General features: G+C 37.6%; 2 protein-coding genes and 1 long non-coding RNA gene across 7 annotated transcripts; 2 read left to right on the forward strand and 1 right to left on the reverse strand.

The window, feature by feature from the left end:
* Window positions 1-7,350: 7,350 nt before the first annotated feature.
* On the forward strand, window positions 7,351-31,162 carry LOC107787623 (glutamine--fructose-6-phosphate aminotransferase [isomerizing] 1-like). 4 transcript variants are annotated; one of them, XM_075253533.1, is made up of 9 exons: window positions 7,351-7,597; window positions 13,248-13,356; window positions 21,026-21,171; window positions 26,143-26,503; window positions 26,587-26,837; window positions 26,910-27,024; window positions 27,144-27,399; window positions 27,472-27,640; window positions 30,633-31,162. In XM_075253533.1, exons 1-9 carry the CDS (start codon window positions 7,499-7,501, stop codon window positions 30,714-30,716), a joined length of 1,590 nt encoding a protein of 529 aa, XP_075109634.1. In that variant the 5' UTR covers window positions 7,351-7,498; the 3' UTR covers window positions 30,717-31,162. The 4 variants fall into 4 exon arrangements, with proteins under 4 accessions (XP_075109634.1, XP_075109635.1, XP_075109636.1 ...); XM_075253534.1 differs by having other exon boundaries at window positions 26,910-27,006; XM_075253535.1 differs by lacking the exon at window positions 21,026-21,171.
* Window positions 31,163-33,642: 2,480 nt separating this feature from the next.
* LOC107787624 (uncharacterized) lies at window positions 33,643-36,912 on the forward strand. The gene is made up of 2 exons (XR_012709514.1): window positions 33,643-34,011; window positions 36,774-36,912. It is a non-coding gene; the product is annotated as an uncharacterized LOC107787624 (long non-coding RNA).
* A 21,414-nt stretch (window positions 36,913-58,326) lies between these two features.
* LOC107802251 (pentatricopeptide repeat-containing protein At3g53170) lies at window positions 58,327-63,139 on the reverse strand. Of its 2 annotated transcripts, none has more exons than XM_016625718.2 (4): window positions 62,707-63,139; window positions 60,210-61,296; window positions 59,819-59,937; window positions 58,327-59,047 (listed from the first exon to the last, which is right to left on the reverse strand). In XM_016625718.2, exons 1-3 carry the CDS (start codon window positions 63,037-63,039, stop codon window positions 59,912-59,914), a joined length of 1,446 nt encoding a protein of 481 aa, XP_016481204.2. In that variant the 5' UTR covers window positions 63,040-63,139; the 3' UTR covers window positions 58,327-59,047; window positions 59,819-59,911. The 2 variants fall into 2 exon arrangements, with proteins under 2 accessions (XP_016481204.2, XP_016481203.2); XM_016625717.2 differs by having other exon boundaries at window positions 60,048-61,296; window positions 62,707-63,137.
* Window positions 63,140-72,089: the final 8,950 nt, after the last annotated feature.

The raw sequence follows: 72,089 nt of genomic DNA on the forward strand, positions 1-72,089 counted from the left end.
TAAACACCTACAACTTGCAAGCATCAAGATTCAGATCGAAGTCCACAGCAAAATCAGCTAAGACTCAAGATCAAGTTTCAAGAGAATTATAGATAGGAATCTTGTAACACATAGTCGTTAGGCATAGCTAGCTTAGATTTGATTTTCCTTTTGGTGTAATAAGGAGGTCAGCAAGCAGTAGCAGCAACAACAGCAATAAAATCAAAGCTCCTGGTAGTCCCAGCTACCGACACTCCAGAACTACACTGACCTGATTCCTTTATAGCCAAGGATATGTAGGCAACCTTTGAAGCAGGGTTCGGTCAGACGGTTTTCAAAATGCTTCTCATGGAGTACTAAGCAGGCAAAAATTTCTCATGGTTGCTCATTTATCTTTGCCCAAAAACCCTTCGTGTCTTCGAGCAAAGAGGGGCAGCTGTGAGCGTGATTTTTGCCACGCTTAAATTACTCCTATAAATTCCTTAGAATTAGGATTTTTCTTTATTATATAAATTTTTAGGAACTCATTGCATGATTTTGTGTCTTGTTTGCATTTTTTTGTGCACTTTTAGTTGCCATAATTCATGAAAAAAGATACAAAAATAGTAGTTAATTAGCATTACTAAAATAAGAGAAAAATAACAAAAAGTAGTCTTTTACAATTTTAAATTTTACTTTTTTTTTACATTTTTGATTTAGTTCCCTCTTAAAATAGGAACTAGTTAATTAGTATCATCTTAGATTTAATTTGGGTCATTTTTATTTTTGCATAATAAATTCAGAAAATAAAATAAAAAGAGATAATGAGTAAAATACACAAATAAATAAGAAAGGGAAAACAAAAGAAATTAAATAACAAGGAAAAGGAAATTGGGCTGTTACATTGAACAAAATCTGAGCCCAAATACACGCCCAACCCTTTGGCCCAAACCAACCCCCAACCCAGTCCTTGATCCGGTCCAGAGACGCCCAAAACGACGTCGTTTTGATGTCAATGGATCATGACCGTCCATACCTTCAAATCCAACGGCCCCCAATTAATATAGATTCTACATAAAATTGTCCAAAAATCTTAGCAAACCCTAGACCAAACTCCATCATCCTCGTACGCACCCTTGTCTCCTGTAACACCACCACCGCTCGCCTTCTCCGTCGTGCCTCCGCCGTCCGCCGCCACCGAAAATCGCTGTCGCCGGCGGCGATACTCCAAACGACCCCAAAAATACACCCTAGAATCCTCTTTCTCCCCTCTTTCCAACTCTCAAAACCTTTTCTTCCAATTCCTAGCCGATTTTTTCGAATTTTAGATCGAAAATCCGGCCAAAATGCAAACTCGCCCAAATTCAACCAAATTCCCACCTTGTACTCTCCCAACCCTCCTCATCTTTAATCCCAAGCCAAAACCTTTCAAATCCCAACGAAACCTCTCCAATTTTAGATCTAGGGTTTTCCGATTTCACCCATTTTGGAGTTTCAAGCACTCTGTTGGTTTTTTATTCATGTTATATGTCTATTTTTGGATAAAATAAACATATAACATTAATCGAAAACCAAATTCGGGGTCAATCCCAATTGAAGACTAAAAGCGGTAAGTTTCTTTTCAAAATTAATTCTATCTCTTTTAGTTTTAATTTGTTCTTACTATTTTGGTTTAATTCTCGTTTTATTGGAATTAGTTGTGATTTAGTTCATAATTATGTTCTATTTTTAGTTTCAATCTTTTGTTTAATTCGTGTTTACTAGTTCATGATTTTAGTTTATGATTTCAGTGTTTGTTTATCAGTTATTAGTTCGTTTTTTCTGTTAATTGTTGGTTACTTTAGTCTAATGTCAGTATTAACTAAAGCATTTAGGTTAGTTAGTATTAATTAGAGTTAAATTTTAGTTTTGTTGATTGGTTATAGTTGATTTAGATTCACTAGGATTAACTATAGTTAATTTTTAACTCAAGTAAAGGGTTTGTTTGAGTCAGTAATTTCAGGTGGCAAATAAGGGTAGTTTGGGCATGGAAAAGGGCTATTTTGATTAAGAATAGTAATTTCAAAACCAAAATAAGGGTAGTATAGGTATTCTATAGGTAGAAGAACACCCTAGGGCCTTCTAGAAGGGGGCCTTAGTGTAAGTTTCTGCACTCTTAATGCAGTAACTTGGGTAACAAGTCAAAACTTTAGGATTAATATGCTAATTTCTGAAATAAAAAAGGGAGGATTTTACTCCAGAACATTCTGCCCCATTTCTTGCCTATAAAAGGCAACCCCAATACCTTCATTTACAAGGTTACACACCCCTGAAAATTCCAAAAGTTTTGGGCCATCTAATTTCCCAGTTTGCTCTCTCTAACTTTCAGATTAAAAATTCGAAATTCCAAGTTCAAAGTCAAGAAATAGAGAGGAAAAACCAAAAAAAACAACAGAAAACTTTCAAAAATCCCAAAAAAAATAAATTGTTACATTGAAAACCTTTAGGTTACTTTAGATTTCTAATTGTTGCTTTACATTTTCTGGTTCAATACCTAATTGTTGAAACGTCAGAAGTGACTTGGTTATAATTTCGAGTTGAATTTGGGGTTATTTGAGTTCGAAATTTGGTGTTTGCTGGTTGTATGGATTGTTGAACGTCATTTGCATATTAATCCTGGGTTTTGAGATCAATTCTAAGCTGTTGTGACTTGTTGTTTGCTCCTGTTGATTAATCAAATTGCCGTTGACCTGCCCCTTCTCCTTGATTTCATTTGTAATCCAGGTACACGCTTGAATATGGTTTTGATGTAACTTTGAAGTGAAGATGAAATGAGAGATGCTCACATATTTGATTCCTGAATTGTGTTTGTTTGGATTGTTATGTAGTAATAGCTAAATAGATACTAGAGTCTAATATAATTTGATTCCAATTTGTGTGCATATGAACCCTAGCTGTATAATTTGGACTTTTGTTAGACTGTTTTGGACCGTTGGGACATTATTGATGTAGTGTAATATGTAATGATAACAGATTCAGTATGGTTGGCACTGATTGTGTAAACTTTAGTTGAACTAACGTCTGATCAAGCATAAACATTGAATGAGCCTTTAACTTTAATTCTGTGACTTAATGTGAGACTGTATTGGTTCCGTGCTTCACAGCCTGATACTGAACCCATTTACTTAAATTGTAGGATTGTTTAAAAGGTAAAAATCACACGTAGATTACTTTGTTTGTCCCAATCTTTGCTGCAAAGAAACGTAAAAGTATGGGCCAATTTTATACAATCAGAAACACCAAATCTCCATGTGTACATGCTCATGTAAATACCAAAGTTTAGCTTGGTAATGCAAATACAAGCCTATTTGTTTTGTGAATAAAGTCGACTGTAAGCTGGTGCAGTCCTTTTTTGAATGGAAATCCAGTTAAGGCCCAATGATTTGAGGGCTTATTTGCCCTTGACATATTAATTGAAATGATGATACCTGAGCATGCTAGTTAGTTCGTGCCTTTTCTTTATTTTTGAGACAAGAATAAATAGAAATCATAGTGTTTTAGGGATTGGCCTTAAATAAAGATGAGATGAGCCTCGCCAAATAAAAAGCAAAATTGCGGGGCCCTCGATAAATATTACACTAAAATATTTCAGAATTCGGGATGGGCCGTTTAACGAATTTCACGGCCTTTCCCAAAGATAAAAACACGTTAGTCTCTTTAGGTGCACACTTTAATAACATTATCTTCCTAAAATTCGGGTGCACATTTATGTGACCCGAATCCAAATCTCAACGAAGTCGAAATGTGTTAACAACCACGGGCGCATTGATGTGACGTGGTTCGAGATGCATTTTCACGACATTGCAATTCTTCTAAAATAATGATAAAAGCGGTTTAAAGTAAAAAGGCACATATGTTACAACATGTATCAAAATCAGATTTTAGCCATTTATAATAGTTTAAGTGACCGTGCTAGAACCACGGGATCCGGGGGTGTCTAACACCTTCCCTCGGGTCAACAGAATTCCTTACTTAGAATTTCTGGTTCGCAGACTCCAATTGGGAAGTCGAAAATTTTCCTCGGTTCGGGATTCAAGATAAACCGGTGACTTGGGACACCAAAAGCCAAACCTATCCCAAGTGGCGACTCTAAATAAATAAACAATCTCGATCCGAATAATATCACTTTAAATGGAAAAACTCCCTTATACATTATCCTTCGGGGTTATGTAAAAAAGAGGTGTGACAATTACTATTCATGTTTATTTTATTATTATTTTTATTATTTAACTCTTTTAATTTATCTCTTTATATACACCTAATTATGTTTATGTAAAATTTTTATAATATTAATTTTACATCTTAACTTTGGCGTATAATTTTGATAAATTAATTTTTGTGTATTTATTATTTTTATATAAAATTATAAATTAATTTTATTATAAGTTATAATTGTACAAAAAATATATAATCATCTCAAAAAATGAATGGTGAAAATATAAAATATTAGATTTTGCTAAAATTAAAAGGTGCAAAATATAAAATATTAGATGTCGCTAAAATTTAAAAGTGAAAATTGAAAATACATTAAAAGGGAAAAAAAGATAGATTTTCTTTAATAGAAATAAGAAAATAAAATTTAAATAAAATATAATAATATAATATGGAAGAGAGAGAAGAATATAAAATGGAATATTCTTTTTTGGAGTAAAAAATGGAGTAATGGTTGGAGTAACTTTATTCTATTTTGGAGTTTATCACATTTTGGAGGAGAAAATGGAGGCAAGGTTGGTGATGGCCTAAAGCAATTGATTTACTTGCTTTATGGAAGGGTTATCTGATATTGAGTTTGTCGTTATTGTTATTGTGGTTGTTGACATTGAGTTAAAGTGTATAATAATTATGAATACTGGGAATTCTAATATTTAATAATTCAAAACTGAATAAAATTTTATTTATATAAATCCTTTTCGTATTTGAATTGTGTAAAGTAACTATACTTTTGATTAAACATTTGAATTATCATTTACTTTCTCTCTAAATAGATTCGTTTATTTGAGAAGTGTGGCAAATAAGATGGCTTGACTTAATTTTAGAAAAAAATAGAGCTCATAACCCTTTTAAATTTGACTGGATGTGTTTTTCACGAAAATAATACTCAGAAAATAAAAACGTATAGAGATGTTCGAAGTCGCAAAGCCATATGCTTAATTCCACATGGAATAAATCTCTACTTATAAGAGCTCCAATGGCACATTAATTATATTCTTACCTTACCGCATATAACATATAAAATAATGCTTATCCTTTATATTTTATGTTAAGTTTTTTCAAATAAAAATAATTTATATAAGGTAAAATTTTAATTAATTTTAAAGTCCTAAATATTATGACTTTCTATATAGTTCAAATAGGGAAAAGTTTAATAATTAAAATTTTAGTTAATTTTATCTTGATCTCTTAAGTATGGTATAGCAGATTTATTTTTAATTAATATTATTTATATAAGTTTTAATTTATTATTTAACTTTAAATTCCTAAATAATAGGACTTCCTACCTAGTTTAATAAGGAAATTTAATATGAAATATTTTAATTAAGTTTAAAGTCCTAAATATTAGGAAAGTTACTTAAGTTCTAATTTTGTCCATGGTGAAAGCTATTTTTGAAGGGTAAAAATAACGAACAATATTTCGCTAAGTGGCTTCGAGCTTTTAATATAGAATATAGATAAGAGATCTAAAAATGTCACTTTCTTAATTTCAAAATAGTAAATGGTCATGAAGGCTTATTTTCTCGAAAAATTGTATTTTACGTATATATATAGATAATAGAAAAAATTATCCGATCATTTACAAAGAATTAAAGGTTAGTAATAGATGCAAGTGTCAACTCAATCATGCAACTGTCTAAGGTCCATGATGAGCGCCAAACTATTTATCCATAAAACGGTACGATTGAATTTGTACATGGTTTATAGACAAGCGAATCGATTTGACCCCAAAATGATAAATAAATTAAATAAAAATACAAGACTTGGCATGAAAATCGAGATAATTAAGACAACAAATAGCTTGGTTCCGGAAGCAAAGCTTCCGAAGGCAATACTAAGAATATAGAAACAAAGTGTTATTGCGCTTAGAATAACGTGTAACATAAGTTTGTTAGAGAATTCATGTCCTTACAATGGTTGTTGAAGTCACTATTTATAGTTGCACCTACGGAACAAGATCCTAGGATCAAACCCCTCTTAAATGACAATTATGCGGGCCATTGATGAATGTGTAACGACATGCTATGAATGCCAAAATTCTCTATAACGGACTGTATCACTACTAGAAATCCGAAAAAAAAACGAGTGGCAAACATTCGTTTGTCTTCATTAGCAACATTCCCTTTGGGATTTTCCCGGTGCCAACCAAAGATGTTGTCCCCGATCTTTGTTTCTACTTGCTTTGCTTTCCTTCTGTCTCCGGCTCCACGTGTCGCTCTACTATTCTCTCTCTCTCTCTCTCTCTCTCTCTCTCTCTCTCTCTCTCTCTCTCTCTCTCTCTCTATATATATATATATATATATATATATATATATATATATATATATATATATATATATATATATATATAGATAGATAGGTAGGTAGATATTCCTCCGTTCTGATTTATGTAGTACTCTATTATTTTTAGTCTGTTCCAAAAAGAATAATATATTTTATCTTTTGTAGCAATTTAACTTTAAAATATTTTTAATTTATCTTAATGAGATAATTTATAGTCACACAAATATCTATAGCTCATTTTAGATCACACTTTCATTAATCTCATGTATTTTTTAAACTTCATAAGGGCCGTTTCGCCATACAAATTTTTTTTTTTCAAAAAACAAATTCATTTTTTTTTTCAAATCATGTTTGACCATAAAATTTTCAATTTTCACTTGAAAAACTCCAAAAGGTTGTTTTTCAAAATTTTCACTTCAAATCACTCACAAATATTTAAAAAACATCCCAAATTTGTATTCTATCTCCAAATACAATTTAACTTTCAAATTACATTTTCACTTAAAAAAAAAAATTCCGCAATTCTTATGCCCACGCAGTAAAACACCGTCACATAAAAATTGGGACGAAGGAAGTAATACGTTTGAGAATTTGGTGTGACAAAAGGTAACACTCCTTTGACAGAGACAAAAAAGGAGTTGACATAGAAAGAAAGAGATTAATATTCCCTACTAGGGGAGCTATTGTAATAGCTGTAGAACGAACCCGATCGACAATCAACGACTTAGCACTTGTCGTGTAGTGAACAAGTCACGTTTAAAAATGCAATCCCATCTCAAAATCCAACTTCTAGAGTCAAATCTCATTACCTTTCCATCCAACTTCATCCTACTATCTTAGCTTGCTGTGATACCTTCAAATCAACCATTCATTCAATCTGCAGAGAGCAGACTATAAATAATAAATAAATAAAAGAAAGAAAATGTGTGGCATATTGGCGTATTGGTGAGCAGATACATAGTTGAAGCCCTTTTTAACGGACTGAGGCGTTTGGAGTAGAGAGGGTATGATTCCGCTGCAATTTCTATTGATGATTCCAAATTCCTTCCTTTACTCTTCCGCTAAGCAGGCAATATCGAATCACTCGTCAAATCTGTCTACCAAGGTAATTACTTTTTCTTCTCATCTGCATGTTTGCTCTTTTTTCCTTTCTGTTTGGGATGAGGAAAAAAAAAAGGAGGTATTTTGCTGCTCCGAAATAAAGTCATGAAGAGGCTGTAAAAAGTGAGATGTACGTTGCCGGATCGTTATTTTTTCTAGCTTTCTCAGGTTTTCTCCCTTTATTGAGTTAGTGTGGCTCTTGCAACAAACATGCATTTGCCCCCTATACTTCTGCTAGTGGGAGATAGACAGATACCGTAGAAATAGTAGCAAGCTAGGCCAAACACTATTGCTATCACAAAAAGAAAAGAGAAACAAAGCTTTCACCCTGGGCTTATGAAGGGGAGACTAGAGGCAAAGGGTTCAAGCTGTGGAAAAGGAATGTATAGTAAGACTGTGTACATTAGACACAATGTGGTTTAGTCCTTCCTCGCACCTTGCACATAATGGGAACTTAGTGCACTCGGCTGTCCTTTTTTCTATCCTGAGCTTCCCTTTCATGCATCTTTCATGATGAGAGAACCCCCCTTTTCCCCTATTATTATTACTGGTATAAAATGGTAATGGATAGTATTAAGTATTGGTTAAAGTATTAGCCTCACATCAGTGTCTAGTGCCTCCTGAAGCACTGCAGTTCTTAGCAGAGTAACATGAATTCAGATGATATATGATAGAAGGGATGATCTTAGTGGATAACTGCAAATTTAAGTGCTGAATCTGCGAATTTTTTTTCCCTTATTTTTGACAATTTGAATGATCATACATAGAAAGTGGGTACTAAAATATTCTATGAAAAGCTCTCCCTTGGCTTTCTAGATGGTTGTTGGAAAAGGTGATCATTGTTAAGACTAGATAAGAGTGAACGTTGTGCAAAAGCTCCTAATGTTGAGGGGAAACTGATTCATTAAAACATACACACTGTAATGTCATGTCAAAGGGAATATGTACTACTTTAATCAATCCGTAACTGAATAAATATTCAAGCAGTCTCCACCATAATGAGTAGGTTGTTTGTTTCCTTCCATTATGCTTATGAAATGAGAACTTTGTGATAGTTTATATGAGTCCACCAAACTATAGAGTACCAGGTCCTCTGAGTTTCCACTGAGAATACTAATAAAACAGTAAGTAAATAAGACAGGGAGTTTTACGTGGAAAAATCCCTGCTCAAGGGGATAAAAAACCACGACCTACACTGGTAGGATTTCAACTTCACTATGAGCAACTTTTAGATTACAACCTATGCAATCTAGGAATTAAACTCTTAATCCCTCACTAACTCGTAATACACCTATTACAAGCCACTTTGCAATACACCTATTACAAAGACTTCAACTCATGACTAACTCTAGTCACGACACAAACACAAAGGGTTTATGGTTTTACAAAGGGGTTCCTAAGCAACGCTTCTAGCTAAGCAATTTAGGAATTACAATGGAGAACAATTACAAAGTTACAACTCAACTAAGGACAACAAAATACTCATGATTAACTTTGTTCTTGAGGCTCTTGAGAATTAAATTCGCTGTCTTAGAAGGCTTGAATGCTTGAAGAAAAATCTCAAGTATTCAAGTGATGTTTTGTTGTAATACTCTTGTTAATACACCTTTGATGACATCACTTGAATGTTGTAAGCACTTGGTTGGTCAAAGGATAAGTGACTGCAAAACTGCTGCACTATTTCTGTGGCAGTCACTTTCTAGCTGTGCATAGTTGACTTTCGTACTGCTGTCAGGGACACACAAGGGATCAGGTCCCTGTTTTGTTTCTCTATTTTCTACACTTGCAGCAATTCTCATTAGCTGGAGTCATGGCTGGAATCCGTTGATTAGCAATGTGTACCAAGTGTGTCAGGTTCCCTATCTGGTTCTTGACAGTAAGTTTGTTAGATCATCAAAACATAAGGCAAAGACATTGAAAACTCATCACTTTGTGTAGTATACTATTCACTACGTATGGGATTTAACCAAGTATACATAATTTTCTAAAATTTACCAAGATTTGATGTTTTTGTTCTTCTGTATGCAAGAGCTTATTAGGGCTTATTAGCAGGCATAAATAATCGACAAAGCTCTGAGCCTAGCTCTGAGCCTTTAATGGGTTTGAAGTAGTTTATTTTTGGAACCAATTAGACTCAATAATGTTGAGCAATAGAGGAAATGTGGCATGATGTTGAAGGACAGAATAGAAGTTGTGTAGGATAAAACAAAGAGATTACATTTTTCCCGAGTAGAAAGTATAATGATTGTAAACTTAGAGTTCATTATGCTCACTATCAACATTTTAGACTACAGCTAGTTTCTTCAGATGTTAGGCAGAATGATGCGTGCCACAAGTTGAATATGAAGGGTTTTTTATGGCCACTCTTAGCATGTTCAATAGTTTAAGAAAATGACCATGCTTAACTGTTGAAAAGATTTCTTCCTTGGCCAAGAGCAAGAATTAGAGGACGTGAAGGTTTGAAGACATTGTTCGCCTTTTTTTCATGTTTTTTCTTTATTAAAAAGCATTTTCAAACCTTAATGTTCTGCTTCCTAGTCAGCGTTCATTGAATTCATTTTGCTTGATTATGTAGCAGTGTATGTGGTTGGGCCTGCTGAACCTCCAACATTCTATCTTTTTATGAAAATTATTTTGTTAGAGATGTATGGGGTTCATTTTATATAAGTAGTCACATTTAAATAGTATAATCATGTAACTACTTAATTAGAGAAGATAAATCAAGCAGATAACTTCTAGGTGGTATTTCACAATCATTGGGATGTAATTAGTCACATGTATTGTAATTATACAACTATGTTATTAATGAAACATAATTCAGCCAGATACATTAGAAGTAGTATCTCATAATCATTGGGACTAGGAGTCTTTAATAAAGCAAAATTATTTTTCTGTATCACAAACGGTTGAAGACATTGCTCTCATACATTTTCAAACTTTTGGTTTTCTCTCTTGCTTACTTTTCAAACTTTTGAACCTTAACTTATGCTTTCTTGTGAGAGTATGTTGAGTCAAGTTTGCTTGATATTGAGCAATGACTATGTTCAACTGTGGTTAACAACTTGTCAGAGTACATAGCGACGTCGTAAAACCAGGATCAGAAATTTATCTGTTTATGTCTTCCATGGCTCCATTCTAATAAAATGGCCAAAACATTATTAAACATTTCTCCTTTAAAGTTTACTTATACATTTACATTTTTTTGTTGGGGGGGGGGGGGGGTTGAGTCGATTTTCTGGCGCTTACATTGAGTTCATGTGCTCAGACATTGCCACTATAGATTTGAATCTGGAGGAATCATTTTCTATTCATGCTGGAATAGCACACACTCGGTGGGCCACACATGGGGAGCCTGCTCCTCGGAATAGTCATCCTCAGTCCTCTGATGCTAGGAATGAATTTCTGGTTGTTCACAATGGTGTTATCACCAATTATGAGGTTCATATGATTCTCTTGCTAATAGATTTCTTTTATAACATTTTTTGTTCGATTCTCATGATTACTCTCATTCTCTGTGACATGCTAGAGGCTGTTTCTGTTACATGCATGATTCTGTTCATTGGATTTTGGCCTAACGAAATGTTATTATTTGCTTCTTGAACTATTTATAGGAGTGATTCTACTTTTTGTATTATGTGTCTTATTTTTGGATTACAGTTCATTCATTTGTTAGAATTTGGTTGCTGTTGATAAAAAAATACATTTGTTAGAATTTGGAACTTCTCTCTGAATTCTGAAAGATTCTTTTAAAAGGTAAAATTCGCAGGGACTATATCCTAGCTGAAAAACTTATTTTTATCCTTGAATTTATTCAGTACTGGAAGTACTATCTTGATCCTGTGGAACATTGTCAGCATTTTCTCTTTAAGCAAATTTGAAGTTACAAATTAGAGCTGACATGACATTCGAAACTACTTTACAGTGTGGAAGTATTAGGCTAAAGACTAACAATTAATTCATTCTTGGTGATTTAAGCTAATGTAGGGAGACAGTGAAAGCTTTATTCATTTACTTTGAACATTGGATGAGAACTTATGGAAAGAAACTTCTGATATCTGCAAGGATAGAATATTTGGTCAACAACAACAATATACCTAGTGTAATCCCATAAGTGGGGTCTGGGGAGGGTAGAATGTATGCAGACCTTACCCCTACCTTGTAAAGGTAGAGAGGTTGTTTCTGGTAGATCCTTGGCTCAAGGAAAGCATAATCACAACAGTTTTGAAAAAGAAATACGGTTGTGAAGAAGCCATGGGAAAGAGACGGATAGAATATCTGATCAATGTCTTTAATTAGTTGGAAGGAAAGACGAACAGCTGATAAATGCAAGTATGAAATTCCCTTGTAGATCATGCAGTTGTTACACATAGAAACATGCATGAAAGATATGCTTCATTAAGGATATGATTTGGCATATCTGGAGACCCGACCATCCCTAATCCACAATATTACATACTCTTCTTTGGTGATTGGTGGTGAAAGTCATGCAACAAGCGTCTAGGTCATATACTCACAACTGGATACCAATGCTCAAATTGGTAAACGAATCCAGTACAGTTCTATTTCTATTGTGATCGAGGAGCTATTTTCTTTTCTGTAACAACTTAACTTATGACAGCTCAGTTGAAAAAATAACCTGTTCAAGCATCTTCCAGAAATAAGACGAAATATCAAAGGTTCAGCTCTATTGGAAGAATGGCAGCCATGTTGGCTGACACTCAATCTATTTATAATACAGACAAGGAATAAAAAGGACACTATAAGATATCAAGTATTCATTTGTCTAACAATATATCCAACAATAATATTAACTTTGCAGTTGTCAAGGGTTCTCAGATTGAAAGCCCTATCCTTAGAGCCATAAAATGACTTCCTTTATCCCAAAATAGAAAAAAAAAGCCATAATGACTCCCTCAGGGCTGTGTAATCGTAAGGTTGCTTGTTCATGTAGTCGATTGGAATACATTTGATTTTAGTTAGTAGATATCAGAGTATTTGGAGTTTGTCTCATATAAGTACTCAGAAACTCGAGTTAGCATACAGTTCCTTTAGCAGAAGATGGAACTCATTCAGTCTGTTCGCAACATATAGTTTTTTCTTGTATAGGTGTCCAGATCATGGTGGTAAGAATTTTGTCCAGATGGAGGATTCATGATAACTTGTTGGCAATGCTCAGATGTAATATCTCTTTCCATGTGGAACCTGAAGTTTTAGTTCATGTTCCACGTAGACAATGGTTTTTCATGTTTACCACTACGTAGATAACTTATAATAGTGTCATGTTTCCTTTCTGAGAGTTAGTGCTCATCTAGTATTTTTGCTTGTTCGTTCTGAAATGAGAAATAAGTTTGGACTTGAAATATCTGTTGAATAGTAATCTGGAGCACGTTAATTAGATATAGCTGTTTTTTTCATTTTGATTTTTTGTTTTAGAGTTCCTTCTTCACTTTCTTTCTTTAATTTCTTTTTGAACTGATTGAAGTTCACGAGGAGAAAAATATATACCGCAGATTACCAATAAATAAAGATGCACCCCGAATTGTGTTGTCTCTTGATATTTTTTTCTGTTTGCATTAAGATATTGTCGATCACTTTCCTGTAATATGTGGCTGAGTGCTATATGCTGATGCACCCTCTGTCTTTTGATTCTCCAGGTGTTAAAACAGACCCTTGTCCGTCAAGGTTTCACCTATGAATCTGAAACAGACACAGAAGTAATTCCAAAGCTAGCAAAATTTGTTTTTGATAAAGCTAATGAAGAAGGTAAGTTTCCAAGTAAATCCAGTTAATTTATCAGAAGGCAGTTTCATTTTGTCATCTAATCCTCTTTTTCTTTTTGATTCCTTATCCATGAAATGTGGGAAAAGGATAGCCAGTCATCAGTCTATTACCCTAGGATAGATTCTAAAGATCTAGAGCATCAAAAGGGGGTAACACCCTGAGATGTCTAAATTATGTGAAAAGTGAAAAATCCTTGGAAAAGATACAGCCAGCAAATTTATACTTGATGGATAACACTTGATTATACTCTAATAGTAAATATAAGACCCCCCATCTCACAAGTCATCACTCGACAAAAATATCAGAGGCTTAAGAGTGAAAACTAATAATGATAATAAGACCAATTTAAATCTTACAGGGGAAAAAGAATCATAATTAACTCATGTGCCTTCCATTAATTTGAAAATGCACTGCTTTGGTGTTTAACCTCTGGCAGATTATCAAATACATAAATACTGGCTAGAGCTCCAATTTGACCCAAAAACCTAGCATATTAACTATGCAGTTTTAGAAACTAAGCAAATGATATTTTACACTCTGATTTTGTGGTTCTAGGTTGTTTCGAGTTCCAGCACTTGACGATTTTAGCTCAATCCTATGAAATCTCACTTTTTGCAACTTATTTAATTGGCTCCTTTGGCACCTTTCCGCAAAGAAATTTGCTAAGTACTTGTCACGACCCGAACCGATGGGCCGCGACGGGCACCCGGTGCCCTTACTCAACCGAGTACCAACGTAACGTATCTTTCTCACTATATCAACATGGGTAAATGGGCCAGAAGGGCCGTATGAGGTAACAAGAATAAAACATGAGAGAACACTCGACATAAAACGATACAACCTGATATACTGACTTATACATATGACGTATGGGCCTATAAGGCCAAAATAATCACTCGTACACTGAACATAGGCCGACATGGCCATACAATCTTTCATATACATGACATATTTCTACAAGCCTCTAAGACTACATAAACGTCATAAGGCCAGGACAGGGCCCCGACATACCAATCAATACATGTCTAAATCATACTAACCAATAAGCAACTCCGGAGCAAATGGAGCGCACCAACATCTTCCGCTGAGCTGATAGCATACTTGGAGGACTCTCAACCTGTCTATCGGGACCTGCGGGCATGAAACGCAAAGTCCGCAGGCAAAAGGGACATCAATACAAATAATGTACCGAATATGTAAGGAATGAAAATCAGTAAACAATATACATGAGAGAAACATGGAGTAAAAGACTCAACATGTATATCTGAATAGCTCTGTGAATCATTAATATGTATAATGCCATGCATATGCGTATAAATGTCATGTCATGCATAGGTACATGTGTTCATAACATCATCAAGCCTCTGAGGGCATCCCATCATATTATCTCGGCCACTGTGGGCAAAATCATCAACGTATACTAGCTGATCAGGTGGTAGTGCGTATATAACGACGTAACCTTTTCCTATATCCCATATACATATAATATACATATATATGCGTATATAATGTCATCTGGTCATGGGTCAATGTACATGTATAAATGAATGCAATGCATGAGAAGTACGTCAATAAAATCTCTCGGAATGTCACAAGACCATTATGCCTTTGAATAATATTATGAAGTAAACTTTATCATCTTACGTATTTTCTGAGACCCATGAACACACGATAGACAATAAGACATATGGGAATTCAAGAACATAGTCACTTCAATACTTCTATGAATAGAGTCATTTATGGAAGTTGTGCATTTACTCGTTTCGTTTGTGTCGTATAGATCATGCCAAAAGGAAAGAAGGGATAGTCTTAACATACCTGAGTCGATTCTTTTGACAATCTCTCTAATATACGTCAATTGTGACAAATCACGTAACGGCAAGATCGGAGTAGGGAAAAATCCGTATGATATTCTTGAGAAAGATTGCACCGTACTCCCTTATAATTGCAAAATCTCACGTTGCTTAAGATGCTATGAAATCTCACGTTTTTGAATTCTTGAAGATCCCTGAAAGCTCACGTTATTGAATTCTTGAAGATCTATGAAAACTCACGTTATGGAATTCTTGGAGATCATACTTTAGCATTTGATAAGCTCACGTTATGGAATTTTGGGAGATCATACTTTAGCATTTGATAAGCTCACGTTATGGAATTTTGGGAGATCATACTTTAGCATTTGATATATACTAAAGTGGAGAAGCCTTTTATTGAGTGGGTGTGGGCCCCACTTCATGTGGTGGCTTAGCCACATAGCCCTTAATATTGCCATCTTAACAAAGTGATTTTAAGAGTCATCAATTGGGGATGAGGGGTGCTGCCACGTTAGGGAGATGTAATTCTTATCCAAATATTTGAATTAATTATCCACTAATCACTTGATTAACTTGTTAATCTCTCATTAACCAATAATTACCCAATTATCCACATAATTAGGAATTATCTCAAATTACTTAAAATACTACTCGCTTTTAACACACTTTATACACCTTTCTATTATGGTCATGTGGTACCTTGTATGACACTAGTTCATAAATACCAGGTACTATAGCTCGGACTGTATCTTATCCCAAATTGTCAAACTTAGACGAAACTCATTTTCTTCGATTTGCTTACTCACCTTCATGAATTTACTTATCCCTTGTTTGAAATAGCATAATACTTATAATCCCAAAATAATCTCATTCTCGAGTTTATGTCGATTAACTTACGACGAAACTTTAACGTATAAAAATACGGGATGTAACATCTCGTTTCCGAGCTTTCATCAATTTACTTATGGCATACTTCCACGTACGAAAACATGGGGTGTAACGGTACTGTTGTGATACTTTAAAATCTTCTTTACCTTGTTAAGGAAAACCTTAAGTCCCTATAAAATAGGGGTTAATATGTTTTGGGATTTATAATACCATTGACTATCTCTGTCCAGATATACTTGGCAATTTTCTGTTTTCACATCCATCCCAATTTCCTTCACAATTTTACCTAATTTTCTAATTCTTGTATTCCAAAAATTCAAATGCATATACAAGATAATACTACGTAACGACTTCTTGGTCATGGTTTCATATTGTTTTAAAAAGTTACCCCTATTTTCACTCGTTTCAATGTAAGGCTGTCCAACGGGACGGGCCGTCCTGTCCCGCGTCCCGTCCCGTCCCGCTTCAAGTTAAATGGGATGGGCCAATGTTTAACGAGACACGGGATGGGACGACCATTTCGTCCCGTTTGTCCCGTCCCGTTTCGTCCCGTTTCATCCCGTCCCGTCCCGCCAGAAATTAATTTTTTTTTTAAAACTAGCCGTTGGGCAACGGCTTAAATGGAAAAAATAGTTGTTGCCAACGGTCCAAACAGCCCCTACACCCCCCAAAACACCCCCCCCCCCCCCCCCAAACTTTTAATATAACCCCTAAGTTTATTAAATTACACTTTGGCCCTATTTTCTACTATAAATACCCTCCATTCTTCTTCATTTTTTGCCACAAAAAATCAATCTTCTCTCTCAAATCTCTTATATTCTAATATTCTATCTATATTCTATATTGTTCTCTCAATTTTGTTACTATCAAGTATCAAGTGATATCTTTCAAGTTTCAACTTTCAAGTATTCGGGCAAATTTTTTGGAGCAACTTTCAAGCTTCAAATTAATTCGTTAAGTATTTGGAGCAATACTTTGGGCAATTTCTTCAAGTTTCAATATTTAATACGGTGCACTCGTTCCATCTCCTAATTTTAATATATAATTTTTGCGTATCATTTTAGTGCTTAATTTTTGTGTTTACTTTACGTGTTATATTTTCGTATTTCATTTGTGTGTTTACTATTTGTGTTAGCTTTTTTAATTTAATTTCATATTTAAATTATGGCACCTAAAAATATATTTGGTATTTTTAAAAAAAGTAGTAAAAAAATAGTAAAGGTGAAAGTAGTAGTAATCTTAATCCTAACCCTTCTCCTAGACCTAGAGTTAGAAAGCATATTGATGAAATGACTCATGTTGATGAAACTTCATTTTTCCAACCCCCCACATTTTATGATGTTCATGTCGGAGAATAATTAGATCATGAAACTTACAAAGACAATTTGGCAATGATATTTTTTTAAAGGATGAAGAAAATAAGGAAGAAAAATTAGATGAAACACCCACTAGTCCCGCAACACAAGCTCCAACTCAGAGTCAATCTCAGTCTGGAGCTTTACCCCATGTACCCCTTGTAAGGGGTAAGCCTAAGACTGAACGTCCCAAAACATCACTTGTATGGAAATTTTTTAAACATGATAAAGTCAATCATCGTGCTATATGTGAAAAATGTAAGCAAGTATTTGCACACTCAACAAGTGGTGGGACGGGGGTTTAACTAGACACTTAAGAAAGGATCACAAATCTTTACGGATACAAGCTAACATAGAAGCTGGAAAAATTATAGATCCTACCATCAGTTTGGCACTCCTAGTGGATCTGGTTCTAATCAAATTCAACACAACTTGACCCTGCTTCTGGTCATGTTTTACGCAAATATAACAAAGATAGAGATCGTGAGAACTTAGCAAAAATGGTGGCTGTCTGTGGCTTACCTTTTACTTTTCCTTCTCACCCTGCTTTTGTGCATTATATACAAGAAACTTATAACCCTGCATTTCAAGGTTTTCCTAAGACTACGGTTAGAAATGATGTTTTTAAATTTCAAACCGAATATCTTCAGTATATTCATTGTGTATTTTTTCACTTAGATTGTAAAGTGTCTATCACATCTGATATAGGTCGTAGTCCTAATGGTTGTGATTATTTAACTGTTACATGTCATTGGGTTGATCATCACTGGAACTTGCAAGAACATATTATTGGTCAGAGAGCTTACTGATCAAATTGTTGATTCTGATTGGGATGCGATCAGAGAGCTTACTAAATTTTTAGAAAAATTTTATTATGCTACAAAACAATTTTCTGGTATATATTATCCTACTGTTACACAAATATTATGGTATATTTGTGGAATTTCTGTTGTATTGGGTAAGTATAAAACAAATCCAACTTATGCACCGGCCATTAAAGAAATGATTTTAAAATTTAAAAAGTATTTTTCCCTATTCCCGAAGTTTATTTAATTTCTACTCTACTTAACCCATCTTTAAAACTAAGAGGTGCAAAGGGACTTGTTCGTAAAATTTATGAGAATTTAGAAATTCAAGAAAATGAACAACCATCTCTCGAAAACTGCCAAGCTAGCATATATTCTTATGCTAGATCAATGTTTGATAAATATAAATCTATGGATACAACTGGTTGTGAAACTGCTCCTTCTACTTCTAAGTCTAGAGCAGAAGTTTTATGGGAAGATATGGATGATATAACAGGTTTTGATTCCTCTATTGATATTGAACTTGATTCTTATCTTAATCAAGGATTGGAAAATATTAAAGACGAAGAAGGCAATGAACAACTTTTGTCATGGTGGAGGGAGCGTGGCAAGGCTTTTCCAACACTTTCAATTATGGCCCGAGATATCCTGGCTATTCAAGCATCATCAGTAGCATCTGAGAGTGCTTTTAGCGCGGCAAGATTTCAAATTGGAGATCATAGACATTAATTAGCGGAGGACAGTCTAGAGATTTCTGTATTATTCAGAGATTGGATTAATTCAGAAAGAAGAAATCTTGGTTTTGAAAAATTAACCACTAGGGAAGAAGAAGAATACAATGAGATACAAACCACTGGGAGCGATGACGGCATGGAGCTCATGGAACACCAATCAACATTGCCAATTCCAGCAGAACGTCCGAGAGATATTATTGATAAGTTACAAAAAAGCTATATAGGAGCTTACAAATATTAATATGATAATTTGTAATTGGCTACTAAGAGGCCTAGTTCAAACAGAACCCTTCCTAGAAGGTGGCTGCGTAGATTAGGTGCTCTTCAAAAGAATTATATTTGTATTTGAGATTTGAAAGTTCTATTAATAACATAAAAGGCTCTAAGTGTTGAATTTTATTTATGAATTGTTTTAGTTACTTAATAGTTAATACTTTGAAATTATATTAAATATATTATAACTCTATTATAAATTTATAATTACTAGAATATTTCATTACAAGTCTTTTGTTTTAATATTTTATAATTCTTTACTTAGTTTTTTAATTTTCATTTTAACATAGTAACATTTAAGTTTATTAAATAGTTAGTCAAAAATCTAACCGTTGCAAACTTTAAAAACAAAGTAATTTTCAAAAAACTAGACGTTTTTTTTTTAAAAAAAAATACACTTAAGGCCCACGAACCCGTCCCGTCCCGTCCCATCCCGTTTGTTAGCGGGACGGGATGGGACGAACGTTTCGTCCCGTTTGTCCCGTCCCGTTTCGTCCCGTCCCGCCACCGTCCCGCTTAAATATCGTCCCGTCCTGTCCCGTTGGACAGCTATAGTTTCAATGCACCTAAATATCCGAGCTATATTTTCAGATCTCCACTTTAGTCGAGTGGAGTCAAGTAAACTGTGACAGAGCTTGTATATCTGTTTCTGCAATGAAGTTACTTTCATCATTATTTGGTTTCTCTTTACAATGTTCTATCCCAGTGGTTGACTTCTTTGGGTTTCTCTATGCAACTTATTCTCCCCAAATAGTCTTTGACTACTTGTTTTACCCCAATGGGAACATGTTATTATATATATGCTTTTGCCTACTCCGTCATTGACCATTTGTCACGATCTAAACTAGGGGTTGTGACCAGCACCTAACTAGTAACCCCCTTCAAGTGAACCTCTGGTAAGCCTGTCTAAAGTAGCAGATAACTATCTCAATATACTTAATATAACCATACATGTATATACACCTTCATACTTGCTAACAAAACTTACCCAGGATTGGACTGCAAGTACATGGAGCAAAATCTACAACATTGAGCTTAAGCACCCAAGGATCAAAATATAAGAACTTCCGAAAACCCTTGCTGATGTTACACCGGAACGAGACATACGCTGCATGGTAAATCCTGCATGTTGCAGTAACCCTCAGACCTACGTTCCTTACTCATAATGGTTTTACCATGTCACGCTAAGTCCTTCTCCATGATACGGAAAAGCTTCGTTGCTTTGGTCCTACCATGAAAGCGTCAAATCTACCAGTTATGGCAACTGCTCTGGTGCTGTACCAGCTTCATATTTCAGCTTTTAACCTATTTTCACTTTCTCCAACTATTCTTTATGTATTCTAAGGATCATTTCTTTATGACAACATGTTAATCAGGTTTTAAACTACCATTACGACTTAAATCAAATTAAATTAAAAAGTTAATGACTCATCCAAGTTGGTGTTACATCTTATCCTGTGAATTATAGCAGTACAATATATGTTGGTAATTTTTGTTCATTGCTAGAAGTTGTCCGTACATTCTCTCCTTAGTCAGTTTAGTGTTTGAGAAGTTTATCACAGTCACAGCTGAGGACTAAACAAATTCTCATCAGATTCTTAGAGTTATGGTTGTCTTTCTGATTAATGTAGATGCATTTTGACAAACTTCATTGTACATATTTTGGCTGGAGATGTCAGACGACGGATTTTCAAGTAGTTTCTTTCCTTTTGGATTTCTGTTCTTATAAAGCATACAAATTATGGATAAAGTTAGTAGGATAAGTGTTAGTGTCATCACAGGTGACCAGAGCGTGACATTCAGTCAAGTTGTGCTTGAAGTAATAAGGCATCTGGAAGGAGCGTATGCTCTCATATTCAAAAGCCGACATTACCCCAATGAATTGATTGCTTCCAAGCATGGTAGTCCACTGCTTCTTGGTGTGAAAGTAAGTTAAACTGGAAATGAAGCTTGTATCAGCATATATCAGATTCCTTAAGTTTGCTTTGATAAACTTGTTGTTTGCCTTTATATTTACTTGTTAGATGGGCCTTTACCAGTGCTATACCTGTTTGATTAAGGGTTTGGCTCTTTTACCCACTATTTCTTATTTCTTGAGAAACTAAAGATGATAGATATTAGTGTTGTCACATATGAAAGGACACTATTGTCTGATATTGATGTTGCACCAAAAGAGAGAAGAATATAGAGCGAAAAAAGAGAGGAATAAGAGAAAGAGAAAGAGAGAGTGTGTGTGTTACTTAACCAAAAAAGGAAAGAGAGAGAGAGGGAGGAGGGAGGAGGGAGGAGGGAGGGAGGGAGGGAGGGAGAGAGAGAGAGAGCAGGAGAGAGAGAGAGCATCAACTGGCATATGCAAAGATATGGAGATTTTTCCCCTTCAAAAGCAGTGTATAGAACCCTTTCCCAAAATCTTTTAAGCAGGGAAGCTTTGAGAGACGTGAACTTAAGACCAGCTATATCAGATAAGGGTTAGGGAAAGATAGTTGGGGAACTTTAAGAGGTGGAGTAAACTAGTCTTTGACCAACATTAACTGGCATATGCAAAGATATGGTGATTTTCCTGCTCTGCAAGTTCATCTGACTTGGTGTCTTTAGAAGTGAACCGTGTACTTGGTCCTCTCAATCTCTTATTAGGAATTCTCTATATAGCTTCACAACTTGGCTGCTTTAGAATTGTCAAAACTTTTAGTAAAGAATTGGATCATACTAGTTTTAAATCGATACAAACTGATATATGTAGGGACAGTGATGTTTTCTTAAACTATTCTAAGTTGGGGTATGGTGTCCATACTTGTTCATGTGAATATGTATATCTATATGTGTGTGGGTGTACAAATCATGCTATCCCTGAATGCTTTTGAGCTGACAGCTAATGACCCATATAGGGTCAAAAACATCATGTACGCAGATAGAGAAATAAATGATCACTGGAAGTATTTTACCGATAATGCTAACATTTAGCAAAGTTTCTTGAATAAGATTATTTGATTTCCAGGACTCGGAAGAAGAGGCCACTGTTGGATCATCATTTAATAATGTTAAATTTCCTTCAAGCAATGGGCAACCAAAGGAATTATTTTTATCCAGTGATGCTAATGCTTTGGTTGACCGTACAAAAAAGGTCTTGGTTATTGAGGATGGCGAAGTTGTTCATATTAATGTACTCTCTTATTGTTAGTTCTTTATGCTAAGCTATTTCCTTATCCAAAATGGTGCTTTTGACAAGCGAGCTATGAGTATAATTCTAGCTAACTGAGTAATACGACATGCTGCTTAACAGAAAAGGTTTAGTTTTCTTGGTTCTGTTGAGATGAACGCAAGGGCAAATCATTTGGAAGGTCTTCTTCTCCTTTTGTTTTCTTCTTCAAGTATTTAGTTTTGAACTATCCTGCCTTTTCGTAGTATTTTCTTTCTTTTTGCTATATTTTACTTTCTATTTTTTGATGGAATGTTCTCAAACTTCTCTTACAAAAGTAGCAACATTTCTCAACTTGTATGATATATTAGTTGATAATCCTTCGTTCTGAGCGTATTGGGAAAAGAACATTGCCAATTTCTTTTTTGAATAAATATTTAAAGCCGCATTATAGTGGGAGGTTAGGCATGGACCCCTACCCGTAAATGAAAATCCAAAAAGTGTATACATATGAGAGGGGGACGTGATGCCTTACCTCTTCAAAGAACAGTGTCACTAGTCCAAGACTGTCAGCATGAAGAGTTAGTGGATTTTATATATATTTAGCGGCAGAGCTGCTGTTTCATGAATAGAATTCTTGGCTATATTACCGTATTTTGATATAGGTTTACTGTTCCATCACCTTGAACATGCCTGAGTTCTCTTTCTGGTTTCATTCTCTTTTTTCTTTACCTTCTAACTTATCCTTCTTAGGAGGGACTCTGTTTGATTTTGTTGAGTTTTCAAAGAAAGAAGAATTTGTACTTAGTGAGGAACACCTCACCAGCACTTGGTCAGTACCGTTCTCGGCCTTTTGGCTAAGATCAACTCAGTTATTTATTGTCAGTGTTGCCATTTCATTCTTAGGCCTGCACAATGTCTATGCGGTGTATTGCCGGATTTTAGCGTCAATTTCATATGGAGTTAAGAAAGTCAATCTCTAGAGAATAAATTTTGAAATTTTCTTGTAAAACTCTCGGAAAGTTCATAAGAGAACCCAGTTACATTGGTCAGAGTACTATTAGGCCTAAGGAGTAGAGGCTTTTTGCTGCCCCTCCACTCAACTTTTCCCTGTTGTACCATCATGTCTATCTGCTTTTTTCCTTTGATTTTTGAAATATTTCTTGAAAACCTGTGTGAAAGTGACTCACCCATCATTTCTGCTTGTTAACCTGTATTGAGTGATAAATCAGCTGGTCTAGCCTAACCTTTATCTCATAGTTGTAATAATACACTCGGCAGGGCTCTTTATTACCCTATTTTAGCTTATATTGAAGATTTATTCATGGGTTATGAACTTCCAACATTCTGTCAGTTCACAATACATTCACATGTGTAAGTACTCGAAGTTTCTGTGTGAAATATTTCACATTATTCTCTGGACTGGATGCTTCAGGAAGGAAGCTTCTCTAGTTAAATCCTATGTCTAGTCAGAAGTATCACTGTTATTTCATATTCTGATTCTGAGGTAAAAAAAGGGCAGCTCAGTGCACAAAGCATCCCGCGTTCACGCAGGATTCGGGGTAGGGTCGCACCCCAAGGAGGTGTGATGTAAGCAGCCTACCCTGATGCAAGCATTAGTGGCTGATTCCATGGCTTGAACCCATGACCTATAGGTTACACAGAGACAATTTTACTGTTGCTTTGCGAAAACGCAGGATTCGGGGAATGGTCGCACTCCAAGGAGGTGTGATGTAAGCAGCCTACCCTGATGCAAGCATCAATGGCTGATTCCACGGCTTGAACCCATGATCTATAGATCACACAGAGATAATTTTACTGTTGCTTTGCGAAACATAATTTTGGAATTGGATCAATACTTCCAAGTGAATAAGTATGAATAAAGGATCCATGGATGAAGATAGAAAGTTGATTTCTAATTTAAATCTTCAATTTCTTATTTATAAAGAAGAAATTGAAGCAAAATAGCTATTAAACGATGACTTTGGTTTACTAGAGATATCAACATATTGTTTTAGCTCGGTGGAAACAAAATCCTTTTCCTTAGGATCCTATTAAATAGAAATAGAGAACGAAATAACGGTGGCTTAACTAATCAACAAAATCACTTGTTACAAATAAGATCTTGCTGTTGCATCGAAAGAGATAAATGTTGACTAATGTAAACAAAAAAGTCTATGTAAGTAAAATACTAGTAAATAAATAAAAAGAAAAAAAGAAAGGAGCAATAGCACCCTCTTGATAGAACAAGAAAATGATTATTGCTCCTTTCTTTTCAAAACCTCCTATAGACTAGGCCAGGATCTTATCCATTTGTAGATGGAGCTTCGATAGCAGCTAGGTCTAGAGGGAAGTTGTGAGCATTACGTTCATGCATAACTTCCATACCAAGGTTAGCACGGTTAATGATATCAGCCCAAGTATTAATTACACGGCCTTGACTATCAACTACAGATTGGTTGAAATTGAAACCATTTAGGTTGAAAGCCATAGTGCTGATACCTAAAGCGCCCCCTCCCATCCAATCGCCCTACTACAAAATAAGGCGAGGGATCGACGCCCCACAGAGAACCCAACCTTTTCAAGTAGGGCCTGAAAGAAATCAATTGAACCAATTTTCAGACAAAGAAGATAAGGATCTTCCAAATCATTCCCGTAGGAGATCAAGACCCATTTTTTTTTCCTGATCCTTCGAGAAAAAGATTCATTCTCTTCATAAAAAATAAGAGGTAGAACCAATAAAGATTTCTTTTTCTATTCATCCCTAGCCTCATTCAAGAATTGTTTTTGACCCTATCCGCAGGAATCAATAGAAAAGGCAAATCCCTATGATACACCAGATCGGGCTCGGTTATTGACATAGTGAATAGATATGCCTTTTTTCTTTTTATTGTCTGAATATTCAGGAGCTAAGACTATTCCAATTGCCCCTTTCGCCATGCAATGCTCCAAGGCTATATTATGATTCTAAGGTAATTAAAGGTAATAATGGAGGTCATACTGGAGAGTGGAGACTTAGGGGCTGCGAAAGGATTGTAATGGGAGAGAATCCCCCTCCTCCCCCACCCCCCACCCCCTCCCAAGAGAAAAACTTTTATAAATACGATTATTACAATAAAAGATCTCAAGTGGACATCATCAGAGGCTGGTAGAATTGTATATGTTCAAAGACTTGGATCATTATCATTTGCCAAAGAGTATTATCTGGTTGTAGCATGTTAAAGAGAACAGGGACCATAGCAATTCAAGGTTGGACTAGGATTATTGCCTTCTGGTGGGTTTGCACTAATGGTTCCCAAAAGGGAGAGGGGGTTGAATGTGTCAGTCAGGGTTCTGTGAAGATGTGGATACTCTCACATCTCTATATTGGGGCAACACCTGGGAAGCACATGAGTGAGCCCCTGAATGGTTAGATTGCGCCTCTGTCCAAAACCTACAGATTTTGTTGATCTAGGACATAAGGACTAACTAGTGATGTGGGGTTAAACAAACTATTGATTCTATGGTGTTCAGCCTTTGCATCTAAGAAATGTTACTGCAATTGTTGCTACACCCATAGGATTTTGTATTGATTTTTGGCAAAGAAGTAATCAATTCTTTCCAATCCCCTAAAGGGCTGAAAAAACTCCAGAGGTTGGAGGACATTCATTTCCCTACAGACTTTATATCTATTTATCTATGTTTATGTAAATTGTTTTCTTCTTCCCCCTTCTTTTCTTTCTATAGAATCAAATTTAGAACTTACCGTGTTGGATGATCCAGGATGGAGGTGTATCAATTTTAAAGTTAGACATGGCTAAGAATAACCGCGGTGGTACTCTTAGTCGGCCTGTTTCTGTTCAACGTGCCCTGTCAATTCTTGAGATGGAGGTGGAGCAGATAAATAAAGGAAAATATGAGCATTACATGCAAAAAGAAATTCATGAGCAACCAGAATCTGTGACTACTACGATGCGAGGGAGGCTTATTCGTGGAGGATCATCTAAAGCAAAGACTGTTCTTTTGGGGGGCCTAAAGTATCACCTCAAAACTATACGGAGGAGCAGAAGGATTGTTTTTATTGGGTGTGGCACAAGTTGCAATGCAGCTTTAGCTGCAAGGTCCATTGTGGAAGAGCTCTCTGGTCAGTCTGATCTCTATCATCATCTAGTGGAGTCATTGGGATTTCGTGCACTAATGGTTTGACTGGTTTTATTTGTCTATTAGGTATTCCTGTAACCATGGAGATTGCCAGTGACTTGGTGGATAGACAGGGACCAATATATAGAGAAGACACAGCTGTCTTTGTTAGTCAATTGGGAGGAACTGCTGACACTTTGCTTGCACTGGAGTATGCTTTAGAAAATGGCGCATTATGTGTTGGCATTACAAACACTGTTGGTAGTGAAATTGCTAGGCGTACCCACTGCGGTGTTCATATAAATGCGGGCTGTGAGATAGGAGTGGCCAGTACAAAGGTACATAAATCATAGTTTCTAGACTTTTAATTGCTATTATCTTTGGCTTCATTTTACCTCCTTGATCAACAGGCATATACGAGCCAAATCATTGTGATGGCTATGTTGGCTCTTGCAATCGGAGGTGACACACTCTCGAATCAAGCAAGAAGAGAAGTAATAATAGATGGTCTAGTTGACTTGCCATGTACACATTCATTTGATGTTACGGTCCTCTTATTCCTGTTTTGTTTTAGGATACATGTAACTCTAAAGGTTCATGTTTCATTTGCTTTTCTTTTTTTGTACGTGTATGGATGATTTCAGGTAAGGTGAAAGAAGTACTCAAGCTTGATAACGAAATAAAAGATCTTGCTAAGCTACTGATTGCTGAGCAATCGCTTCTTGTATTTGGAAGAGGTTATAACTATGCAACAGCTCTTGAAGGTGCTTTGAAGGTAAAGGAGGTAGCACTGATGCACAGTGAAGGAATACTTGCTGGCGAAATGAAACATGGTCCGTTGGCTTTAGTCGATGCAAATCTCCCTATTGCAGTAATTGCCACTCGTGATGCTTGTTTCAGGTTAGTTTTTATCTTATAAAGTGTGTTTACACAAGTTTCCTTCCTATTTGCTGAAATTTTGCTAATGTGCAGCAAACAGCAATCCGTCATTCAGCAGCTTAATGCAAGGAAAGGCCGACTGATAGTAATGTGCACAAAAGGAGATGCAGCATCTGTTTCTGTTGGTGGATCCTGTAGAGTAATTGAAGTTCCTCAGGTTGAGGACTGTTTGCAGCCTGTAGTTAACGTCGTTCCGTTACAGGTAGCCCTTCTAATATTGCTTTAGGTGCATATTGCAATACTTCAATGGATCTCTCTATTTTTTTTTTTTTTTTTTGGCAAGTGCCGGTCATACTTTTGGCCCTAAACCTTTTTGCTGTGAATAAATTTCTATCCTATTTATAGCTCTTGCTCTATAGTAACACTTTTGTGGAAAGATAAGCATGACAGTAGTGTTACCTAGTCTTGATCTTAATGTAATCTTGATAGAGTTTGTGGGAGAACATGGAATTAGCGAAGAGTTCCTCCTTTACCTCATGACACCTAAGATAAAGCTACTATTCTGTGCTTCTAGGTGATCTGGAGTTAAAATGCCGTAACTTATAGAGCTTTGAAGTGCATGTCTTAGGGTTAGTAGATTGTCACACAAATCTCCTCCTCATGTCTTGAGAGAGTTTCTGGGAAAACATGGAATTAGGGAAAAGTTTATCCTTTACCTCATGACATTTAAGATAAAGCTACAATTCTGTGCTTCTAGCAATTTGGAGGTTAAAATGCTGTAGCTTATGGGCTGTGAAGTGTCACATGAATGGCTTTCTGTTTCCTCATAGAAGGAGCTGCTTCAATTTCTGGGTGCGAATGTCTGTCATTTTGCAAAGTACTACTGTCTTTTCACTTATAAAATATCTTAAACAGTTGTGTGTGTGTTACATATATATACATACACATATGTGTGTGTGTGTATTTTTTTTTCATTCAGGGGTCAAATGGCAGATTGTCCTTTAGTAGACCTAGCATTTTATACAGAAGGGCAATTTTTTAAAATCCTGTTATAATCAAATCTACACTAAGAAATCAGATAGTTGAGTAATGTCATGTTCTGGTTGGGATTGGACTGCAAACATGAATCTTTGTTTTACTTAGTTGGCTGGCTGATTGCTTTTAACCTTAACTCTTATACCCTGTGATGTGACTCTTTCCTACCATAAACGTGCATAAGAATGAAATCTACACTATGAAACAGGATATTAAGTAAGGTCATTCTATGTTTGTGTCAATTCCGAACAAGAATCTTTATATTAGTTTGACAGCCAGCTTATTGTTTCCGACCTTACTGCATATACCTTGTGTATGACTCCTGTTTATCATAAATCTGCAACTCACAACGCTCCTAGAACATCTTGTAGAAAGTCAATTGCCCAATTAGTTTTAATTTCCTAGTTCATGTTTATTAGTTCTAATTGATCAAATAACAAAATACAATAAGCGCACACTAGTGAATTTGTAAGAGAACAGTTCTGTGATATGACCTCAGCTGCTGTGAATGACTGGGGAAAAAAAATACTCTTTTCTCTTAAATGGCCATAACGAGTTTCTAGTTTTAAGGTGCAATTTGAAGATTTATGATATCTATACCTTTAAAGTAAGACAAAGTCTGACAATTTCCATAAATCCAAAGATTTATGATATCTATACAGAGAAGAGGAATGATGAAGTGTAGGACTAGAAGTCAAACTAGATCACTCCTCTTTCAGTTAAGTGCCTACTAGAGGTTAACTTAGACCACTCCTTGTCCAATCATTCTCTCAGTTAGATTGACTATTCCTATTATTCCTAATAGTGTGATTCTTTTGGATTAGGTAAGTTATTACGTCTAATAATAATGTACAAAGGTCTGGAAGCCATACTTTGTTACACCTCTGCTTTTGACTAAGCTGCCAATAGTAACAGATAGACCAGTCCTTTTTCAATTAAGTACCTTATAAAGTTTTCAGCAAAAAGAAAAAAAAGTTAAGTGCCTAATCAATTTGATGTATTTATTTGGTGCTTAATTGATAGGATAAGATGTACTTCTCATGGATATATAACTAACCGCCCAATCAAAGATAATTCCCCATTAAATAAAAAATCGAACATGTATGGCCACAAAAAGATTCAACAAGAATTGAATGCAAAAGTTCAGTAAATCTAATAAACACAATCGCCACAAAATTCAATTAAAACAACTCCAAGTTAGAGACATTGGATTCCACTATTCCTAATACAAAAGAATATGCTCAATATACCATTTAAACATCACAAGAATAATGTTAATTTCGACATGGTAAACTTAGATACAGAGATTTAGAGAAAACTTGTCTCTCCTCTTCCTCTCTTCATCCTTCTCCAAGGATTCCATTCCTCTCTTCATTCTTCTCCAAGGATTCCATTGGATATTCTCTTCTCTATTCAGGCGAAAACTTCTAGCATTTAGAATCACCCTTTTTAGTGTTGAATGTATCCATATATAGTGCTCGAAATCCAGGCTTGAGTACCAAAGATTTTGATTTACTGACTGAGGCGTTGCAACACGCTGTTGCAGTGCTAACCAGAGGTGCTATTGCAGCTCTAGTCTCAAGCTCCGTCTTTTCATGTCTCTCTCTCTCTCTCTCCAAATTGCTTATTTCTTCAGTCCCACATCAGTTGAGAGAAATTAACTAATTAAGTGAAAAAACATAGAATATTTAGGGGAAATTGGATTCACTGGGAACATTCTGCATGTGTAAATTCAAGCCTATTATTACTTTTCTGATTTCTTCTATAATTTGTCAATCCTATGAGCTTCATCGATCTTTATAGTCTTTTGATCTTATCTTCCTGGAATTCTGGTGCCAGTGCCAAGCAAAAATTAGCTGTCAAGTTTTCTCCTCTTTAGTGGGTCACAGCTTATTATTTCAATTTCTTAAGCCTTGGTGTTGGGCAGCTCACTGACATTATAAGGTACACACACACACACACGTGGTATGTTTGTGATGTGCATTTCTCCATAATTTTCTTTGTTTCCTTAATTAACATTCTCCTCATTTTAGGATAAGGAACTTCAATGTGTTGCTCAATTTACTGGCTAAGTGGAAATTCTTGGAATACAAGCTTCTTTTATGATTAATGTTCCATAATAATTTCTGGCCAGCAAATTCAATGATCTACAAACTGCTAGCTAAATTCTGTTCTAAAGATATGTTCTATATATTTACCTTCTTTGTCATGTTTTTCAGTTATTGGCATATCATTTGACTGTTCTACGTGGACACAATGTTGATCAACCTCGCAATCTTGCAAAGAGTGTGACAACCCAGTGAGCTGCATGTTAACCTTCAGCTCACCTTGCGACAGTTAGGCAAGCAAGGTGGAACTCAACCATTTTTGAGTCTTCTGCTATGTTAATACCATTTGACGACAAGAATTTGATGGACATGGATCAGTGCACCTTTGGCATTTGTGTCGTTTTTCCACAGGTGATATTGACCCCAATATATTTATTTCAATATGCGACGTTGGTAACACATTTAAGTATTTAGCCGAGCCATGCTCTACTCTGTTTACTTGGTGTTATTAACATTTGCTTCTGTATTGTCCTGTTGAGAAGCAGTTATAGAATCGAGCTAATGTTATAGATTAAGAAATTTTTAAGGGTAGACAAGGAGCATGTTGTGAAAAATCTCACAATTCATCTGTTTAACTCTTATTTTGTTAATATTGTAATGTGGATACAATGAGAGCATTTGTATCTCAAGAGTTTATCTCGGCACAAGTGTCCTGTGATGTTCGCAATTTTACTTGTATGTTCGGATTCGGCCCAGAAACTGCTTTAATACATTATGAATACAGGTCTTTAATAAAGTCAAAGGAGATCACAGAAGCTACAAGAGAAGTGAGAGAGTGCTTTGCAGAAGAGAAGGTGATAATGTTGAGGCTGATATGAGTTACAGTACTAATCTTGTACTCCCCCTAGTGCTGGGTTTTCCATCCTATATACCTATGTCTAATAGGTTTGTGTACCATCAATGTTGATTGTTGAAGTAGTTCATGTCAAAATCTGGTGGTGGCAAAATAGATTAAGAAAAACAGTTATCCATCCATATTATCCACTAAAAAATGGATTGGATAATGAACTTTTTAAATATAGGTCAAATATGGATAAGAACCATATTGTACACTTAGAAAATAAATAACTAATGTGTTAAACTCTTACACTTATAAAGACTCAAATTAGGGGTTCCTTAATTTTGGGAGATTAGGAATTCTCCAAAAAATGATCATATTCAAGAAGCCATGGATAATATGGTTATCCATACTATTCGCCGGTTAACTCATTTTCTATCCGTATTAAATATGGGTCGGTCCTAAAAAGAGATTTATACATGAAAGTAATGTAACGTATACATGTTTTTTACACAAACAGTACATACTAACATAGAACTTAAACTCTTACAATTACATATAAGGATTAATTACCTCCTATAGCAAAGATTGATGCCTTATTTATTTTAAATAAATATCCTTTTAAAAATTATATTCCATAGCTACCTTTTGATTTTTCATAGCCAAATATCTATTTATGGTCACCTCCTACCCTTAAGCCATAAAATAAGCTTTGTATTATTTTTCTCTCTCATATCCCCTCAAATTTCTCCTATCCCCTACCTCATATCTATTCTCCCTCTCTCTCTCTCTCTCTCTACTTAACCTACTGGCTCTTCTCCGCCTCCGAACGCCTCCACGCTTCTCTCTATCCCTCCGTCCCTCTCATAACCAACTGGTTCAAATTGCCTCCGACCTGATTACAAGTAGATAAGGCCTTAAAAGTCGTCTCCACTCGCCGGTCCGGCGAGGAGAAAGAGAGCGAAATTGTGCTTGGGAATACTGAATTTAAGGACTTCGCGGTGGAGGTATTTGCAGACGCTATCGTTTCGGGGACTAGGAAAGAGTTGTCGAAGCGGGTTCCATTGGGGGCTTTTGGTATTGTTTGTGTTGGTGCGGTGGTGAAGCCCGGAAAAGAATTGGTTGCGGCGACAATTGGTGCTTACGCGTTTGGTGTTGCCACTTCGGTATACGTAAGCTTAGGGTTGTTCTTGAACAAAGACGATGGAGTTGGGGGCTGAGCAACTTGAATTTTCTGTTAATATATTTCAATGTATCTCGATGTATTTCATTGTATTCATTGTCTTTTTTTCATTGTATTTTAATGTATCTTGTTGTATTCTATATATTTCAATATATCCCGTTGTATTCTATGTATTTCATTGTATTCACTGTCTCGCTATATTCCATGAATGTATTCATATGTTTTTTTTAATTAATATAATTTATGTATTCAGATGTATTATATGATTTCTCTGAATATTGCTATGTTTTTGGGGTGTTTTTCGGTTGAGAATCTTTTTTATAACTGAAAATACAAAATTTGTGTGTTATAATTGAGTTTGTTGAGTTATATTAGGAGTCTATTATGTTAATTGATTCACTTTTCGTTTAAAAACAGTGTAATCCCCTGTTTCACGCCGTGAATACAGTCGAATACAATAATCTGTCCAGCTGTAATCCCATGTTTCACGCCATGAATACATTCAAGTACACTCGAATACAAAAATCTGTCTAGCTGTAATCCTCTGTTTTACGTCTAGAAATGCAGTTGTATTCGTGAATACAGTAGCTTAAATACATCGAATACACTCTAAAAAATCTGAAAACATAGCTATAGGAAGTAATATAGTAAATGGTAGCTACAACTAGCTAATAACCACTAAAACATAGTGATTTGTGAAAGTCTCTCTACATATAATTCATGGCAATTATTCAAGTGTTTATGAATTCTGACAAATAATCAAATTCAAGATCAATTCTCCACGAAAAGAATTTGAAGATACTTTGGAGATTATCTCTTTTATTCTAAATCAAAGATTAAATTGTGTCAAATTTCTACTCCCTCCGTTCCAATTTATGTAAACTTGTTTGACTGGGCACGGAGTTTAAGAAAAAAATGAAAACTTTTGAAATTTGTGGTCCTAAACAAGTCAAAAAGGACCTAGAGTATTTGTGTGGTTACAGAAGTTTCTCATTAAGGGTATAATTGTAAGTTTAAATTAAATTGTTACCAAATTTAGAAAGGGGTCATTCTTTTTGAAACGGATAAAAAGTAAATAGATTCACATAAACTGAAACGGGGATTTTTTTCTTCAAAACTCTAACATTGTGCGTACAACCCAACCAAAAAAAAAAAAAAGACTAGGTCGATGAAATTTGGTCCACATTTGAAGGAAAAAATATGTGGTAGAAAATGATAAGATACAAGTAATAAGTGGAAGGCAATGAACACATAAATTGATTAGAATTGGGTGGGGTGCATCTATTGAATATGCTAAGCATGGCTTGTGTGGGGAGTAGTGTAAGCGGTAGCATCTGCGGAGCGGGAATAATTAATGCCAATAGATGTTCCAACATATTCGGCAACAAAATACCATTATTAACTAGCAGAAGAAGGGGAGTGAGAATAGAAGCAGCAGAAAACATGGCTGCGGAGATAGCGGGAGTGAAGGTCATTAAGAACCCCCCTGAATCTAAACTCACTGACCTCGGCGTCAGATCTTGGCCCAAGTATACTTCTTTTTCTCTTCTTTATTTTATGTTTTGATTTTGCTACTTACGTACGTTACTTTTTTCATTCAATTCTCTTTGTATTTCTATAGTAACATTTAAACCCTAACATAAGAGTAACCCCTTTTGCTACCACCAAGGAGTGTGGTAGAATGTATCGAATTAGGGAATGCTTCCCCCTTTGAATTAGTCCGGCAAGTGAGTACTGGATAACCAATTTTTGTTAGCGGAGCTACCTTTGTCCGTACCAATTGGAGGGTGTACGGTTTGACACCCGTTGGATGATGAGCCAGCTCCTCTACCCTACTTCACTTAAATATCAAGCTTTTGTCCTCAACAAGTGTACTTAACATTGAAGCAAATATTAAGGCTCCATTTGTAGTTTTATGGCTCTAAGGGTCAGAGCAATGACGGAATCAGAATTTTAATTCAAAATATAAAGAAGCAAACATACGAAAAAACCAAGGGTGCTCAACATATTAGTATATTTACATAAAAAAGTTTAAACCTATCTACACTAGGAATTTCGGCGAACTCCGCCCCTGCCTCAGCGATTTCTCGGTTATTCAAAAACTATTTGCTAAAAAATACAAATCACTCTTCTGTGCTCTTTCATGAGGTTTATCCTTGTGAACATCTTTTCATTTGCTGATAGATCACTCTATTGCAAAAGCCTGAGCTCTTCCATTTAGCTCTGATGGATATCAAATCAACTAAACAAGCTCTGATTAAAATCACTTTGAAAGTTAGTCAAATTCTCATGTTGGCTCCACCTCATCATGACCACAGTGGTTATTTTTAGAGAGAGAAAAAAGCTATTTTGATGGTTATTGCTGCTATCTTAGAAGTCACACCATCCATGATTTCTACAACCTTAAAGCTGCAAATTTCTCCTTACCTTCACGCCGATAAAATCAAAGGAGCTTCCAATCATCTTATTCAAATAACCAACCATTATCCAACCTTTAGTTTCTCGTCTTTTTTCAGAAATATTTTACCTGGCCGATGACTCCATGAAATGCACGCATCCATTTGACTTAATTTTCTCCTTCAATTAGATCCCCTGACATCCCTTTAGTCATCTTATGTTTTCTCCTTTTTTCCTTTTTGGGGATTAGACTTAATTATCTTAATAAGTTTGTAAGTTTCTGCCATGTCTCCACTTTTAAGATCTCAAGGGTGGATGGACTGACACTGTAATCATCAACATTGCGGGGAGAAAACACTATAAGTAGATAAACCGATAAAAGAAACATTATAAGTAGAGAATGTCTGTAGAAAAGAAAATTCAGGCTTTGGCAAGCATGCATAAGCTCAAGGAAGATGCCATTCATTTAAGTTAGAAGTGCAGTTTTGGGTGGCACTGGATTTAGTGCACATATGTGAGCGTGCTTTAATCTTGTGAAATAGTTTACTCAATTTTAGTTTTATCCTAACTGAAAGGAATACTTTTCCCTTTAGCTCCAAGTCTTAAAATGATATTTTGGCCTCTCTGACCTGCGTGTAGAGAAGATTTGCCTTGTTTTTTCTTCTTGATCTCTGAAGTTAGATGGCCAAGAGAAATTTCAAAATATTGTTCCTCATCATAACACACTTTTGACATTTTCTCATGCTCCTGCTCTGTGGAATTCTTGATGTGGTAAGAACTGTTTTATGTAAATTCTGGATATCACGTTGTTTATCCACCTGAAGTCTTATTGACATTCAATTTTCCAGGGACAGGTAATTTCCGTTTCAAACCTAGGCAGCATCTTTCGCTTGTGTACTTCCACTTTCCTGATCTTTGTAGATAAATATAGTGGTTAGGCATGCGAAATAGAAGATCTTTTCCTCCTCTGATAGGATTAAACTTGAACTCGATTAGCAGAGAAGAGAAGTAAATAAAGGGGAGAAAAATAAAAGAGGGGAGGGGATAATACAACAGCTTTCTACAGTACCTAAGCAGAATACTATGTGATTTAGACGATGCCCTCTAATTGTGATTAAGCATCAAATTATAAGAATTGGGGCCTGTTAGATGAAATATACCTCCATAATTTAAATTCAGAATTTTATTTTTGTCTCCCAGACTCTGCGGATAGCGGGACTTTAGTGCACCGGGCTGCCTTTTTTGTCTCCCAAGAGACTGAAGCTTGCAAAAGTAATCGGTATGGTGAATTTCAAGGTTACATCAAACCTTCCTTGAAAGTGAAACTTTTACCTAGAGGTAGAAGGTACTTTACAATGCTTAGAAACAGATTGCGCCATGTTAAAATGGGGATCCTTATTAAACCTTCACTGGCTGATTCACTCTGATGCACCATGTTTAAAGGGGTGGTCTATCTTCTGTTGCTCCTTCTATCCTGAAATTGTCTCCTAGTAGCACATCATTTCATCCAGAATCTTAATTAAGTTCTTCTGTGCTTAATCTGACTGTTGTTTTACATATTTGTTTACTCCCAACCCTATATTTTATTTGGGGGGTTCCTAATTAGAGACATTCTTGTGAAATAGGTGGGGCTGTCCTCCTAGCAAATTTCCATACTCTGCCAAAGAGACATGTTACTTGCTGAAGGGAAAAGTGAAGGTTTACCCTGATGGGTCTGATGAGATTGTTGAGATAGGCGCAGGCGACTTGGTTGAGTTCCCAAAAGGAATGAGCTGTACTTGGGATGTTTCTGAAGAAGTGGACAAGCATTATAACTTTGAGTAAATGAGTTGTAGTCTCCAGACCCTTGTTGTAATAAATTTAAGCAGAATGTTTTAACTTGTCTTTAATACAGGTTTCTGATGCATGCTGCGTAAGATAGCTGAAATCTTGGACTGCAGATGTATAAGGATTTTCACCAGATTAGAGTAATGCTTTTGTCATTTATACATTTCATGGTCATTGAGGTTTATCTACTAATTTGTTGTATGCTAGAGCTTTCCTCTTATCTCTTTACTTTCATTTCTTTCCATATCTTGCACCTAGCACACACCTGTACGCATACGCTTCACACGAGCACGAAGAGGAAAACCTCCCTCTCGAGGGTAAGCCTCAGTCCTGATACCACTAGTATTTACTTGGATTATTTTTCAGGGACTACACTAACTTGGACACAACTAGATACAGCTAGTGCCTAATAAGGTGCTATGGAGCATCATCCTAGGAACTAAATGGTCAAACACGCATACAAGAAGCATCTTTTTTATATCGTGACAATCCTAAATCACAGAAATGCGGGGCCGAAAGCAAGATTATTTAAGTCATGAATTTAATTAAGAATACAACTCCATATTGGTTGATCCATCTAGTTGGACTTCACAAGGTGAACCCAGTTTATTAGCTTGGTGCGCATTCGGATGTCACTTCATTTAGAAGCCGAAATTCATGCCAGTGCTGAGTGACGACGCATCCCTAGTCAAATACGATCATGTCACATGCCAAGTAAATCAACAGGACAATTAAAGTCTTTTAAGTTTTCAAGTAACGTGGCCCAACCAGTTCACATATTCAATTTTCGTTGGTATGACCGTATGATAATTCCAGGAAGTCAATTAAATGGAATAAAATAGGTTATCTGCAACAGTTATCTCTCTTTCATAGTTATAAATAGAGGTCCCTATAAACTAAGAGGACACACTAGAAATTGCAGGAAGCCGCCAAAAAGAGCTTTTAAAAACAAGTTGGTGTTTGTTTGGTCTTTTGCAACAATAGTTTTACGAAAGCTCAAACAAATTGCTACCAGTATTGCTCTTTCAATTTTCAAGCATTCAAGTACTTTTCTCATAGAAACTCTTTCCAACAACCTAAAAACTAAGTTTGCAAAAACTAAAAATAAAACAAATTAATATTAAAAACTATCCAAGTGTTAGTTTACAAGTTTCAAGCATTTAAGTTCATGGTCAAAATTTATCGCTTGCATGACTGAGCGGACGTTTCAGAATAGCTCGGATTTTCACTTAGATATAAGCACTAATATAATTTTAGTAGAGAGGTTGTTGCCTAAAAAGTATTCTGCCGTAAATAAAGCTTGCACATGATAATGGAAATATTAAAATACAAGTTGACCAAAACATAAATTACAAATTTAATACTATATAAGACATAAATGAGTAGAAACAAAAGTTGACATCAACCTAGCAATCGAAATTAATAAACTAGTATCTGTTTGATTCAAAAGATATGGGAATCTTTATGAACAAATCAATTAAAGAAAATAAAACGGTAAATCTTAATTAAACATAATAAATTCCAGAACAATGAGCTAATTGAAACTCTTCAGTGTGGCTCCCATTAATCAATGCGAGAAGTTGTTTTACATGTTTTTCTGGAAATAGCTTCGTGCTTCTTTTCATTATGAAGATTACAGAAGAGAGAACTAGGGGGAGAGGAAGAAGTGAAGAACCCCCACCTCCATTGTCCGAAGGTTTTCCCCTATTATATATAGTCATGGGACCTTTGCTATTTACTTGGTCCGACGCTCTCTCATACTATGTCTGCCTTGGTCGTCCTCTAAACACTATTTCTTCTGAATCGACGGGTATCGAGAGTGTCGGATGTGGAATGACCATGTTGTCTTTCGCTGCCTTGCCGCCTGGACGGGATGTCGGTTAGCTTGATCGCAGCGGTCAGATTTTGACCAATACAGTTAGTCTCTCCATCTGTCGGGGTCGTCCCCTGTCAGGCCAGACAGACATATCATGATTGCTACGAATTCAAGAGAAATCTGACTACTTGTTTCTTGGTTATGCTTCTTAGGTTTCAAATGGGATGACGACGCTCTTTCGATATCCTTGGACCGTTGCGGCTGTTTCGGAACCAAAACATCATTTGGTATTAAAACATTGTTTTGTGGTTGCCGCCATTTTGACACACGTTTCTGGGGAACCGAAACGTTTCGTGCCCTATCAGATTCCATTGGCGACTCTTGGGTTTCGTGCTTTGAGGATTTATGTCTCTTATAAATAGAAGGAAAACATCATTCGATTGACACACTTCTTTTCCCTTTGCTTGAAAGAATTCTGCGAATATACTTTCTTCTTGATACTCCGAATTTTCATTCGCCCCCAGTTGACCGAAAACTTTCACCCTTCCTTTCCATTGTCTTTTTGCCACACCATCTTGACAAAATGACTGGTGATTCTTCTCGCACTGATCTCCCTGTCACAATTTCGGTGCCGGAAAACGTTGCTCTGGCCACCGGAGGAGTAGAAGTGGTGGAAGATGAGGAGGTCCCGTCGGTAGCCGAGATCTTGCCTCGTCCTGAGAGAGAATGGACCGATTTCTGTAGTCGCGCCGGGGTGGAGCTGGAACATGTCCCCTCTGTTATAAAAGAAGAAGACATTGCAGAGTTGAAAGCTAGGTGGGGAATCCCCAGTTACGTTGGCATGCGGCCAGTGGTAGGGAACGACATAGTCCATTTTGCCGCCCTGGGTACTGCATGTTCTACGCCTACCCCTTTCTTATTGGATACACACTTCCTCTCCCTCTCCTGGTGGTAGATTTCTGCCGTGTTTACGACGTATGCCCCGCCCAACTTTTGTCGTACCTGTACAAGTTGTTCCTTATGTTGCTCAAGTTTGCGAAACTCGCCGGTCGTGAGATCACTTTGGATCACATGCTCAATATCTTTTCCCCCCAATTCATTCGCGGCACGATGATTCACATGCGTCCTTGGGGGTCGAAGAGTCTGGTGGTGAAAATGGACGATAGGGCTAACCGTCGTTTTTACGAGAATTATTTCTATGTGCGGACTAAGCACATTGTGGCGGATCAAACGAGGTTCCCTGAGAAGTGGAACTTTGAGCTTAAGTTTCTTATGTTTTTAGTCGGTGAGATGCCCGACCACTTTTTGTTACAGTACTAAACCCTGTTACATCTCTGCAACTGAGAAATTTCCCTCTCCATCTGTCGAAGGTATCCACGAGTGGGTGAGTGCCATCCTCCCTTATACGACGGGGGTTCGCACATGGTCAGCCTTTTATGAAAAATTTGGACGTAGGCCCCTAACAGGTGAGATGTCGTTTCTGTTTGCTATTTATTCTCTCTTTTTACTTAGTTTCTTATGTGCTATTTGTCGATGTCAGGGAGAGTGCGGAGAGCGAGGGCTCCTCCATCAGCTTTTCGTCAATCGGCATCGTCTGCTCGCCCCGCTGCAGCACCTACCACTCGGTCTTCATCGAAGGCTGTTTCAGTTGAGTTTGCGGTTGTGGTTATTCCTGCGGAGGCCACTTCTCAGACTGAGGTCCCGACTCGTGTCGCTCGTTTGATGGTTGAATCTCCCCATGCTAAGGAAGAAGAAGGGCCGTCCAAGAGGCGGCGAGTGGAATTCGAGACAACCCCTCCAACTGTAATACACCTGGACGACTTTCCCTTGACGTGATCTAGGGTGGGGATCGATACCGCTCCTCCCGTAAAGATAGAGCCGGTCATCGTATCTGCCCCGTCGACGGAGATTCCTGCCATTATTGTTGATCAGCAACCTGCCGTGATGGGGGCCAGATTTCTTCCGCCGTTGTGGTTTCAGATGTACCCTCGTCCTCCGTACCTAGTCGTGCTTCCTCCTCAACTGCTGAAAGAGGAAAGGGCACTGTGGTCGACGACTATGAATCCGAGTCGGACCTCGATCCTGATGATGTTAGGATGTTTGAAGAGGGTATTACCCACTCTATGGTTCATGCGGGAGGCCCGACCCGTATTCTTGAGATCTCTTCAGATGTTAATCTCCTGGGGGACACGGAGGATTTGGTACCGCAGTTCGATATTTTCTGCTCCGCTGCCGAGAACGAGGCTCTCTGGAATGTTCCTGATAGCGACTTGATGAATGAAGTGGCCGCTATGGGACTGAGGGTATATTTCGCCTTTCCTTCATGTTTCTTTTATTTTTCTGGATAATACGTTCTTAACTTGTCTTTTTGTTTTTCAGACGTACATGTTGGAAATCGAGAGTGCTCGTAGGGCTGACATTTGGACGAAGATTTTCCTGAAGGCATTGGAGAAATATCAGCGCTATCGCAATAAGTGCCGTGAGTTACACGAGCGGCTGAGGGAGAATCTTGGTGCTTAATCCCTCGGCGAAGAACTGGAGAAGAGAGACCAGCAGTTGATGGAGGCCGTTCGCAGAAATAGTGTGCTCGAGGAGAAACTTCGCGCGAAGGACGAAGAGCTTGAGTTAGGCAAGGGGGTAGCCGCAGAGTATGACTATCTGTAGGGGAGACTGAGGTCGATGCAGGCCGAGATGGATCAGAATCTTATCAAGGTTGAGGCGATGAGTGCGGAGTGGATGGGAAAGTTGGCCGAGTTGGAGAGAAAGGTTGCCGGGTTGGAGAGTATCGAGAGTGCCTGGTTCGCTGCTTCGGCAAGGGCGGCGGCCCTGGAGAACACTATCCGCATCCTCCAGTCCGAGCAGGAGTCGGAGAGAGCAACGACCACGCTAATGGAGGTGAGGCTTGAGGAACGCATTGGTGAGATCGACCAGGAAGCTTCGACCTTAGGAGATCGGGTCGCCGCTCTGGAGGCTGAAAAGGAGCAACTATTAGCTCAAATAAAGTCTTCCTCCGCCGCTGTTCCCCGTTGCTTACACGAGCTTTGGGTTCATGTTGAAGCTCAGCGGGATATATACAAGAGTTTGTGGGAGGCAGGCAATGTTACTGAGGCCGCATATAAAGGAGCACGGGCAAATGCGCGAGAGGCTCGTGTCAACTGTGGTTGTGACTCTGCGACTCCGGAGGCCGATGAGGGCGCGGATGATAAGGGAGGGATTCCTAGAGATGGTGGCGATGATGATGCCGCGTGAAAGAATGCATGTTTTCTTTTTTTTTTTATTTGTTGTCAGTTGTCATTGTTTCTTTCTCCTTTCCTCTTCTTCTTCTTTTTTTCTTTTTATTGTTGGCTTGGGCCGTGTGTAATGTGTGATCGTTTGCGTAGTGACTTTGTATAAAGAAGAATTTTTCGTTGTTATTTGCCTTGCACTTTATCTTTGTTTTTGCTTTTTGTGACTTTGGTGCGAGGTAAATTCTTGTATGGCGAGTCCCGATCTTTCTTTCCCTTTATATATTCTGACGGTTCTTGTACTTAGGAATATTTTGAATATTCTCTTTGGTGATGGCTCGTGGCCTTTAGGGTGTGATTTCGAGCTTTTGTCGAAATATCAACTCGTCGTTGTTCGAGCAAGGTCGAACTCTTCTTTTTGGTGAAGGCCCTTGGCCTTAAAGGGTGTTATTTCGAACTTATCGAAATAGAAACTCATCGATGTGCGATCGAGGTCGAACTCTTCTTTTTAGCGAAGACCCTTGGCCTTAAAGGGTGTTATTTTGAACTTAACGAAATAGAAACCCGTCGTTGTTCGATCGAGAATGAACTCTTCTTTTTGGCGAAGGCCCTTGGCCTTAAAGGGTGTTATTTCGAACTTATCGAAATAGTAACCCGTCATCATTCGATCGAGGTCGAACACTTCTTTTTAACGAAGGCCCTTGGCCTTAAAGGGTGTTATTTCGAACTTATCGAAATAGTAACCCGTCATCGTTCGATCGAGGTCGAACTCTTCTTTTGGCGAAGGCCCTTGGCCTTAAAGGGTGTTATTTCAAACTTATCGAAATAGTAATCCGTCGTCATTTGATCTACGTCGAACTCTTCTTTTTGGCGAAGACCCTTGGCCTTAAAGGGTGTTATTTCGAACTTATCAAAATAGTAACCCATCGTCATTCGATCGAGGTCGAACACTTCTTTTTGGCGAAGGCCCTTGGACTTAAAGGGTGTTATTTCGAACTTATCGAAATAGTAACCTGTCGTCGTTCGATCGAGGTCGAACTCTTCTTTTTGGCGAAGACCATTGGCCTTAAAGGGTGTTATTTCGAACTTATCGTAATAGTAACCCGTTTTCGTTCGATCGAGGTCGAACTCTTCTTTTTGGTGAAGGCCCTTGGCCTTAAAGGGTGTTATTTCGAACTTATCAAAATAGTAACCCGTCGTCATTCGATCGAGGTCGAACTCTTCTTTTTGGCGAAGGCCCTTTGGCCTTAAAGAGTGTTATTTCAAACTTATCGAAATAGTAACTCGTCGTCGTTCTATCGAGGTTGAACTCTTCTTTTAGCGAAGACCCTTGGTCTTGAAGGGTGTTATTTCAAACATATCGAAATAGTAACCCGCCGTCGTTTGATCGAGGTCAAACACTTCTTTTTGGCGAAGGATCTTGGCCTTAAAGTGTGTTATTTCCAACTTATCGAAATAGTAACCCATCGTCGTTCGATCGAGCTTGAACTCTTTTTTTTGGCAAAGGCCCTTAGCCTTAAAGGGTGTTATTTCGAACTTATCAAAATAGTAACCCGTCGTCGTTCGATCGAGGTCAAACACTTCCTTTTGGAGAAGGGTCATGGCCTTAAAAGGGTGTTATTTTGAACTTATCGAAATAGTAACCCATCGTCGTTCGATCGAGGTCGAACTCTTCTTTTTGGAGAAGGGTCGTGGCCTTAAAAGGGTGTTATTTTGAACTTATCGAAATAGTAACCCATCGTCGTTCGATCGAGGTCGAACTCTTCTTTTTGGCGAAGGCCCTTGGCCTTAAAGGGTGTTATTTCGAACTTATCGAAATAGTAACCCGTCGTCGTTCGATCGAGGTCGAACTCTTCTTTTTGGCGAAGACCCTTGGCCTTAAAAGGTGTTATTTCGAACTTCGAAATAGTAACCCGTCGTCGTTCGATCGAGGTCGAACACTTCTTTTTGGTGAAGGCCCTTGGCCTTAAAGGGTGTTATTTCAAACTTATCAAAATAGTAACCCGTCATCATTCGATCGAGGTCGAACTTTTCTTTTTGGGGAAGGCCCTTGGCCTTAAAGGGTGTTATTTCAAACATATCGAAATAGTAACCCGCCGTCGTTTGATCGAGGTCGAACACTTCTTTTTGGCGAAGGATCTTGGCCTTAAAGTGTGTTATTTCCAACTTATCGAAATAGTAACCCATCGTCGTTCGATCGAGCTTGAACTCTTTTTTTTGGCAAAGGCCCTTGGCCTTAAAGGGTGTTATTTCGAACTTATCAAAATAGTAACCCGTCGTCGTTCGATCGAGGTCAAACACTTCCTTTTGGAGAAGGGTCGTGGCCTTAAAAGGGTGTTATTTTGAACTTATCGAAATAGTAACCCGTCGTCGTTCGATCGAGGTCGAACTCTTCTTTTTGGCGAAGACCCTTGGCCTTAAAGGGTGTTATTTCGAACTTATCAAAATAGTAACCCGTCGTCGTTCAATAGAGGTCAAACACTTCTTTTTGGCGAAGGCCCTTGGCCTTAAAGGGTGTTATTTCGAACTTATCGAAATAGTAACCCGTCGTCGTTCGATCGAGGTCGAACTCTTCTTCTTGGCGAAGACCATTGGCCTTAAAGGGTGTTATTTCGAACTTCGAAATAGTAACCTGTCGTCGTTCGATCGAGGTCGAACACTTCTTTTTGGTGAAGGCCCTTGGCCTTAAAGGGTGTTATTTCGAACTTATCGAAATAGTAACCCGTCATCATTCGATCGAGGTCGAACTTTTCTTTTTGGGGAAGGCCCTTGGCCTTAAAGGGTGTTATTTCAAACTTATCGAAATAGTAACCCATCGTCGTTCGATCGAGGTCGAACACTTCTTTTTGGCGAAGGCCCTTGGCCTTAAAGGGTGTTATTTCGAACTTATCGAAATAGTAACCCGTCGTCGTTCTATCGAGGTTGAACTCTTCTTTTTGGTGAAGACCCTTGGCCTTGAAGGGTGTTATTTTGAACTTATCGAAATAGTAACCCGCCGTCATTTGATAGAGTTCGAACACTTCTTTTTGGTGAAGGACCTTGGCCTTAAAGGGTGTTATTTCGAACTTATCGAAACAGTAACCCATCGTCGTTCGATCGAGATCGAACTCTTCTTTTTGGCAAAGGCCCTTGGTCTTAAAGGGTGTTATTTCGAACTTATCGAAATAGTAACCCGTCGTCGTTCGATCGAGGTCGAACATTTCTTTTTGGAGAAGGCTCGTGGCCTTATAAGGGTGTTATTTCAAACTTATCGAAATAGTAACCCATCGTCGTTCGATCGAGGTCGAATTCTTCTTTTTGGCGAAGACCCTTGGCCTTAAAGAGTGTTATTTCGAACTTATCGAAATAGTAACCCGTCATCGTCCGATCGAGGTCGAACACTTCTTTTTGGCAAAGGCCCTTGGCCTTAAAAGGTGTTATTTCGAACTTATCGAAACAGTAACCCGTCGTCGTTCGATCGAGGTCGAACTCTTCTTTTTGGCGAAGGACCTTGGCTTTAAAGGGTGTTATTTCAAACTTATCGAAATAGTAACCCGTCGTCGTTCGATCGAGGTCGAACTCTTCTTTTTGGCGAAGACCCTTTGTTATTTCGAACTTATCGAAATAGTAACTCGTCGTCAGTCCCAATTTTTGGTGATTCAGGCATACTTTAGGGGAGTCCCGGTTCGCTTGATATTGGTTGCATTGGAGAGCGTAATGTCGGAGATTACGAAACGTTGCCGTTTCGCTTATGTTCTTTTGGTGCACACATTGGAGTTTCCTTGTTTAATTCCTGCCTTCTGTCCTGGAGGTGTCATCGGCGGGCGATGTTTCGGTTGTCCTGTAGTAATTTCCCATTCTCTGATTGAGATGTTTCTTTGCTCACTCGCCCGCACGACACTTGTGTTCTTGCTTCAACAAAGAGCAGAAGGTGAGTTAAAATGATACTTTCCTTACCCCCATTTGATGGATCGGTGAATGAGAGTAGGTTTATAACGTTGCTCATTTTTTTTGGCGTTTCGACGGTTGATGGGGCGATGATTCCTAAATTCAGTGACTGTATTTAACTCTCTTTCCCCTCCTATGTTGCGCCTTTGCCCTGCGTGGATTGGGCTTTGCCTTAGCGCTTTTTTCGGTGGGTAATCGTGTTTCTTGTCTTTGATCTGGAAGAGACTAGGACATTTCACTAAGAAATCCCTATAGACGGCACCAAATTGTTTGACTCAAAATATATGGGAACCTTTTTGAACAAATCAATTAAAAAAATAAAAGGGTAAAGCTTAGTTAAACATAATAAATTTCAGATCAATGAGCTAATAAAAAAAATAGTACATGAGATGAAATAGAGGTAATCAATCTTATTGAAACTCTTAATTGTGGCTCCCATAAATCAATGGGAGAGGTTGTTTTACATGTTTTTCTGAAGATTGTTTCGTGCTTCTTTTTATTATGAAGATTACAGAAGAGAGAACTAAGGGGAGAGGAAGAAGTGAAGAAAACCCTCCCCTCTAACCTAAGGTTTTCCCCTACTATATATAGTCATGTGACCTTTGCTATTTACTTGGTCCGACGCTTTCTTCCACTATGTCTGCCTTGGTCGTCCCCTAAACGCTGTTTCTTCTAACCCGACGGGTATCGAGAGTGCCAAATGTGAAAAAGACCATGTCGTCTTTCGCTGCCTTGCCGCCTGGACGGGATGTCGGTCATCTTGACCGCAGCAATAAGATTTTGACCAATACAGTATCTGGCTATCTGCGGGTCTTACGTTTGCATGTTGGTATAATAAGCGTTGACATGAACACCGACCCACAATTTAGCTAACACGAAAAGGACCCATAGCGGAGAGTTCACTCAACGGTTGCCCCTTAGCAGTCAATGGGGGGAGAAATTCAAAAATAGCCAGATTTACAAGTGGTCATCCAAAAATAGCCACAATTTCAAAAGTAATAGAAATTTAGCCACTTTTCATGTAAAGATAAATCTGAACAAAATCACTATTCAAAATCCGAAAAAATACTCCAGCATAATATACTGGAGTTCCAGTATATTATACCGGAACTCCAGTCTAATATACTGGAGTTCTAGTATAATATACCGGTCTAGCATAATATACTGGAGTTTGGAGCACCGGTGCTCTAGTCTCCAGTATATTATACTGGAGCCAACAAAGTATATTGGTCCAACATAATATGCTGGAAGTTCATACACAAGTGCATCGAACTCCAGTATATTATGCTGGACCGGTCTCTGTTGCAGCAAAATAGTGGCTATTTTTTATTGACTTAGCAAACGCTGGCTATTTTTGAATGACCAGTCTGAAAACTGGCTAGACCGTGCTATTTTAACGTCAATGGGAGGCCAATAGAAATAGAGCCAGAATTTTGAGTTTATGAGTTCTATAACTTATTGAATTTTGGATAAATTATTTATATAAGATAGAACTGTAGCTTTTATTTATCTAAATTTTGGTAGGAGATTAGCATGTATCGGACGATTCCTTTGTCTCATTTTATGTAACAACTATTACTCAAAATTAACATCGAAATTCCAGCTATATAAATTAACATGCTAGAAATAGTTGGATAATATACCCCAAAAAAATTCTTTAGTAGCATAGAATTTTTTTTCTAAAAAATGAATAAGATGGAAAGTGATATCCCAATCATCATCTATTATCATTTCGTGAACAGATTCAACATGGGCATAGAACATGTTGATAATAGGACAATCGATATTCATAGGTAACAGACGACATATCATATGCTGAATTTCATCTAGTTGCAACTTCTTTAGAAATTTTTCTAAAGGGTAATTCACAAGATTCATAATGCATCTTAAATTCTCTAAGTCTAGCAGGTATTTGAGAGCAAAAAATATAACCAGCTGCAAATCTAATTTTGTCAAGAGTAGTGCCAAATAAAGTAAGTCCATCTTGAACAACTAAGTTATAAATATGACATGCACATCTAATATGAAATAAATCCGCAAAAGGTGACGTTAATCTAGTTTTCAAAACTCCAACTGCGTAAGCATTGCTAGAAGCATTATCTAAAGTAATAGTAATAATTTTGTTAGAAAGTCCAAAAAAAAAATCACAAATTTCTTTAATTTGTTTAGAAATAAAAATACTAGTGTGTCGGATACCACTAATGCATTTTTGCATAGCCCAGATGTTATCTATCCAATGACATGTAACTGTTAAGTAATCATAACCATTTACACTACGACCTATGTCAGAAGTTATAGAAACTCTACAATCTAAGTGGAAAAATAGATATCGTAAATATTGTTGGTATTCACATTGAAATATAAAACATCATTTCTATCAGTTGTTATAGAAAACCTTGAAAAGCAGGATTATATGTTTCTTGTATATAACGAACAAACCCGTCTGGAAAAATAAAAGACAAACTCTCTACAACAACCATTTTGCAGTATTTTCCGTATCCCCTTTTTTGGTCATAATGGAGAAGTCCTCCCGTCACAAGGTTAATTTGTGGTTGTACAGTATGAGAACCATGCCCTTACTGAGTAGGATTTGTTTCTGAACGGGGACCCTCCTCCCTAGCAAGCCAAACATCTTTGTGGTAAAGTTGCATATGCTTCATTAAACCTCTCGTTCCGCCATAACCATATTTATTCTTAAAAGATAATCGTTGTTTACAAAGTTTACAAATAGCCTTTTCATTAGTCTTATCCTGCGTAAACCATTGCCAATAAATGGATCTTTCTTTACGTTCAACTAGTTCTCTAGTGGTAGGTAACGGAACATCAACTCCAAACGGAGATCGACTCTGAATTGGAGCTACAGAAACAGGACTAGTACATTTTTCATCTAAGTTCTCTTCTTCCTCACTAAAATCATCAAAATTATCATATTGTGCTTGTACTGTTTCGTGATATAGTGGTTGATAATTCACATTAACATCATGATATTCAGGTGTTTCATCTACGTGAGTGAAGTCGTCAACATAAGTAGGAGTACTAGAGCTAGCATTATCCTTAGTTAATTTTTTTAACACGTTTTACTAGTTTAGGAGCCATTTCTATTAATTAATAATTAAAATAAAAACAAATAGCAAAACAAGTATAACAAAAATAAATGAGAAAATTAATGAGAATTGTAACAAATGTACCAAATGCCGATGTATAATTGATGCTGATGGAAGAAAATTGCTCCAATTAATAGTGTAGTGCCAAGAAAAAAATACGCCATCAAATACTTGATGTTGATGCTTGAAAAGTTATACAAAAATAATTGAGTGCTATAAACGTTAATTGCAATTAGAAATAGAGAGAGAGAGAGATAATTAGAAAGATATGAGAGTTTTTGAGTGAAAATTGAAAGAATAAAATGAGGTATTTACAGTTTTAAAATGGGGTCAAAGTATATTTGAACAAACTTAGGTATTAAAAACATAAATTAGGGGGTAGGTGGGATGTTGGGGGTTAGGGAGGCAAAAATAGCCATTTTTGGCAGTTGCCAAATGCCAAAACATAAGGGTACCGATACGGTACCTTAAAGGTACCAACTGGACCGGTGCTAAGGGTATTTTTTCTAGTACCCTCTCATTACCCTTACTCTTTACCCAAATCCCTTACCCCTACCCCCAATCCGGATCGGTACGGTGCGGTACCGATACCGGTACGGGTAATACCCTCCCCTTGGACACCCCTACCCAAATCTCCTTTATGTATCCTTGACCACGAGAATCATTGTATATCTAATACACACCTCTTATGCTTGACCACTTCTTTCTAAAGAAGCATATGTCAAGCACCAATAAGGTTCTGAAATGTGTCATTAATTTATTTTTTAAATGAAAACACTTAAAATTACAATTTTACCCCGGATTACCAAAAAAAATCCAATTTCTCCACATCTTCATCTTCCCAAAGTTGCCTCCTCCACCATGGCTGCCACCACCACCAAAGACCCTCAACCAAATTTTTCATGTGCTACAACGCCAGACATCACCAAAAAAAAGCCATAACCACCACCAAAAAAAGTCATAACCACCACCTATAACCTTCACACATATTTCATTTTCCAGTGCTCTCCATTATTCCAATTAATCCATAAAAGACCCACTTCACAAACATAAATTTCAAGAAGTTAATTCATACACAAGTGCAAGATACCCCGGGAGAAATATGCATAATACAGTTAAGCAAACACAGAAAAAAACTGCTATTTAGCAAAACCACGAAATTTCAGCCAAAGAAGCTTGGGATTAGAGTTTGAACTCTCTTTCTCCATGTTAATTTCAGCCAAAAACTTGCTAATCCTCGAGGACGCCAGGAAGGGATTTTCCCATATAGTGGAGTGTGACCAAGAAATAATATTTTTATTGTTTGTTTCAACAAAAAGAGATTAAAGGGGTTAGGGATGGATCAAAAAGTTTAAAAAAGAAAAAGGAAAAAAGGATAAGATCCTGATACAACAACAACAAAAATAAGTGTTGGCAGAAAAAATTTCAGAAGGTTATGCGCTTATTTTTTTGGTTAATCACAGGCACATCACGTAGCCGAAGTGATGTGTATTAGACACGCTTTTGGAAAAACTTGGTGCTTAAAATGATTCCCGTGGTAAAAGGGTGTGAAAAGGATATTTGGATACAACCTTAGATGATGATGTATAAATCTTTTCAGGACATCTTTGTTGCGGAAGCCAAATGTATATAGTGTGAATAAGTCACAACTACTATACCAAAATTATGACAGCCACCAAATAATAAATAAGACAATAAAGCAACAATAAAGGGAACACCAGAATTTACGAGGTTCGGCTAATTTTGCCTACTCCTCGGACACAACCAATATTTTATTTCACTCCAAAAATACAAGTGAAATAATACTAAAGAGAGAAGATACAAATGCCTTAAACAGATGAGAAGGCAAATGAGAGGTGTGTTTCAATCCTAAACATTAGGCCTTCTTTTATAGGGGAAAAATCCCCCCAAACTTAACTCCCAACCAATGTGGGACTTTGGCATTTTGCCAAACTTCAACAAATCTCCACCTTGGCAAAATTCCACATTTTCAATTCTCTCTCAATAACAAATTTTGGTTGTGTCTTCATCTTCAATCTTCAGTGTTCAACAATGTTGATCAAATCCAAACAATGTTGAAACTTGACCGCAGTCACCACCTTTGTCAGCATATCAGCAGGATTCTCTGTAGTATGAATTTTCTTCACCGTGACTCCACCTTCTTCTATGATTTCTCGTACGAAATGATACCGAACATCAATTTGCTTCGTCCTTGCATGATAAACTTGGTTCTTCGCTAATTAAATAGCACTTTGACTATCACAAAAAATTGTGATACCTTTTTGTTCAACACCAAGCTCCTTTAGCAATCCTTGAAGCCAAATTGCCTCTTTCACAGCATCTGTAATAGCCATGTACTCTGCCTCTGTTGTAGACAAAGCAACTGTTGACTGCAAAGTAGACTTCCAACTAACTGGTGCCTTTGCAAATGTAAACACATAACCAGTAGTTGATCTTCGTTTGTCAATATCACCCGCAAAATCTGAGTCACAATATCCAACTACAGACTAATTGTCTTCCTGCTCAAAAACTAACCCGACATCTACAGTATTATGAATATACCGTAGAATCCACTTCACAGCTTGCCAATGCTCCTTCCCTGGATTGTGCATATATCTGCTAATAACTCTAACAGCTTGTGAAATGTCAGGCCTTGTGCAAACCATTGCATACATCAAGCTACCAACAACTTTTGCGTATGGTACCTTTGACATATACTCTCATTCAGCTTCATCCATTGGCGACATAGTAGTACTTAGCTTAAAATGGGAAGCAAGTGGAGTACTAACTGGCTAGTCTTGTCATCTATGCCAAAACGTTGAAGTACTCTCTTCAAATATTCCTTTTGAGATAAACATAGTTTCTTTGAACGTCTATCTCTAATTATCTCCATGCCAAGAATTTTCTTTGCCTCACCCAAATCCTTCAACTCGAACTCCTTCTTCAGTTGAATCTTCAACTTATCAATTTCTTCCAAATTCTTGGAAGCTATCAACATATCATCAACATATAGGAGAAGATATACAAAGGAACCATATTTAAGCTTGTGCAAATACACACAATGATCGTATTTGCTTCTCTTGTACCCTTGCCGCAACATAAACTCGTCAAATCGCTTGTACCATTGTCTAGAAGATTGTTTCAATCCGTACAACGATTTTTCAAGTTTGCACACCATATTTTCTTTTCCAGCAACTTTGAATCCTTCTGGCTGAGTCATGTAGATTTCCTCCTCCAAGTTTCCATGTAAAAACGCAGTTTTTACATCCATTTGAACTAGTTCCAAATCCAATTGTGCTACCAAAGCCAACATAATTCTAATGGAGGAATGTTTTACAACTGGAGAAAACACTTCATTGTAATCAATTCCCTCCTTTTGAGCATATCCTTTGGCCACCAATCTTGCTTTGTAGCGAACATCTAATTGGTTAGGAAATCCTTCTTTTTTTGCAAATACCCATTTGCACCCAATTGCTTTCTTTCCCTTCGGGAGATTGGCCAATCTCCATGTATGATTCTGATGAAGGGACTGTATTTCATCATTCATGGCAATCCTCCACTTATCTTCTTCTGAACTTTGGACAGCGTCTTTATAAGTAGTAGGAACATCATCAGCTACAATTGAGGTTGCACAAGCAACCGTCTCTATGAGACGAACAGGTTTCGTTATTGTTCTTTTTGGCCTGCTGGTTGCTATTGATTCAAGTTGTTGTTGAGATTCCTGAGTTGGAATCTCCTCTACTGGCTCTCCTTCCAGAGGGTAATCTTCATTTGTTTCCTCCTCTGCTTCTTGTGTAGGAAAAATAAATTTTCCCTCAAACTCCACCTGCTTAGAAGCACCTTCATTTTGTTTGGTATCTTCTGTTACCTTATTTACCATAGCAAATTCATCAAAGGTAACATCTCTGCTGAATATTACTTTCTTTGTCATAGGACACCATAAGCGATATCATTTGACTCCAGAAGTAATTCCCATAAAAATAGCCTTCTTTGCCCTTGGATCCAATTTTGACTCCGTCACATGATAATATGCAGTTGAGCCAAACACGTGCAAAGAGTTATAATCTACAGCAGGTTTTCCGTACCATTTTTCAAATGGTGTTTTGCCATCAATAGCAGCAGATGGTAGACGATTAATGAGGTGGCATGCATATGTAATTGCCTCAGCCCAAAATTCTTTGCCCAAGCCAGCATTGGACAACATACACCGTACCTTCTCCAGCAAGGTCCGGTTCATACGTTTTGCCACTCCATTCTGTTGTGGTGTATGTCTAACAGTGAAGTGTCGGACGATGCCATCATTTTCACAAACCTTATTGAAATGATCATTTTTGTATTCACCTCCATTGTCTGTGCGAATACACTTGATTCTCGTGCCTGTCTGATTCTCCACCATCGTCTTCCATTTGAGAAAAATTCTCAACACTTCATCTTTGCTCTTCATTGTATACACCCATACTCTTCGGGAAAAATCATCAACAAAGGTTACAAAATAGTGTTTCCCACCCAATGAAGGTGTTTTGGAAGGACCCCAAACATCAGAGTGTACATAATCCAAAATGCCTTTAGTATTATGGATCGCTGTACCAAATTTAACCCTTGTCTGTTTCCCTTTAACACAATGCTCACAAAACTCCAAGTTGCAAGCCTTTACTCCTTTTAACAATCCTTGATCTGATAGAGTTTTCAAGGATTTTCCTCCAGCATGTCCCAAGCGCATGTGCCATAGCTTGGTTGCTTCTGCCTCTTTGTCGTCACTGGATGTTACTGTCACTGTCCCAATAACTGTACTGCCACGATAGCGGTACATATTATTATTCTTCCGATTAGCCTTCATTACCACTAGTGCACCGGAGCATACTCTCATCACTCCATTTTCTGCAATGATTTTGAACCCTTTTGATTCTAGGGCTCCCACAGAGATGAGATTCTTCTTCAAATCCGGTACATATCGAACATCTATCAATGTTCTGATCATTCCATCATGGTTCCTTAATCGTATTGAACCAATGCCATATGAGGTAAGAGGGCTGTTATCCGCTGTGTGGATGACTCCATATTCTCCTTCTTGAAATTCCACGAACCAGTCCCTGTTGGGACACATATGATAGCTACAAGCCGAGTCCATCAACCATATGTCTGATGATGTTGATGACTCTGTTGTAACTAATGAGAAGTCTGAATCATCACAATCAGCTACATTTGAATCCATAATAGCCTTTCCATTGTTATGTTTGGCCTTATTCTTCAACTTCGGACAGTCTTTCTTCCAGTGCCTTTTTCTCGACAAAAGGCACATTCATCTTTGCTGGGTCTGGATCTTGACTTGGATCTTCCCTTCTTTGTCCTCGTTTGATTTTGAGGACGACCCCTCACAAACAGTGCTTCTCCTTCTCCGCCCTTCTGTTTTTCTCGCTTTCTTTGTTCATAGCTATACAAAGCTGAACAAACTTCTCTGAGAGAAATTTTGTCATTTCCATGGAGTAGAGTAGTTTCAAGGTGCTCGTACTCATCAGGAAGTGACGCCAACAACATTAAGGCCAAGTCACCATCATCATAAGTTGTATCCATATTTTGCAAATCTGTGACCAACTTATTGAAACTGGTGATATGTTCATTCATCGTGGTACCAGGAACATAGGTGAAGTGAAACAGTCTCTTCTTCATGTACAATTTATTTTGACTGTTTTTATTCAAAAATTTATCCTCCAGTGCTTTCCATAATTTACTTGCAGAAGTTTCCTTTGTGTATGGATATTTCTGCTCTCTAGCAAGGTAGGATCGAATGGTACCGCAAGCAACACGGTTGATAATTCTCCAATCTTCTTCTCCAATAACATCTGATTTCTTTTCTTCAATGGCCAGATCTAGCTCTTGTTGAAAAAGGACATCTAGAACCTCGCCTTGCCACATCCCAAAATGTCCGGACCCGTCAAAAATTTCTACCGCAAATTTCGCATTTGACACAATTCTTGTCATAAGCGAAGATGCCAATGATGACGTATTGTTGACACTTGATGTAGATTCTTCTTGTTTATTGTCCCCCATATTTGACACAAATATTATTTAATAGCTGACGACACAAATCAAGATTATTTCCTTTCTGATGTAGAAGATCAGACTAAGCTGCAACTACAGAGCATACTCAGATAGAACCTTGACTCAGTTACCAAGATAAATCTTTTCTGATGTGGAAGATCAGACTATGCTGCAACCACAGAGCATACTTAGACAATACCTTGGCTCTGATACCAATTGTTGCGGAAGCCAAATGTATATAGTGTGAATAAGTCACAACTACTATACCAAAATTATGACAGCCACCAAATAATAAATAAGACAATAAAGCAACAATAAAGGGAACACCAGAATTTACGAGGTTCGGCTAATTTTGCCTACTCCTCGGACACAACCAATATTTTATTTCACTCCAAAAATACAAGTGAAATAATACTAAAGAGAGAAGATACAAATGCCTTAAACAGATGAGAAGGCAAATGAGAGGTGTGTTTCAATCCTAAACATTAGGCCTTCTTTTATAGGGGAAAAATCCCCCCAAACTTAACTCCCAACCAATGTGGGACTTTGGCATTTTGCCAAACTTCAACAAATCTCCACCTTGGCAAAATTCCACATTTTCAATTCTCTTACGAAGAAGATCTAATCACAAAAACCTCAATGTATAAGATACTCCATTATTTTACTGTTAATTTATTGAGATCTAGCAATCACCTTCAGTCAAAATCTAGAAAAAGGCTGCTTTAATTTTTGAAAAGAACATTTCAAAAATAAACTCACATTAAGACCACTCATAATGCGAATGCAATTCAAATTATCAAACGCTTAACTTGTATTTAATACGAATGCAAAATATATTTCCAAACCAAGCTAATGTATTGCAATATAGACTTAGTTCTAATCAACTAACAACAACAATAATAACAAACTCAGTATAAACAAAGTGGGATCTAGGAAGGATAGAGTATGCACAGTTCAGAATGTTCCCTCTAGTTCAGATTCAAATTACCAAACTTTGACTAAATTATAGTTCCCTCTAGTTCAGATATCAAACTTTTACAACGCATGAAAGGTAGTCTTTTCTACTTATAAACACATCAAATATCATTAAAAGACACCTAAAGGCAATATGAGATTGTTGCCGATACTAGAAAATTGACTATTTCTAGAAAGTGATATGCAGTGTCTCTAAGGAGAGAAATTAGTAATCTGTAGTTATTTTACATGGAGGTAAATGCTTACCTCGATTATCTATCATGTCTTTTGAGGCTAATTAACAAGTCCTCGGGCTGATGATCTTTTTTCACCAACTATACCTCCTCCTTCCTGTTTACACCTTTTTTTCTAAATAAGCATCGCATGACAAACATTTTAGTGTGAGACACGGCTTCTACATGATGCAGGCAAAGATATGTCGCCTACTGGAGTCTATTGGTTTGTCAATGTTAGAGACATTGCTAATGCACATATTGTATATGGTAGAAACCGGCATCGTCTACGAAATGGTAGATCGGGCTCGGAACATGAGGGACTGAAGATCGACCCCCGGTCCCACCGGGCCGGAACCCGAGATCAGAATGTCCGTTCTCGAGAACATTGAGACCGTGATCCCGGAATCGACCCTGACCTTGAACAAGCTCGAGGAAACATTGTCAGTGTAACCAACAGAAGACCGAAATAACAGTTGCCGAATATCCATGACCGGTCGGATATTACAGTGGGAATATCTCTCACATATCAATAAGGAACCGACAAATCAGTAAATCAAGAGATTTTTTTACCTTTTATAGAATTGTACCTAAAGTAGGACTCCTCTGCTATATAAAGGGGGTCTGATTACTTGTAAAACATATTGTAACACGCATTCCAAAACAATGTATTATTTTTCTCTTTAAGTTCTTATTCAACTGTGCCTTGTTACAGACTGAAGTTCATCCAGTTCGAGGGTGTTCAACCTCCCAAGACTGTAACTGTTCAATTCGTGTGGTTTGAATTTACTTTATCATTGTTTATTTCAATTGCAACTTAATTCATCGCTTTGTCTCAAGTTAATCCACGTATCCTTAAAACTACTTACAAATTCAATTATTATCCGATTTTGAGGGTAAACACATGTTCAAGCATTAGAAGTTCCTTCAGCTAGTGGCAGATACTGTTTAGTTGAGATAACTATGTCCTCTTCTAGGGTTATGAAGACTCTACACAAGCCTTACCCTTCTATCACTACCCTGAGAAGTAAGTATCTGATAGTAATATTTAAGGTATTAAACACATGATGACCGATTATGACACATATAACAAACCTCGGCATGTATAAAACAGAAATAATTTTCATATATAATTCATATCAATACATTTTTTCATAGCTAACTCTACATTGTTCAGCAGAGACAATTAAAAAATTCACCTCAGAACATCTAGTAACTTATGATATTTTGATGAAGCAAGTGAATAAACTTTGAGAGAAAACAGAATTTGATGCCTTCAAATTATTCAGATGTACAACTTCCTTCATTATAGCTTAACTCTTAAATAAGCTATTTACTATCTTGAGAATTCTTTATTCTAGCTAATTAAATTATATATGGTACCTCAAACTCTTGAACGTGGATGTATGTGTGAAAAGGAGCTGCCTATGATGTTACCCTACCAAGTATCTACGGAAAGGGCAAAAGGCTTAGGCATCAATTTCACTCCTCTAGAGGTTAGTTTGAAGGACAGTGTTGAAAGCTTGAAGGAGAAGAACTTTCTCCAAATATGATATGCTAATTAAAGTAGTTGTATATATGTGTTGCAATAAGGCCTATCTTTAGGTCGTTAGGTATTTTGCTGCTCTTCAGAAAGTAGCATCAGATTCAAACGCTGTCCTGGACCTTCCGATCCACTTCTAGAAAGTAATGTGCACTGCTCAAGTAGCATATGGTTGGTCACTCAAGGACATGGTACTCTAATAGTTATGGTCAGAAAGAGTAATAATTTAATTCAATCATATACAATAATTCAAAGTCTCAGAAGCAGCTTTGGAGGACCATTCCCCTATGCATTTTATGGACCATTTGGACAGAAAGAAGTAGTGTTTGTTTTGAAAATAAAAAGAATAATATTTCTAGTACCAAAAATTTATGTCTGCATAATCTGTTTTTCTGGTGTAATAGGTGTTTATTAGATAGTATGGATCAGTATCTGGAATTTTTGGATCTGTTGAGAAAGATGTAAAGAGTACTCTTTGTAGGTGCTGTTTGCTCTATTTTGTGCTCGTGTACCTTCTTGGTACGCTTTTTATTAATAATGCTTTACCTTATCAAAAAAAATGCACTTTCTTTTATTTTTGTTTTTTTAAAGGTAGTATTTAGTCCAATTTGTGTGCACTTTGACTATTCTACCAAATACTTGTGCATGGGCAAGAGTTCCAGTGTAACCATCCTCCAAACCCAACCTGGACCCCCGAGCGGGGACAAGTGCAACCATAAATTAAAATTTCTTAAATCTCAGTCAACCACAGAACCTACTATATTGTACAGATGGATCTATTGGTGTATCCACAAGGATCAGCTGAGATAATATCCCTCAAAGAGCAAAAGTAGCAATTACAAGGCAGAAGCACTGACAGTAACTCAACAGTTTCTAATGGAAATTTTTGGTTTTTTCCCTCTTAGGCTTGTGCTGAATCCATTTGAATTATTTAGAGATGCGTCAAACATGAATTGTAATTATATATCCAATAACAGGTAACAAGCAAAGGGCTGGCAAATGGCCTTACATTATAATGCTCCATATGTCTGCCACACAGCTTGCAGCCAGTAAGAGGTAAACAGACCCAATTCAGAAGGAAGAATCAGCATCTGCTTTAATACTGCTCCGCCATGTGCATTGGTTTGCCCTTTTAAAAGCCCTGTTACATCACTGACCTGCTCCGACCCTACCCTCGAGAATGGCTGTGAGTCAAATCCCAGATAACTAGAACCTATCTTCTCTCTTCTCTCATACACAGGCAGACAAACCATAAAGCTATACAGAGAAGTTACACCAAAGTGGCTGCCCAGCAAGAGCTCTACAATCTTAAATTGCCGTCCCTTGATCACGTCCTCCCTCTCCACCATTAAAACCGCAATCCTGTCTAGTTGTGAGTTAAGGCCTTTCAAATTAACAGAGACATGTGAAGAGAAGTTTGACCGCTGCAAATAGACTCACTATGTCTATGTTCTTTCCTTGGATCAATGCCATCTGATTTACAAATTGTTATAGCATCCTTCTACACAAATAGATCAACAGTGTTACGATGAAGTATAGTCAAACACATATACAGATGATATGTATTTTCTCAACAAGTAAATATAAGAGAATTTACAAGAGCGACAGTATTTCACATCCAAAAACAAAAAGAGAGGAAATACAGTATTTCACTTCCAGTAAATACATGTATTCTAATAAATACTCCATCCGTCCTCAAATTATCTGTCGTGTTTCTCTTTTACACGCCCCTTAAGAAAATATTAAATAGGAAAGGTTTTTGACTATTTTATCCTAATTTATGTCTTAAGATATAATCTCTTCTCATTTAATACTTACTCATAATTAAGGTATTTGTAGTCATCAAGAACAATTAATATTAAGGGTAGAATAGGAAAAAAATAATTAATTTACTCTTGAACTTCTAAAATGACAAATAATTTGAGACAACTATTTTTAGAAACCACGACAAATAATTTGAGACGGAGGGAGTAGCTAATAAGGCATCTCTGTCAGGGCATCAGTCGCAGCACTACTTCTCTTTCTTCTTTCTCTTTTCTTTCCCTTTATTTTTTTTGGGTTTAAGACAAACTTGATTTCTATTTAATAAAAATAGATTAATCTTCAGTTGCACAAACCAAAAGCATGAGCTTTGAGTGCATGAAAGCCTTCAACTTTGGCTCACCACTTTGACTGCTTAAAAGCCTTTTAACTTCAGGCCATTTAATGAGTTTAGATGAGTTCCCACAAACAAAAGCGCAGAGACAATGAACAAGAGAACACAAACACTTACAAGCTCGCATGCAGATAACACTCTGCGCACTTTCACAACATTGATGAACAGAATTCCACGTGAAAGTTTTCCTCCAGTGACAGAATAACAGTACTAGCCTCTGATCATTTCATTTGATTCTAAGAAAATGTAACAACAAAGTGTCAGATATCAAGCAGCCAATTGAAAGAATAACTTAGTACAGACAACAGAGAAAAATAAAAGCTGATTTATTAGAGAATACGACAACCTTTTTCATTATCATCTACATTTAGCCAGAAATGTGTTGGAGCTAACTTAAATAGCTCGGTTTTATGCTACTAACTGTAAGTCTGTGAGGATTCATACAATGAAGCAAAAATGATATGCATAAGAAAAAACAGAGGCTGGATAGTATGAGTAGCCAAAGTACCACAAGCAGTAATCAGTTTACTCTTCAAGTCATTGGCAGCTTCGATCATCCCTTGTGAATCGTAGGCCTGGATCATGGTAGAAAATGTGATGTAGTTTGGTTTACATTTTCTGACCTTCATTTCCAAGAACAATGCCACCATCCTCTCTAAATCACCAGCTTGACCAAAAGTACTAATGATGCAATTGAAAAAAGGAGTATCCAGAACTACGTCCGAATTCTCTACTTGCCTCATGATTGAATCAACTTTTTCCAAAAGTCCAGCTCTACCATAAGCACTAACAAGAGAGCAATAAGTGAATGAGGTTGGCTTCACTCCTTGGTGCTTCATCTGTAGGAAAAACTCTTCCATGTTCATAATAAGTCCCACCTTCCCAAATATCTCAATGATAATATTGTATGTCACAACTGTTGGGGAATAGAACCGGTTCCTCATAAAATCAAGTACAGACTCCATTTTCTGATACATGCCAGCTCTTCCATATGACTTGATTAGAATGTTAAATGTCATAACATCTGGCTTTATTCCCATTACCTGAAATTTTTCAAACCATTTCTCCATTATCTCAAGTTTCCCACAGCAACCATAGGACCCAATTACTGAATTCAAGGTGAAAACGTCTGGAGAGGCAGTCTCACTTTCGATCATATCTGTCAAGGAGCTTTCCATCAGCTCAAACAGCTTAGCTTTACCATAGCCGTCAATTAAGGTATTGTAAGTCACAGAAGTACATTCTATTCCCAAATATGCCATCTCGGCTAAAATATATTCAATCATATCAAAACGACGAAATTTAGTGCAGCAATTAATAAGGATTGAGTAAGTATACACATCAGGCTTGCAATTACTAACTGATTTCATATCATCAATGGTGCGCAGCGCTTCATCAAGGAGGCCACTAAAGCCATATGCACTAACAAGTGCAGTGTAAACATCTAGTGTTGGTTGAAGCCCATCGGCTAGCATGATCTCAAAAAGTAAGCTAGCTTGATTTGGCTGCTTGCACTTGCCGAGCATTACCAAAAGCTTAGCATATGTGTGGCATCTTGGCTCATACCAATGTTGCTTGCGAAGAAGGCCAAAAATCTAATAGTAAGAACACATTTCTGTCAGAAAAATTGTTAAAACAATAAATACGAGTTTTATCTACAGTTTTATTTGGAACACAGTAACGACTACATAAGCCTCTGGTGAGTCAATCAACTAAGCCTCAATCCAAACTATTGTGGACATAGGCTTCAATATTTGTATGCAACCGAAGATTCATAAATGGATAATGCAACCCAAAGTAAATAAAGAAATACTACTTATGACTTCACGATTTAGAATTACAATATTAAACATTAACATACAAGAGTTTACCCATTTTTCTAGTCTCCCCTCCATTTTAGTCGAGCATGTGATCAAGAGTTAAACAGAAGAATAACAAAAGGCTTGCAAATGAAGGTGCTTGAAGAGAAATGTTTCAAGCCAGTCTTAGAAAATTATTCCAACTCACTAAAAGGTCTAAGCAAAGATGATCGGTTGCACTATTTGAAAGTGACAGTTAGCGATTTTGTAACTAGGAAAGCTGTATCTGACAAGAATATAGCCATTGCTGCATAGGTTGCAGAGAAATCTACAACACCATATGGGTGCACTAGCATGAAGATTGAGAGTATGTACAAGATTCAATAATAAGCAGTTTGATGACACTTAGAAGTTGATGCAAGAAAGCAATGGAGAATGCATTTTATGGCCAAATTAATAGCAAGTTTGACCAAGCTTCTTCAAAGTCAAAAGCATTTTTTTTCAAAGTTTGAAGTGTTTGGCCAAACTTTAGAAGAAGAAAAAAAAGTGCTTTTGAGCAGAAGCAGTTTTGGAGAAGCGGAAAAACGTAGCTTCTCTCCGAAAGTACTTTTGTGAAAATCACTTTTGAAAAAAATACACTTAGAAGCAGTTTTTAAAAGTTTGGACAAACACTAATTGTTGCTAAAACAAATTAATTAGTCAAACACAAACTGTTTCTCACGAAAGTACTTTTGAGAAAAACACTTCTCAAAATAAACTAAAGCTGAGTTTTGCAGCTTGGCCAAACAAGCTATTAAATCACCTCGGTCTGTTTCATACTAACAATGAAGCCCAATGGTAAATAGCGGAGACATAAGAACCTTAAACCATGGGATATAACAACGAAAATGAATGATTATTCACATTATATTAGTTCCAACTCTATCTTCTTTTACATTTCAATTTGGTTCTTTTTTTCTCCTTTTTTTTTTTGGCAATCTATAAGCCGAGGGTCAACCGGAAACAGCCTCTCCATCCCCTCCGAGGTAGGGCTAAGGTTTGCCTACATTCTACTTCCCAGACCCCGTGAGATTTTACTGGTTTGTTGTTGTTGTTGTATTGAATCCCTTCTTATGAATTTTAACTCCTTTATATTTCAACTACAAGGCAAGAAAAAACCCTTATAAAATGTATTCAGAAATTTATTAGTGTATGAAGTAAAAAAACCTTAAGAGCAGAGTCCCAACGGTTTTGTTTAATAGAATCATCGAGAGCCTCCAAAACAGCTTTGGGCCAAAGGTTAGTGTATTTCTCAGAGTCGGCTTTCCTCTCGATACCTCTAATAGCGGCTTCTGTTCTCAGTAAACGAGACAGATCTTTCTTTGAACTTTTTTGCAGGCCTCCCGAAGTGTTTTCTGGATTTAAACTTGATGATTTGATACTCAAAACTTGTGCTTTTTGTTGGTTTATATGTTGTTTGGGGACTATCATCAAATAGGGGCTGGAGATGGAGGATGAGAGGAAAGTGGAAGACAATTGAAGCTCCATAGCGCACTGCATAGGGAACCAAAATGATAAGAATTAAGATGAGACGTTCCAGGTTGAGAGGTTCCAAGTTTTTACTCTTTTTTTTTGTTTGTTTAAGCACTCACTTACCCAAAGGAAAAAATTTAATTTAGTCCAATTAAAATCTTCACCACCAGGGTTTAAGCACATATCTTAGTGAGCGTTTGGACATAAGAATTGTAAAATTTTGGAAAAAGTGGAAAAAATTTAAGTGAAAATAATATTTGAAAATTAGAGTTATATTTGGACATGAATATAATTTTGGGTTGTTTTTGAATTTTTGTGAGTGATCTGAAGTAAAAATTTCGAAAAATATCCTTTTGGAGGAGGTACCTCGTTGTTGGACTTCGTTAAGACTTTTGGATTGGTGATTGCGCACTCTACCTTTCTGAAGAGGGAGGAACATTTGGTTACATTTCAAAATGCGATGGCGAAGATTCGGATTGACTATCTCCTCCTCATGAGGTGTGACAAAGGGTTGTGCAAGGATTCCAAGGTGATTCCAGGTGAGATACTTGAGACGCGGCATAGGCTCTTGGTGATGGACGTTGGTATTATATTAAAGAAGAGGAAAAGGTTTGCTCGAGAAAGCCCGAGAATTAGGTGGGGAGCCTTAACTAAGGATAAATCCCAAAAGTTGGAGGGGCGGTTGTCGGCTATGGGAGCTTGGAGGAGCAACGGTGACGCGAGCACTATATGGTCAACGACATATAAGGGAGGCTGCGAGATAGGTGTTAGGGGTTTCGAGGGGCGTCTCTGGCAGGCATAAAGGAGACTGGTGGTGGAATGAAGTGGTCCAAGGTAAAGGGGAAATGAAGATGGCGGTGTACCTGAAGTTAGTGGGGAGCACAGGTGAGGAGGAAAGGCGAGCGTGCATGGAAAGGTATAAGGTAGCTAAGAAGGAAGCTAAGCTGCCAGTCACGGAGGCTAAGACTGCGGCTTATGGTCGTATGTAGAGGAACTGGGGGAAAAAGGTGGGGAGAAGAAGTTATTCCGGATGGCCAAGTTTAGAGAGAGGAAGGCTTGGAATTCGGACGAAGTGAGATGCATCAAGGACGACGATGGTAGAGTATTGCTGGAAGATTCCTAGATTAAGAAGAGATGACATACTTGCTTTCATAAACTTTTGAATGAAGAAGGGGATCGGGATATTGTGTTAGGTGAATTGGAGCATTCCGAGAGTCACCATGACTTTGGGAACTACATGCGCATCAAGGTTGAGGAGGTCGTGGGAGCTATGAGTAAGATGAGTAGGGGTAGAGCGACCAGGCCTGACGAAATTCCTGTGGAATTTTGGAAGTGTGTGGGGAGAGCAGGTTTAGAGTGGTTGACTGGGTTGTTCAATGTTATTTTTAAGGCGAAAATGATGCCGGATGAGTGGAGGTGGAGTACGACGATTCCATTGTATAAGAACAAAGGTGATATCTAGAGTTGTAACAATTATAGGGGTATCAAATTACTGAGTCATACCATGAAAGTATGGAAGAGGGTGGTTGAATAGAGGGTGAGGATATCAGTGTATGTATCCGACGATCAGTTCGAGCTCATGCCGGGTCGTTCTACTACAGAAGTTATACACCTTATTAGGCGGTTGGTGGAACAGTACAGAGATAGGAAGAAGGACATGCACATGGTGTTTATTGACCTAGAGAAAGCGTATAACAAGGTTCCTAGAGAAGTTCTCTAGAGATGTTTGGAGGCAAAAGGTGTATTGGTTCCCTACATTATGACGATTAAGGATATGTATGATCGGGCTAAGACTCGGGTAAGGACAGTAGAAAGCAATTCTGAGCATTTTCTGTTTGTTATGGGGTTACACCAAGACTCTGCGCTCAGTCCGTTCTTATTCGCCCTGGTGATGGACGCATTAACATACCATATTCAAGGGGAGGTGCCATGGTACATGCTATTCGTCGATGACATAGTTCTGATTGATGAATCACGAGCTGAAGTTAATGAGAGGCTGGACGTTTGGAGACAGGCTCTTGAGTTTAAGGGTTTCAAGTACCTTGGGTCGGTTATCTAGGAAGAGGGGAGATCGGCGAGGATGTCACACACCGTATTGGAGTAAGATGGATGAAGTGGAGGTTAGCATCTGGAGTCCTGTGTGACAAAAGAGTGCCACCAATACTCAAAGGTAAGTTCTGTAAAGCGGTGGTTAGACCGACCATGATATACGGGGCTGAGTGTTGGCCTGTTAAGAACTCACATATCTAGAAGATGAAAGTAGCATAAATGAGGATGTTGAGGTAGATGTGCGGGCACAGTAGGATGGATAAAATTAGGAATGATGATATTCGGGAGAATGTGTACGTGGATCCCATTGATGTCAAGATGCGGGAAGCGAGGCTCAGATGGTTTGGGCATGTACAGAGGAGAAGCCCAGATGCCCCGGTAAGGAGGTGTGAGTAGCTGGTTGTGGAGGGCACGAGAAGAGGTAGAGTGCAGCGTAAGAAGTATTGAGGAGAGGTGATTAGGTAGGACATGACGAGGTTTCAAATTTTCGAGGACATGACACTTGATAGGAAGATGTGGAGGTCGAGTATTAGGGTTGTAGGTTAGGAGGTAGTCGAGTCTTGCCTTACCTCGTACCGTTGTGAGACTAGGCTAATAGGATTTTTGTCGAAGATAGCTAGTGACAATGTCGTGTCTTATTATTTCGCTTTTCAGTGCCGGACCTATTTACTAGCTATCGCTTTTGCTTTGCATCTTTCTTCTGGATTTCATGATGTTCCCATTTTTCCTATGATTTCTCTGGTGATACTGATATTGTCTCCTTTTGTCTTTTTGTCTCTTGAGCTCAGGGTCTTTCGGAAACAGCATCTCTACCCCTTCGGGGTAGGGGTAAGATTTGCGTACACACTACCCTCCCCAAATCCCACTAGTGGAATTTCAATCGTTGTTATTATTGTATCTTCAAATGAAAATCGAAAATTTCACAGACAAATATTGGTTTCGGGATAAAAAGAAACAAAGTCGAAAAAAGAAATCTTTTTTTACGACCAATTGGGCCCTTAATATCGAAGGAAAAGAAAATTGTTAGTCCAATTAACATCTTCACCACCAGGGGTGTGTTTGGTAATTGGCATCATGGAAAACATTTTTCAGATTTTATTTTTATTTTCTCATGTTTAGTTGGCTTAAATATTTTTAAAAATATTTTTCTTATCAAAATTCTTCAAATATTTTTCAAAATTCTTTTTCTCCTCCCTGCCAACCCCCACCACCCCATCCCCAACACATCAGCCCCCACCCAAGCCCCACGCAGCACCTACCCCGCCCCTCCCCAAACCTAACCCCATCCTCACCTTCCACCCCCGCCCCCAGCCCACACCCACCTCCTTAACCATTTTGTCTCTCATAGTGTTTGCCTAAAACATATATTTTTTATAAAAAATACTTTTAACTCACTAACCAAAATTAGAAAATATTTGCAAAAAAAAAATTCCTTTCACCAACCAAACATGGAAAATAAGTAATAAAATCACTTATAATTCAAGAAAATATTTTTTAGAAAAATATTGTGCAAGTAAATATTTTTCTTCATACCAAACACACCAATGTATGTATTATTCTTCAATAGTTGAACTCAATTTATTACAGTTAGAGGTCATTAGGTAGAGTGTATAAGAATATTACTGAATATGATGTATTAGTTATGTTAAAAATAGTAATATTGAGATTAATTATGCTGAGACTAATTATGCTGGGATTATTTTTAATCGATTGTTTGATTTGATGTATTAAAAATAACATATATTGCATAATATTTTTTAAAAAATATATTGGTTTACAAAAATACCCTCCACATTAACTAGTTTTGTATACTTTCTTTGGAAAGCTTTAGTTATTCATTCTTAAAAACGAAAAACCAAAAAAGCTTGATATTCTCACATAAACTATTTGTGGAAAATGTCATCTTGATAAATTGAAAATTAAGTGATCCATACTATATAAATATAAAGCAAGAAAACCAAACAATAAACAGTTTGGTATACTGATTAATCAGACAATTTGTATTAACATCAATAGCAAGAACAGTCGTGAAATTTAGGGGCAGAAACACGATTTTGTTCAGAGGAAAAAAGATACTCCCTCCGTTTCAATTTATGTGAATTTATTTGACTGCACACGTAATTTAAGAAAAAAAAGAAAACTTTTAAACTTGTGGTGTAAAATAAGGCACATATATTTTTTGTGGCTATAAATTATTGTATAAAGGTAAATTATTTCCAAATAAGGAAAGAAATCATTCTTTTTGGCATGGACTAAAAAAGAAATATGTTCGCATAAATTGATACGGAGGGAGTATATAAGCAAATAAAGAGAATTGATCACCGATACCTACCGTCCGAGACTAGGGGTGTCAATGGTTCGGTTCGGCCGGTTATTTTATAAAATTTGTACCATACCAATTTTTCGGTTATTCTATTATGTATAACCAAAATTAGACTTTTCGAAACCGTCCCAATCATGTCGGTTTCTCTTCGGTAGCGGTACGGTTCGGTTAATTTTCGGTATTTTTTTTAATATCATGTAAAATTCACCAGTAGAAGTAGAATGCAATAACATACGTTCTTTTATAGGACTTAGAAAAATTCTTTAGACATTTTTACTGTTTAAAAGGTGATGAATTAAAAAAAGAAAAAGAAAGATGGCTAGAGTATAGATCCATCGACTATTCTACAACAACGTAAAAGAAATCAAACAAAGGCAAAGAAAATATAAATCACACGAGTTGAAAGATATACCAAGCTGGGACTCAAGAATAGAGTCTATAGAAGATTAAATATTCAAAAAGATAAATCTAAAATTATATGAAAGGAAACATATTCAATACATTGTAGTTTGCTCATAATCGCTAGAATACTTTGTGTCTTGCTAATAAAGATACTTGAAATAACTTAGTTTAAGTAGAAGTAACATAATAGGTTTTAGGAATTAGTATTTTGAGTCTAATTACTTGTTGGCTTGTAATAGTTTTCATAATTCCATGGCCCAAAGAAAATTTAATGCATTATTATTTTTAAACTTACTAAATAAATATATTTTCCACATGTAAAATTTATTCGGTACGGTTCGGTATTTTTTCGGCTTATTTTTATAAAATAAAAAACCTACCCTAATTATCGGTGCTGTTATAGATTTATATAAAAACCTACGGTTTCTTAAAAAGAAACCTAAGAGTCGGTTAGATACGGTTCGGTCGATTTAGTCGGTTTTCGAATATCCATTGACACCCCTAATACTGACATCCAAATACTTGCTAGCAATTTGATAGCATGAATAGACTTCATACATTGCATACTTCACTTCCGGAAAATTTTATTTTGTGTCTCATACAATTAACATTAATTGTATGAGATAACTTTTTTGTCTCACAGTTTTGTGGACCCAGATTTCTGTGGACCCAGAAGTATAAGATTGGGGTCCACAAATTTGTGAGACAAAAAGGAGGTTCATACAACTAGTGTAAGTTGTATGAGACACAAAATAAAACTTCTCTTCACTTCCTCATACGACAGAACTTTATGTTTATCCTCAAATTCGGATAACAATTAAACTTATATTGTATGTTTTAAGGATATGTGATTTCGTCTAATACCAATTGATAAACAAGAAAATAAATGAATAAATTAGAGAATAAAATAAATCAAACCAGTATGCTAGCCAAGTCTCGACCTCGACTTGGGTAGTCTCGAGGTGGGATAGTAAGAATAGTAAATAATAAAGTAACTATGATGAATAATAAGTGAAATAGCAGAAAAGTAATGAGTGTATATATTCTTGTTAATGAACAATGATGATCCCTACAAATGAATGGGATCCCTCTTATATAATAGAGGAGTCTTAAATAAGGTACACTTCAAATTATAGCAGGAAATCATGTTAACATCTGATTAACCACCGTAGATTGATCCGTTCCGAGATTCACACCATGATCCTCGACCAATCGCGGATATCTCACCTTTTCCGTTATCAAGTTATACCGATGTCACTTGAAGTCTGTCTCTTTCTGGCCGCGATCGGTGTTGACCTTGGCCCGGATTCGACATCCTAGCTCTTTGACGCGACATTCCTATATTGACCAAAGAATGAAATCGGGTAGCCCCGATTTCTACCATATATAATCCCCTCGTTTCTTAGAGTAAAACGATAAGAAACGACTTGAGCCTCGATAATAATGTCATCCGCGTGACGTAAGCGATTGAGATGAACGAAGCGTCCCGCTAGTACAGTTTCCCAAACCATTAATGCTTACCAGTGGACGGTCGGCCACTAGCATCACCAAATCGTCGCTGTAAATCTATAAATACAGGCTCTATGGTTGAATCAAAATTTTACTTTCACCCCCACCAAGTTTTCTAAGCCTGTTACTCTCTCCATCTCTTCTCTTTCATCACCCGTTGAGTCAACTTTGTTATTAAAAATACCAAATTCACCTCTTTCCACTTCCTTCTACCTGAATCAATGGCGAAAACCTCCAAGACCATCCCACAAAAGGAGAAAGCTTCTTCATCTTCTTCCCGGCCGGCCAGTGACAAAACGCTGGCGGAACCGCTCCCTCACGAGTATGTTCCCGGCCCTTGTATCTTAAAATTTGACTTCAAAGTCGAGAACCCTCTATTGATCCCTGACCGATGTGAACACCTATCGAGATACATCTGCTCGATAATGGTGGGCCATCTCGAGGTTGTGAAGAGAGAGTGTAACTGGGGGGCCGAGGTTGTGGTACAAATCCCCGATCCTGAAGAGAGCATTACCACCTATGTGGAAGAGTTTCTAAGTGTCTACACTTACCCCTTCATATTGGGTCCTCTCGACCCAGTCATTGTCGACTTTTGCAAGAGATACCAGATCATCCTCGCCCAGGTTCACCCCTCATTCTGGCGTATAGTGATCATGCTCCGCTTCTTTTCTAGCAAGGGCCGAGGGGCAGAAGTTCACTCTTAGCCCCTCATACGGTTATATCGACCTCGACTTTTTTGAGGGTTGATCAAGCTCCAACGCCAAGAGACGAAGTTCTTGTTTGCGAGCATCAATGAGGACAAAGATCAGGGTTGGATAAGCCGGGTCATGCGGGTAAAGACCTATGACCTCATCCTAGAGGAGAAACTGCCGTTCCCCGAGAAGTGGAACCCCGATCGTAAGTAACGTATTACTCATTAGTCTTCGTACTCTATTTTTTGCTTTATGTAATACTTTCATCTGTTATGCAGCGGTTGCTTGGATTCCTCACGCGTTCCTTGACCTTGAAGACTGGGTTCAAAAGCTGGCCTCGACTTCCTCCCATGTCGAGCGCTGCTGGCATGACTTGGCACGGGGTAGATGGGAAGCCAAGAATCATGGTAAGCTTATCCTGTACGCTTTCGATGCCTTTTTCTGTAATGTTTCTTTTTATTTATACTTGACTCCCTTTTATGTAGGCCTCGGAGATGTTGCTGAAATGAGGCCGGACCCGCTTGGGAAAGAGGTCGAGTCCCTTATTTCGAAGTCGGGGAAAGACAATAAGAGGAAAAGGGTCTCCGAATTCGAGGACCACCAACCTAAAAAGGCTTCAGCTCGAAGACGCAGGAGAAATTTCATCCCTCTGACTATAGAGCTAGTCCTCCAGCTGGGGGAAGAAGAAGAGGAAGATAAGGGCAATGACTCGGCGCTGGTGGTTCGAGCAAGAAAACCGGTCGAGGCCGCCAAGCCTTCCAAGTCGGAGGCGATATTTGAGACCCGGTCTCATGATGAGGAGGCCTCGAAGAAAGATTCAGGCAAAGCCCCCGAATCGTCTAAGATTGAGGTTATCCCTCGGCCATTAATGAACATACCGGAGGGGGTCGGTTCTGAGACCCCCAGGGCTGAACAGGGCACCCGAGTGATTCGCTCAGGGTTGCGACAGTAGGTCACTCTCCTTCTCTACCGGCATTTTCTAAGAAGGCTATAAGGGATGCTCGGGCTCTATAGACCCCTGACATAGGCGGAGTCCTCAGTGAAGAGGATCCCTTCCGGGATTGTTTTACTAGGGCTGATGATGCCGTTGATCTCAATGACGCATCTACCCTCTTTAAAGAGGCCCAACGCCTTTTATCTCGAGTAAGTACTAATCCCCGTTGTTGCAATTTTCTTTTCCTTCTTCTCACTTTAACCTAACTTGTATCTTTCTTCTCATATAGGCTTTTACCAAGTCTCGGGCCGACCTGAGCCAATGTGAGGTCGAGCTCCAGAAGACCTCGGAGTAGAGGAATGCTTTGAAGATCCTTTGCGGTCAAAAGGATGAAGAGCTCAGGGATCTTCGAGCAGACTTGGCCCAGGCTCGTAAAGAAGAGGCCGAGCTGAATGAGCAGGTAAATGTCCTTTTGAGAATGTTGGTCTTGACCCAAGAGTGGAGGCTAACACCTTGCTGTCTCAGTTGTAGCAAAATATTGAAAGGATCGAGTTGTTCCGAGGGAAAGTCGATCAAGTTAAAGCTGACTACAATCAGTGGAAAGAGAACATGGACCGCCTAGCTGCGGAGAAAGAGGCTGCCTTGGTGTGACTGTCATCAGTAGAAGTTCAACTTTGGAGTACTAAAGAAAAGAGCTCAGCCCAAGCCAAAAAGGATCGAAGAGCTCGAGGCCGAGCTTGCTAAGACCAAAGCGGAGGTCGAAAAGGCGGAGGTCTTAGCTGATAAGTCCATAGTTGTGTACCTAACTGATGTCGAGGCTGCCCAAACTCAGCTGAGGGAGGCCGGCCGATCGAGTGCGGTGGAATAATGATCTGGCCAAGTGCCAATCTCAAAGGGAGACCCTCGAGGAAATCCATGCTCGAGGTTTTGACCTCTCCAAAGAGATAGCTCAAGCTAAGGTGCTTAAAGCCGATACCTGGTTGCTTGCCTCCTCCGATGATGACGATGATAATGAAGGCAACTAAGGCGGGTCTGATAATGGCGAGTTGCTTGAAGGAGAAGCTCCCCCCGAGGGAGAAATCAGCCCCGAGCATAGTTAGGATTTTATTTTTTCTTTTCTCTTTTGTAAGACCCTTGTCGATCCCTTGTACATATTTTTGCCCATATA

This window comes from Nicotiana tabacum, chromosome 5 (genome assembly GCF_000715075.1).
Source record: "Nicotiana tabacum cultivar K326 chromosome 5, ASM71507v2, whole genome shotgun sequence".
Classification (NCBI taxonomy): domain Eukaryota; kingdom Viridiplantae; phylum Streptophyta; class Magnoliopsida; order Solanales; family Solanaceae; genus Nicotiana; species Nicotiana tabacum.

Coding starts and splice junctions, on each gene's coding strand:
- LOC107787623 (XM_075253533.1), top strand. CDS start 7,499: ATGATTCCGCTGCAATTTCTATTGATGATTCCAAATTCCTTCCTTTAC. Junction 21,172..26,142: donor CACTGCTTCTTGGTGTGAAA/GTAAGTTAAACT, acceptor TGGATGATCCAG/GATGGAGGTGTATCAATTTT. Junction 27,400..27,471: donor ACTCGTGATGCTTGTTTCAG/GTTAGTTTTTAT, acceptor GCTAATGTGCAG/CAAACAGCAATCCGTCATTC.
- LOC107802251 (XM_016625717.2), bottom strand. CDS start 63,039: ATGCAGTGCGCTATGGAGCTTCAATTGTCTTCCACTTTCCTCTCATCC. Junction 61,297..62,706: donor GTTGGGACTCTGCTCTTAAG/GTTTTTTTACTT, acceptor TCTTACTATTAG/ATTTTTGGCCTTCTTCGCAA.